This window comes from Perca flavescens, chromosome 18, assembly GCF_004354835.1.
Source record: "Perca flavescens isolate YP-PL-M2 chromosome 18, PFLA_1.0, whole genome shotgun sequence".
Classification (NCBI taxonomy): Eukaryota; Metazoa; Chordata; class Actinopteri; order Perciformes; family Percidae; genus Perca; species Perca flavescens.
In genome coordinates, this window is record NC_041348.1 from 24,884,894 (window position 1) to 24,956,982 (window position 72,089).

The 72,089-nt window shown below is 41.2% G+C and overlaps 2 protein-coding genes across 5 annotated transcripts; both read left to right on the forward strand.

Annotated features, from left to right (window-relative positions):
• The first annotated feature begins 3,658 nt into the window (after positions 1 to 3,658).
• Positions 3,659 to 19,814, forward strand: tfap2d (transcription factor AP-2 delta (activating enhancer binding protein 2 delta)). The gene is made up of 8 exons (XM_028605761.1): positions 3,659 to 3,697; positions 4,409 to 4,927; positions 8,177 to 8,236; positions 13,760 to 13,926; positions 15,834 to 15,952; positions 16,078 to 16,219; positions 17,119 to 17,232; positions 19,595 to 19,814. Exons 1-8 carry the CDS (start codon positions 3,659 to 3,661, stop codon positions 19,803 to 19,805), a joined length of 1,371 nt encoding a protein of 456 aa, XP_028461562.1. The 3' UTR covers positions 19,806 to 19,814.
• Positions 19,815 to 28,029: 8,215 nt separating this feature from the next.
• tfap2b (transcription factor AP-2 beta) lies at positions 28,030 to 40,905 on the forward strand. 4 transcript variants are annotated; one of them, XM_028605521.1, is made up of 7 exons: positions 28,030 to 28,097; positions 30,363 to 30,818; positions 32,447 to 32,502; positions 34,117 to 34,347; positions 34,720 to 34,838; positions 35,625 to 35,766; positions 40,611 to 40,905. In XM_028605521.1, exons 1-7 carry the CDS (start codon positions 28,050 to 28,052, stop codon positions 40,897 to 40,899), a joined length of 1,341 nt encoding a protein of 446 aa, XP_028461322.1. In that variant the 5' UTR covers positions 28,030 to 28,049; the 3' UTR covers positions 40,900 to 40,905. The 4 variants fall into 4 exon arrangements, with proteins under 4 accessions (XP_028461322.1, XP_028461321.1, XP_028461324.1 ...); XM_028605520.1 differs by having other exon boundaries at positions 32,447 to 32,501; positions 34,128 to 34,347; XM_028605523.1 differs by lacking the exon at positions 28,030 to 28,097 and adding an exon at positions 30,035 to 30,061.
• The last annotated feature ends 31,184 nt before the right edge of the window (positions 40,906 to 72,089 follow it).

The following is a 72,089-nucleotide window of genomic DNA, read 5'->3' on the forward strand; positions in this document are numbered from 1 at the left end:
TGTACTGTGCGGGGTTTCGGGCCTTTCCCTGCCTCGTCGGGCGGCAGATGGACTGGCTCCTGTCCGGAGATCAGTGCGCATCTGGTGCGGCGCTCCCAGCCCCCGGTAAAAGCGGGGCCACTCGTCGGCATTAAGCCATGTTAAGACCGTCTATCGTGCAACTGGTGCCTCGGGTTGGCGGCAACGGTGCCTGCACTCCCCACCAAAACCTCCTGACATAAATAACTAAATGTGACTCATGCGCTCAGTGATCTGTTAGGACACCGGCCAATGGAGTGTGCACATTTTTGGGGTAAACATTATACTTGTAGGCAAGGGCGCAACTTTGGGTTCAACATTGGGGAGGGGGAGAGCAAAATAGAAATGTTTCGTTTTCTGCATTCTGGGGGATTTTTCTGCAACAATTTGTGTCTTTTCTGCATCAAGTTCTGGTACAAATGACTTTATTTATGTAAAAGAAATTATAATGGGTTTTTGGGGTGGGTTGCACTGGCCAGTTTTGATTATTGGGGGTGTTGTACCCCCCCCCCCCCACTGTAAATTACGCTTATGGTTGTAGGACTATCACTTGAATGGCTTTAAAGTCGTTTTGAATAGACTGCCAGGTTTCACGTTTTGATGCATGCTTGTTTGAGTCTAGCTCCCTCTCTCTCTCAAACCTGCAGAACTATCTCAGGTGAGTGTCAGTCTTTTGATCCAATCCTGATGATGATGTGAGAGGTAACAGGTTAAGCTGCTACTATTTCCACTGAAAGCCATATGTCAGCATGATTTCCTGCCCAGAATCAAATCAAACCCATGTACCCCTCCTGGTGTCATTTCAGCTTGACTTTCTGCCCCCCAAAACATGTTGGGTTAGTTTTTCTTGAAATGTTTGTCCCAAAAAAGACAAAATCACAATATCCTAATCATATGATCAGATTTGGAATCACTTAAGGTATCTTAATTGACACCTAAGCTCTCTCTTGCTCCCTATCTCTCTTTGCCCGGTGGCCTTTTCATTCATCCCTCCTCCTTTTTTCCCCCCCTTTCACCCTCTCTCTTTCGTTTTTTAATACCTGGCGTGCGACAACCGGCCTTCACCGGGCTCGTCGTGCAGAGGTTTCACGTCGAGCCCCGAGGCAAAACAATCGGTAATGGTTAATTAAAATATAAAAGGCCTTGAGAACTTTTTTTAAAGGAGGCTATTTAAGGCGACCTTTAAACCGCCCGGGCCTCCGTTTGTGTTTGTTATAAGAATTATTTTTTTTTTCCTGTCGTGACTGCTATACTATAGGCTAAATAGTCTTGATCAAGAAGAAAAGGAAGATCTTGAAGAATATTTAAGCTTGTTTGGGGGCTTTTCAAAATGTTTTTTAGCCATGTGATCAGTGATGGAGTGGAAAATGTATTTCCAGTTGGAGAAATGGCACCATGAGGAAAAATCAATAAGAATTATCAAAAGAGCAAAAATATGTACCTTTTCAAATAGTCTATAATAAAAAAAAACATTTAAAAGGGTGATTTACAAGTGTGTCATTATTATTGTTTTTATTGGCCATTATTGTCATCATCGTTACTGTTATTATTATTATTATTGTAACCGATTAGGACAGAGAGAGAGACGCATGCAGTAACAGATGGGAGGGGAAATAGTTGCTTAATTAAAGTGCAGAGTCAATTCCGGCGTCCCGGCGTCAGCCCGGTCACAGTCTGCACTTTAATAATATCAGGGAGTCGCTTTGGTTCCAGTTACAGCTGAGCAGGGGGGGAAAAAAACATCCAAAACAAGACTGATTAGGGCTTTAGCTCTGCTCTGGCTGTCTCTCTCTGTTGGCTGGTTTGTTTTGAATGGCAGGAAATGTGACAGACTCTCCTCACTCCTCCTTCAGCTTCCTCTCCTCCCCTCTCCTTCATTTCCCTTTGCTCCTCTCCAGGCTGTGGCCACAAGCTTTGGGCTTCTCCTTTTACGTTTTGTCAACCTCTGTTGCTTCCCGGGTGGCCTAAGGGCAAGGCAGCAGTGTGCTGTATATTCATTCTGATTATATAGGCTAGATACTCACTGTGTGGCTCTGTACACCTGTTACTATTCCATGCTTTGTTATTATCCTATAAAACGTCAACAAAAGAATTCAACCTGGCTGGATGGAAGGTGTTTCACCTGATTGTAGGCTAATATTCAATTTTTTTCCTAAAGCCTTTAGGCTTTCAAATAAATATTAAACAACAAAAAATAACTTCTCTATCATCTTCCTCAACAACCCAACGGCTCCGTTCAGCTGGGCAGGACCACCCCGAGGGCGCGTGCTCAGGTGAGTTACAGCACGAGGAGAAAGACAGAAAAAAAAGAGGGAGAAAGAGAGAGAGGGGAAGAGAGATGGGTCACGAGGCTGACCGACTGACCGAAAAAAAAAGAAATATTCCTAGTTCGGATCTTCCAGTCCAAATAGAATTATAAAATCTCATTTTAGGCTAATAATAACATTACTAATACAAGCAAAACTCGCCATCGCCCATTCACCCACGCACGCGCCTCTGGTCACAAACACACACACACACACACACACACACACACACACACACACACAATTCGGATTTGAAAAGAGAAAAGGTCTCGTGCTTCTGTCGGTTCTTCACAAAGGCAACACTCATAGTAGCCCTCCCTCCTCCCCACATAAAAAGAAAAAAATAAATATTTTCCATGCATGAGTACAAATAAAAGAAAAAAAGGAGCAGCATTGTTGAATTAATTTAGCACATTTACGCATAAAAACAAACAATTTAAGTCATACTATTAACTAACTGAAGCGTTTTAATCAAAGCTATTTTATATCACTTAATCACTGAAGGAAAATGTATTTCTATAATATTAATTCCATTGTTACATCGAAAGAACCTCTATTCTAATGTGGCTACATATGGGAATGTTTCATTATGAAATCCGTATAAACCACAGTATTAAAAATGCCTAAAAACAGTAGTAATGAAAATAAATCTGAGGCATGCAGAAAGCATCGAAAACATCACGTTTCCAAATGAAATTCCCCATCGAAATTACTCACAAGCTTGTTCTAGAAACCCCTCTTATTCCGTTGATAATTGTCGAAATTAACTTCATAATATTTCAAAGCAAACTTACATTTCCGTTGAAAATCCGCACTTTTTATTATCTAAAAACGATTTAGACGATGTGAATAAAAAAAAAAAAACGATAATAACGCGACAAAACCGAGCGGAAGACCTTGTGAAAATACAAACGGCTCAAAAAGGAAAATGTCCACAAAAAGCGTAGAAAATGTTGAAAGAAGCACTTGGTTCCTTATTAGGGCGAAGATACAATATTTATTCCTTGTCTCCTGGGATGCTCCGCTCCGTCTATTGTCCTCCCATTCCTCAGTGCTGATGCTTAATTTTCAAAACTTCTATATTACCAAGGGACCTACGACATCAGCCGAGAAATACCCTGCAAGTACAAAATCCGTGAGCCAGCCCCGTCCGTGCAGAGGGGAGACGCTCGCGTTCCGCCAGCTTTCTGCCGTTGCCGAGAGAGCGCGAGGGGGGACTTTTCCATTTCTCTCGCTTTTTGAGGATTTTAACGCATTTTTATTATTATTCGATCGGGCCAGAGAGCGGAAAAAAAAAAAAAAAAAAAAAAAAGCTTTACTTTGGAGAAAGAACAATGTCAGCGACCTTCCCCGGACTTGTCCACGACGCAGAGGTAGGCTACTGTATTTACTTAACATCCTCTAATTTATGAAATTATAGAAGGCTGGTAGTAGAATAAAATGGTTTAAATTGAGTTACGGAGGCATTTCGAGACAGCATACATCTGCTCTCAAGAAGTATCTAACTGGAATATAGCCTACTGCATTGCATGGATAAAAAAATAATAATAACAGGCTATGCATGGAGGGAGAAATGGGTCGTGCATCTCACTGCAGCTGCCGGTAAAAACGGGGCTTTTTATTAGTGTGTGGAAGCAAATGAGGCTCGTGTGTGAGCCGGTAACAGTGTGATTATAGAACATGTTAGGGCGGAACACTGCGCTGTGTCTCACTCTGCTTACCTCTCATCCACAACGAGCGAGAGAGCTGGGACAGTAAATTTGCCAACAGCTCGGGAATAATAATAATATATAACAGCACGACTTTTAAAGCGTAGCAAGGAGAGTGACAGGCATGCCAAAGGGAGGGGAGAAAATACCGATGGCTCCTGTTGCCGTGCGTTCGTTCCCCTCCCGGGCGTGTGGAAATGACATCTCCTTCAGGTGGTTTAAAGTGGAAGAAGAAAAAAAAAAAAAAAAGAAAAAAAAACGCTTTGAGTGTTTGAGTTGTGTTTTTGAGTGTGTTTGGGAGGCAGAGAGAGGAGACACCGGCTGATGCTAAATGACACGGCTCATATATCTCCCCGTCTCTTTATTATCTTGTAGATACGTCACGACGGATCAAACAGCTACCGGCTCATGCAGCTCGGGTGCCTGGAGTCCGTGGCCAACTCCTCGGTCGCCTACTCCTCCTCCTCCCCGCTCACCTACCCGGCGCCGGCCGGGACGGAGTTCGCTTCGCCCTATTTCTCGGCCAACCACCAGTACACGCCGCTCCACCACCAGTCCTTCCACTACGAGTTCCAGCACTCCCACCCGGCCGTGGCCCCGGAGGCCTACGGGCTCAACTCGCTGCACTCGGGCCAGTACTACCAGCAGATCCACCACGGAGAGCCCGCCGACTTCATTAACCTGCACAATGCGCGCTCGGCCCTCAAGTCCTCGTGCCTGGACGAGCAGCAGCGGCGCGAGCTGGGCTGCCTCGACGCTTACCGGCGCCACGACCTGTCGCTGATGACGTCACACGGCTCCCAGGCCTACGGCGTCGGTATGCACCACCCGGACCAGAGGCTGCTGCCCGGGGGCGGCCTGGGTCTCCCTTCGTCAGGATCAGACGACCTGCAGGTACCGGAGGCCTCCATCACTCTCTCCCCGCTAATGCACAGTCTCGTGTCACCTTATTGTAACCCCTTTATTTCCCCTTCCTTCGGCTTCTACTTCCTGGTTTATTAACACTGTTCCATAATATGATAATAGTAGGCTACTATACAGAGCCTTATGGCTGCCACAAGGCCCAGTATCCCTGCCCTACTGGCCTACTATTGAACTCCCCCCTCCCCCCCTATTGTACCAGCAACACAGCAATTCCAAAAAATATTGAACAGAAAGACAGCGCCAGATGTCTGTCTGTCTGCCTGTCTGCTTCATCTGTCTGTTGTCTATGACACTGACAATGCTGTATAACATTTGGCCCGTAGGTTATGCCCGGCCGGTGACTCTGTCCTACTTTGGAGTAAATAATATTGGATTTCATCTTGAGATAATTTTGTTGCCAAACCAAACGTGACTGTACAACCGGCTAAGTAGCCTAAATGTCAAGTCCACCCGGCGCAGCGCCTCTGAAAGGAAGGCCTGTTTCTAAAGGTTAATTGACTGGCAGTCTATACAATCCTATTGTGAAATCCGCCCTTTATTTTTCCAGAAACATGCGAGACCCATATTTTACATAATTCTTTTCGATGTAAAGAAATGGCCAAGATGAAAACGGATTCGCACGGTGTGTGTGTGCGTGTTTGTGTGTGTGTGTGTGTGTGTGTGTGTGTGTGTGTGTGTGTGTGTGTGTGTGTGTGTGTGTGTGTGTGTGTGTGTGTGTGTGTGTCCGGCTGTCTGTTGAGGCAAAGAAAAGCCGCTGGTTGCTCTATTCTCCGGTAAAGGGCGGATTAACGGATCGGGGGTTCAGGGCACAATGCCCAGCTCGAGCACCATAAAGCACCGTAGTTTATCCAATTACCGACTTAACGTCAATCAACTTTGTTACTTATGCAGCGACATCTGAGCTGCTTAAAACGCGTCTCTCTTAGTTAAACACAATTTAACACGGCGACACATCATTTCAGTCGCGTTAACTATTTACCAACTCCACTCACGTCCAGCTCGATCGAGTCGCTTTTATCGACATTTTTTTCTACGCTACGCGATGTTTAAATAGCATCAGTAATAATAACAGCTTCATTTTAATGACGGTGAATAATCAGTAATGTATTTATTATAGGCATATTTCATAACAATAATTCCGTTTTCTTTAAATTCATTTATTTTACTTTATTTAAAGGGTGTGGCAGTGTAACCGGACGATAATGTGTTTTGAAAAAATAAAATAGCCTACTGTGAATTGTCACTAAATATTGCAGCAAATTTAGAGAATTATAATTGTTCCTGCATGATTATTATTTTTATTGATCTTTTACCGTGGATTACTTTTAGACGATTTTTTTAGCCTACATGGAATTTAATAATTTGAATCCCGTGATAATATGTCATTTATTCTACGCAACATTTGTTGTTAAATTACAGTAGTCTAAAATGAAGAGTGCAAGTAGCTACGTTGCCTTCATTTCATTTTAATTCCAAACCTAGAGGCTCGCAGTTGGTTGTTATAGTAAATACTATATTCATCTTAAGCCGCTGGCACTTGAAAAGAGCACAGGTTTGACCCTTTATTGAGAAAAAGAAAGAAACGGCTCGTGAACCTGAGCTCGCGCGAGGCGGATGTATGGACGGAACAGATGCGCCTATGGTCTCGCGCAGCCCGGTCGCATCTTTGAGCGCGTTAAAGAGATTTTCATGCTGAACAAAAGCAGCTGCCACACCTTTCTCCCGTCACTAAGCTAATTCATGCAAGACCTCTGCGTTTTGTATATTGATTTTATAATCACTTTAGCTTCGGAATAAGAAGAAAAGAAACAGAGCAGGAGCTGGTTAAGAAAGAACTACAACCAGCTCCCTTTCTCTCCCGGTTTATTTTAATCAGGGTCCTGCGTGGGCCAGGCCTCAAGGCTCGCACGGGGGATTAAGTGTTTTTCTGAATAAAAGCGCGTGTTCTTCTTTCTTGATGACATTGTTGATAGCACGCGAGTCTGAACTGGACCAAAATGGCGTCGGTAAAAGGTTTCCATAGCCTACATATAGGCTGCTTGTTGTGTGTATCCTATATGCTACAGAGTGATCCCCAACAGGTTGGTGGCTGCCAACAAACACGTGTGCTCTTTTTCTCAGCCAGGACGAGTTGTGCTGTCCTCGCTTATAGCCTGAAGCCTTTCAAATTAAGCTCGTTTCTGGGTGAGCCGTGAGCTGCATCCTTTATTTTTACTGCGCCCTCATTTTTACTCAAAGTCTGCGAAGTGACGTAGCCTATACACTTTCTAACAAAAAAGGGTTTGAGCTCAGGAATATAGTTCAAAGGGCGTGCAACAGGGCCTATGTTTAGAAGCTATGAGGTGAGATGTGTAAGCTCTGGTTGCCAAACTTTACGGTAACCTACGATCTATATGCAGTGGTTCCCAACATGTGGGTCGAGACCACCCAAAAGAGTCGCAAGATACATTTGAGGAGTCATAAGATACATGGTGTAGAATTGGTTTTTTTTTTTTCTGCTGCACAAATGTTTTTTTAATGATTATTTTTTTACTTTTTATAGTATAAAGTTTTTTGCGACATGCTATATTTAATACCTTCTACAAATGATTCAACTGAAAGAACCTGAGAGGGTAGATCATTAACAGCCTACTGTATTTAAACACATTACAGCAGCTCAGTATTTTAATTGGATGCAAGCCAAATGAAGAACCACTGATCTATGGGGTTTACAGGACATATAGGACTGGGTTGCCTTAAGGAACATTTAGTAACCCTATGTATGGGGATCTCTATCATCAACAGTGCTGCTATTATCATTAAAGCTTTGTCGAAATTTTATTATGATATTGCATTCATTGTATGGCCTTAGTTTCATTTCGCTAAGATTTTTTCAGAGAACATTCTCCTCTGAAATATTCTATCTATCTATCTATCTATCTATCTATCTATCTATCTATCTATCTATCTATCTATCTATCTATCTATCTATCTATCTATCTTTGTCATTGTAAATGGATGTCCATAAAAGCATAACAGCTCCCAAGAAAAACGAAAAGTCATTAATTTCAGGTGTTCCTGTAGCCTGACAGTGAACTATGCTCCAGCAGTGTAAAAAAAAAAAAAAAAAAAAAAAAAAAAATATATATATATATATATATATATATATATATATATATATAAATCTGGGTGAAGTGATTTCCCCTGCCTTCTCGTCCTAATGAGTGCGTCTCTCTGCAGGGCTCCGTGGAAGCGCAGTGTGGGCTCGTGCTGAACGGCCAAGGGGGCGTCATCCGCAGAGGTAAGGCCCCGTTTATTCTCTCTATTGTTGTACCGGAGGCCGTGAACACTCACAGCTCGACACGACAGCGAGCAGACAGACAGACAAACAGGCGGAACACTCGTCTCTTGTCTGCTGTCAACATGTTACAGCAGGAACGGCCCCGTTTCCTCGCCTATTTAAACACTAACACACTGTACACGCGCAGACACGGTGCTTCCCATTTCCAGTATGAAATGGACTGTCACTCAACACCTACGAGGAGGGGGGGTTCCCAGTCACTTTAAACATCGTCTTTGAGGTTGTTTTTTTCCCCCAGGAAATTAAAATGTCAACAAAGTCATTAATATGGCACTGATTTGACTTTACTAGGCTCACCCTCAGATGTAGCCTATATTTGACATATTATAGCCTACACACAATAGTACATCAGCCACTTCCTGTTTGAAGTCAAACCTGTAGGCTATTTATTTAGATTAAATAGAAAACGTATGTAATGTAATATTCATGCTGTTTTTAAGATCATAAATTCATCACAATCCCCAAACATTGCTATTATGATCTTATCTCTCACCTGTAATAATTAAATAGGAAAACAAGGACACTCAAGGAATAGCCCCTTATTTATGCTACCACTTTTTTAGTAGGTCTAGTCTATAAACCACAATTTTACAGACTTTAAATAGGACTTTAAACTAATTTAAGAAGCTTAATTTAAGAAACTAAACGTCTACCAATTTAATTATAGGCCTATTCTGGCTATTGTAAATTAATAAATCCAATTCAGTTCAATGTGGTAACAGAAACTATCGTCCATATAAGCCTAGAGAATTACATGAAACCAAAGGGGGCAATCTAGGGTATCATTTTCATTTGGCCGCTCAACCACATTTGATTGCTTCTGGGCAAATTCAATTTCATTTTATTTTATTTTTTGTCTCTTGTGTATTTATCTGTGGGCTGTAATGCAAACCATATCGCAGGGATAATGATATGTTTCTGGAGTGCAGTAGTTGTTGTTTCTCATGTGTCCCTGTTTAATCATTAGACATAGACAGTAGAATGAATCCATAGCCTTTAAATGCTGAGTCGTAGAGGCGGCTCAGGTTGACTCTTGATGTGGAGTCTGGGTTTTAACAACCTTTAGGTTTATCAACACCTGTTTTTTTTTTGTGTGTGTGTGTGTGTGTGTGTTTTTTTTTTTTTTTGTCTGGACTAGGCTATAGTTTTCAGGCTGTGTCTCGGATTTAATTTTTCATCAGCTCTGCCTAGGTGTTGGGGCTTTTCTCTCGGATTGACGCGGGAATCCCTTCGCTATCACTTTCGGTTAATGGTGCGCCGTATTTGGCCCTGAGATCAGCCGCTGCAACCATCACAACCAATAATCTTTGCTTTACCTCCCGCTCCCGTATCGATAGCTTCTCTCGCCTCGGGCGGACGCTTTGATATGCTAATGCCGAGCGGGGCCCCGGATTCAGCCGAGATCATATTAATGTTGTTCTTTCTGACTGCGGCTTTGGCGGCATGAATATTCACATAACCTTTTTCAAAAGAAAATCACTCAAGAAACGCGGATCCTACTTAGGAGGAGTCGTCTGTGTTTTTTAATCACCTTGCTATCCCTTTTTCCCGTTCAGCTCTAACAGCAGCCTCACAGATCAAGCTGATCTGTCAGGCGCGCGCGCGCTCCCGCCACCGCAGCCCGTGCACGCGCCTCTCTTTTCTGTCAAGACATTGGCTGGCTTACTTTGGAGCTATAAACATTGTTGTTAAAATATGAGGAGAGTGACATTTGGCCCGTGTCTCTTTTTCTTTAATTTTCGTGGCAAACTCGTAAAAGGCGTTTGATTCCGCGTGTGATCCCGCCCGCCGCTCGCGCCGCAGCCCGAGGCTACTCTCCGTTGCTTAAATACCGTTATCGCCTCTGGGCCCGCGCGCTCCACTGACTGCACTACCGGCAATAGCTCTTTTCGATTGCCCTTGGCAACATGAAATACAAACTACTTTGAATCAAAACATTTTTAGGGGAATTAATATGATGTGAACCCGCGGCTTTCAGAGACGCGCGCCCCTGTCAGAGTGCTTGAGTCTGACAGACAGGTCTGCCGGGTTTTGTGTCACATATATACACAGACTAGCCGGACTTCACACGCGCACACCACATTCACACGCACACACACACACGCACACACACGAGTTTAAGCTTAACCAATAGTATCAATCGATTCCATCGACCTACAATCGTCCATTTTTGACAGCCTGAGGTAAATACAAGTCCCACACTGCCTGGTACAAAGTGCTGCCCGCTGGAGTACAACAGGCTTTTGTTACCACACCACGATGATGTCACAGTTGTGCTCTGGTGCACGAGTCGCTGTCCAAGTGCTGAAATTAAAGGTGGAAGCTGCTGTCCATGGTGCTGAACCTGGATGACATGTTTTTGAAGCTGCCGGTCTAAGTGCCTTCCTGCCGCCGGAGAAATTATACGAAACTAGCACATTTGTACTGATTGTGAATAATAGATTCTTAGAGCTAAAACATGGGTTACAGTTGCTCACATATAAGGCTTAGTCGGTGGCCAAATTGTCCCCATTGCCCCGAAAAGATTGGCATGTGCAGCCAATCCCTGCCTGCAGCGTTGTTCTATTCGGCCTAAACGTCATCCTTTTCTTCATTCCATTATCTCCAGCATGGCCTAATAACAAAGCGACACACCCTGCTGTTAGATTTGATAATGAGGCAGATGAATAATAGAATATAGCCTACAGTTAGACAGAAACCTTGCGTTTCAGCTGCTTGGGACGTTAGTTCAAGTGAAAGTTTAATAATAATAGGCCTACTCAGAGCAGTCGATATATTCCAGGAGGATGCAGCAACACTGATTGAGATGCAATTAATAATGTGAAAGAGCATTCCCTATCACAACCACAATCATTTATTCACACACTCAGGAGCCTCAAGTACACAATGAAATCAACTTGGTGATTGGTGGAAGGTGATTAAAGGAGGGGTTTGTTGTAGATCACAGCATACTTGTCTTACATACAGACAAATATTGAGCTTGAACAGAAATATAAATATATGTACATAGTAAAAAAAATTAATATTTAACTAGTGAAGAGGAGTCTGATGAAGTGCCGAGCAAAACACATTGATCTCACCAGTGGTGATTGAATACAGTGTACTTGAGCCTATGTGTTTTTATGAGCCTATGTGTTTTTAAACTTAAACCTTTTCTGGTTTAAGTTTTGATTAAAATCATATCTGAACATATCGTTTACAGCTCTACTGCGAAGAGTGTACAAGGATGTAAAGGCTGTGAACCAGGCAGACGTCGAGTGAAATACATGCATCTTCATTTTTTGCTAAATTGTTCAGATAAATTTAAGGATTACGTTTCCTTTAATGGTCTTAAAATACCTACGCCATTTAAAAATCCATTGGATTATCTGAACAAATGTAATGCCACAATGCTGGAAACAGCTGTTTTTCTCAGCTCATGAGAAGGTGACATTTTGGAGATGCATGGTTTTGATGTGTAAAGATGAAAATAGGCTGCATCCTTAATTTGTGTTAAGGTTTGGAGGCAAGTATTTGAGGCAGTGTAAACAGAAATGTGGATTAGCATACTGCATGTGACAAAAGAAAGGTAGCAAATATAAATATATCACATTTGATAAATAATTTTCACGTTATAATGAAAGTGGAAAAGCTGAAGTGGTGAGCATTTTTCCTGTGCAGGCTATTTTTATTCACTGTGAATAGTACGTACTGCACACTGGCTGCACTGACACTTTACATTATTGCACCGAGCAAAGAGACTTCCTCTTTGCTCAGATATATTTTTTTTAATAACTTGTATGTCCTGATACGTGTGAATATTACAAAAAAGAACCAGGGAGACCTCATGCAAAGTTTGTACACAGCTAAAGCCACCCTTCTCAGGGTTGAGGATACATTTATACCTTTATGAATAAGTTTTCTTTCAGACAAAAATGTACATGTATTTTATATTAGTCAAGGCTTTTCAAGGTCTAAATTGATTTGTATTGGATACATTCAGTACAGACCTGAAAGCACCTACACTAAAAATAAAGAAAAAGTCTCTTGCAGCTCTTGTAAAAAATGCAGCATCCTCTCATTACTTGCAGAATTCATTACAAAAGGAGATATCTCTCAAACTCAAGGAAGCCCCAGAATCATTTTTCAGTGCCTTTGACTTTGCGTTGTGTTTTCAGTCAACATGTCCAGCTCTTGGATGGAGTAAAATCCATCATTATCATCATTGTTATAATGAATTTAAGTTCTACAGAATTTAAGAAGATCCTCCTCATTTTGTTGACTCACTGATCAGCATCTACTCAAATGTGAAAATACATGTTTAACCAAAAATCCTCAGATCATGGCTGTTTATTGTATAAACAAGCAGAGGCAGTCAGTCAGTGCACTGACAGAAGTTGGGCGTGTGTATGTTTAAATGCAAACCAATGGAACTGAACATCCAGAAGAGCTGGATCTTAGTTTGCAAGTCTTTATTTTAATATACTTTTAAATCAGTATTACTGAAAATTGCAGAGGTGTTATTGGCATATTGCAACTAAATACTTATAATAAAACCAAATAATAAACAAAACTGCCTGCACAATTTCCCTGTGACATTCAAACTTGTGTCTACATAGGGGTTTTCCCAGAATAGCGGTGTGTTAAGAGAAAATAACGTTTTTTGTTTTATAATCTGTGTTGTTAAAAAAACATATCAATGTACATAAAAACGTGCCAATAGGTGGGTCAGCATTCCTGTTAAATTATGTTTTGACCTATCATTAGACATTGCATTAGTACACATAAGCACCAAAGGTACAAAGTTCAATTCGCCACCAATTAATAAAAAAAAAAAGTCTTTACATAAAGTAGCAATTGGTTTGAAATCTGCTGGATAGCTCCACAGTTCTTTGTTTTTAATGGTTCCACTGTTGTGCTGCATTATTTCAGCTTCATGTTTGACACCGCATCATTAGGGAAATACTTTTGTCAGTTATGGATTCACTTCTTTGTATGTTCAAAAGACATACAGACAGTTATTTTGCACAGCTTATTTACGGTGCCATGAAACACTTGTGGACTTCTTGAGATGAATAATCCATTGGGGGAAATAAAAACAGGGCTGTTTTTCATATTTCAAGAAAAGGTGACATTTTTGGAGATATGTGTTTTTCACAGGACATCGACGAAGATCAAAATAGGCAGCATCTTTAATTTGTGTAAACAGAAATGTGGACTGTGTGGGACAAATTTAAGGGAGTTAAAATAAAAATATCAAGTTTGATAAAATATAATGAGACAACCTTGTTTCAACTAAGGGTGGGCACACAACAACCATTTATATTTCTTGGCCAACTATTCCTTTAACTGTCCTTGGGTACTGCTGTTCATCCATGCTGAGCCTTGTTGTAACAAGTTGTGTTGTGTCTGTGTGTGTGTGTGTGTGTGTGTGTGTGTGTGTGTGTGTGTGTGTGTGTGTGTGTGTGTGTGTGTGTGTGTGTGGGGGGACATGTGTGGTGAATCCTACAGATCTGTTCTGCTCGGTACCGGGCCGACTGTCGCTGCTCAGCTCCACCTCCAAGTACAAAGTCACTATCGCAGAGGTGAAAAGAAGACTGTCCCCACCAGAGTGCCTCAACGCCTCCCTACTGGGCGGCATACTGCGCAGGTCAGTACAAACACACACACACACACACACACACACACACACACACAGAAATCTGACCGTACACCGATGCAGAACAAGGGTTCATCGCAGCTTCTTTCATGGATCTAAATGTAAATACGATGATTAAAGAGAGTTTACTGATTTGTTAGATTATGGCTCCATGTCGAACCATTGCATCTTGTAGAAAACAACATTTAGTTGCTAGTCTATATCGACAACAATTAATTTTGGGGATTGTTCAGATGCCGGCGTAAGATCCGACGGATGTCCCTCAGTTCGGCCGGATGTCCTACACCTTCCTCTTTCTTTGTGTTGCCATTTTAAACTCTGGTGGATTTCTGAGGACTACAGTTAACTGCTCCTCAGATCTCTGTAGGGTAAATCCAGACAGCTAGCTAGACTATCTGTCCAATCTGAGTTTTCTGTTGCACGACTAAAACAACTTTTGAACGAGCTTGTTTGTGCTTTGAGGAACAATTGTATGGTGACTATTTAAACCTAAAGTGTCTCCTAATAAATCCACTGATCACAGGCCATGTAGGACATAAAAACTTTGAAAATATTGAGTCCATCTTGCAGCAGCAGGGTTATACAAGAATACAAGTGTAGTAGTGAAGTAGTGAAAGGGTGGAAGAACAATCCAACAACACAAAATCTAGCCGTATAAATCAACAACTTGTAGACAAAGTCACTGGACAAATGTGGATTTACTGCAGGATTGTTACTTTGGATTGCATTAGATTATCAAAATGTTTCTGTTATTTTGTCCACCCCCTGTATATCCTGTAACAAAATAATACTGAAGAGAGCAAGAGAGAGATAGAAATTGTAAACGTGAAAACCCTGTTTTTTAAAAGAGTAAATCTGGCCGGTGAACATTGGAGAGCGCTGTCTGAGTCTTCGTAGCCCTGAGATGAAACAGAGGATCTACAGTAGCGCCCACAAAGACTATTGTAGGCGAACGAGGGCCGGGGCTGCACGCGCCGCCATGCCCAGGGAGCCAGAGGGAGGCAAGACCAGGCCAAAGCATGCCAGGATCAGAGGAACCAGAGGAAAGCAAGAGTTGCCAGCGCTGTATTATTGATGAGGCGGAGAGAAAGGGAAAGAGGGGGGAGGGCGGAGAGGAGAGAGAATATGGCTGAACCTACAAGATGAGGCATCAACAAAGTAGAAGAAGAAAAAAAACGTGCAATTAGAGGTGCTCATCTTCATCTGGAGTAGAATAAATCACACCAACAACACAGCTTCATTCTAACAGATGAGATGTGTGTATCAGAACCGAAATCAATGTTGAGAAGTTTATCTTAAGTGAAACTGTGCTTCCTGTTTGGACAACTGGTTTGTCAAAGAATGACAGAAACCCCTCACTCATTTCCATTCAACTATCCCAAATAGATCTTTTGGGAGTTTTATAAGATGGGAAGTAAGGACATAGGGTTTTAAAATTTTGACATTAAAAGATGAAGCAATGACAGGGACCATTGCTCCTCTGTTTTCCAAAATAGACCGTCTTTAGCTATAGAAAGAGACAAATGCTCAAACAATGACAGAGGAAACTCAAGGGGACATGCAACCATATCTATGTGTAAAGAAAGCAGGTTTTAATATATAAGAAGTTGACATGTTTTAATTTTATACTCTTTGATATTATGCTTAATTTCATGCCTTTGTAAAATCAAAGCAAATCTATATTCCTCCATCCTTACTTTCAAGACTTAATTAAACACACATTGATTTGCAGAATGAGGAGGCCAGAGGATTTTATTTGTATTTTGGTTCAAAATGATTAATGATGATGATGTGTTATCTAGATAGTCTGTCTTTCTTTTTGGGGTCTTAAAAAATTACAGTGTGATGATGAGGAATGTGTGATGTAAAAATAAAAAGTTTAATTATTGTTTTCACAGAGCAAAGTCTAAGAACGGAGGCCGGTGTCTTCGTGAGAAATTAGACCGTCTAGGCCTCAACCTGCCGGCAGGACGGAGGAAAGCTGCCAACGTCACACTGCTCACCTCCCTGGTGGAAGGTAAGGGACTTTTTGTCCAAAACACCTTCCAAAAAACTTGAATTATACCTTCAGATATGTTCCAGTTTTCATATTTGATCCATAACACTTGTTATATCAGTCTTTTGTGTTTTTTTTGTGCTCAGGTGAGGCGCTCCACCTGGCGAGGGACTTTGGCTACACCTGCGAGACCGAGTTTCCCAGTAAGGCAGTGGGGGAACATTTGGCGAGGCAGCACAGTGAGCCGAAAGAAACCAGCGCACGCAAGAAAATGGTCCTAGCTACGAAGTGAGAATACAAACAAACGTACATTCACACACACTGGCAAAGACACACTGGAACCACTTAGAGCTTGAATTGTTTTTGTAACTTCTCGGCAAGATACAGGAGGTTTTATTTCTGAAATTCTCCAGATGTCAAGGTTTTCATAGCTTTAAAAAAGGTCAAAAGGTATAGATTTAAGTCAGCGTTTGTCTACAAGTCTATAAGTTTAGTTGAAAACCACGATTGATTCTGGAGTTACAACAGGATCGAGAAAATTGATCATTTTAAAAAACATTTTTCCACCTTATTCTACCATTTACAGCCACTTTACAGTCTTAAGTTCATCACCCTACTATTAACCATCTATCTTGAGGGAAAGTGCTTGGACCAAGGTGTTCAAAAACAAGAAAAAAAGTGATTGTATTGGCTATGTGAGAGTCAGACAACAGAGATAAAAAACAGAAGTTTAAGGAAAGAGCATTATATGAGAATGTAAACTTCATGCACAGTAGGGGGAAAAGGACTACCTCCCACTCCTAACAACACGCACACCTTTCATGCATAGAGCATCTGCTGTATTTGAATTTTAAGATACTGTAATCACAATCTAATGATATCAGGCTTGCTACCACTCTTTTCCAGTTACTGCTAAGTTAGATTTTTCCATGATCCATGCAATGGTTTCAACACTGAATAAAACCTAAAAACAAAAAAGCCTGGACCAATGTTGAAAACCAACTATGACTTGTCTCACTCCTGCATGTAGTGTTCCTTCAATTGTTTCCTCGGAGGAAGTCATGTGTGGGTTGATCCAAAATGATGAAGATGGGTGCAAGAAAAGAAGAAAAAAAAGACACAAATTGCGACGGTTGTGTTGGGGACAGATGGTAAACCCTCATTCCCTCCCTCCTTCTGTCCATTAGGCAAATCTGTAAGGAGTTCCAGGACTTACTGAGCCAAGACCGCTCTCCTCTGGGCTCCTCCAGACCGACCCCCATCCTGGACCTGGACATCCAGAGACACCTCACACACTTCAGGTAACACACACACACACACACACACACACACACACACACACACACACACACACGGTCTTTTCACAATAATGTACTGGACATTTCTTTAAACTTTTCCAATCTAGAGTCACCCTAAACAACTGAAACGACTGAGTGTAGACAAGATTTCTTACAGAGCCCGGCTGCTCTCTGTTTTGGCTGGGACCACTTTGCCATTTTCGAAAGCTGCAGCTGTGCAGTTTCTTTTATTGGCACAAATGACAGAGAAGGCGTGGCTTGTTAGCAGAAATGTCACATCTATGTCGTCATCCGTAGCAGAATACACACAGTTTTATCAAACCTCCAAAGGGAGATGTACTGCAGAGAGATACAAACTGAGCTCTGTTGCAGAAACACAGTTATGAGAGATGAACAGCAGCTTAAAGCATAACTCTCGCCAAAAGACAAACTAGGGTCTTTTTGTGAATATACCTGAGTCAAACTTTCGTTTAAAAGCATAATTAAGACGGAAACGCCAATTTAAAGATTGACCGTATTCTCGTTTTGGGTCAAATGGCCTTTTGAATGGTAGGGCTAGGGGCTCTACTATGATCGCATCAAAATCGCTATTTTTAAAACGCTCAGAAGGCTTGACACAACGTGAAACTTTGCTCCAAGTCTCACCAGGGGCTCTACACATAAACTCCAGCATTAAGAACATTGTTTGTGTACACAGAGTTTACTAAAAAGAAAGGTTTTGAACAACTCACGTTAGCAGTTGTTGTTTACGCTCTCCGCCATCTTGCCAGTCAAAAATAGTCGATCACCGAATGCGAACGGACTCCATAGGAGGAAACGTCATTGTTATATGAGGCTCCTTTTTCAACTACAAGGTCAATATTGTTTTTCACTAACAACAAAACAACAAATTATCCGTGCATTTATATGGAACTAAGCTTTACAACAACAACAACTGCTAAAGTGAGTTGTTCAAAACCTTTCTTTTTAGTAAACTCTGTGTACACAAACAATGTTCTCAATGCTGGAGTTCATGTGTAGAGCCCCTGGTGAAACTTGGAGCAAAGTCTCACGTTGTGTCGAGCCTTCTTAGGGTTTTAAAAATAGTGATTTTGATGCGATCATAGTAGTGCCCCTAGCTCTCCCGTTCAAAAGGCCATTTGACCCAAAACGAGAATATGGTAAATTTTAAGAGTGGCGTTTCCGTCCTAACTATGCTTTTAAACGAAAGTTTGACTCGGGTATATTCACAAAAAGACTAGGGTTGCATTTTGGCGAGAGTTACGCTTTAAAGGTCTGAGCTGAGCGGTGACCTGACATTTAGCTCTGAAAGAACCTGCCTGAGGATCTCACAGGGCGGACAAACCAGTATCGTATAGGAAAATTGATTCTTAAAACCGAGTTTATGCCCATTTATCTTGTATCTTACCTTATATATCTTCTATTGTTATCCTGCAGTATTGTGGTGCTTTTACATTTTTACTAGTTTTAATTAACGCCATGATTCCTATGTGTGCCATTATTAGATTGTGGGGTAAACTGTGCGGTGCGTTAAGAGTAGATTTGGTAGATTTTGTTTTAGGAAAATCAAATAAATAAAAAAATTATGTTTGATTGTGACTGTTGATTGCTTTAAATACCCACACGGGAGTCTACTTCATCATTTAAAGCCGTCAAGTATGACAAAATGTGTTTTAGGGCTGCGCTTTAAGATTATTTTCATTGATTATTTTCTGGATTCATTATTTAGTCTATAAAATGTCAGAAAATAGTGAAAAATGCCCATCACATTATCTAAAAGCCCAAGGGGAAGTCTTCAAATGTCTCGTTTTGTCTGATCAACAGTCCTGAACCTAAAAATATTCAGTTTAATATTACATTAAACAAAGAAAAGCACCAAATCCCCATAACTGAGAAGGTAGAACAATAGAATATCAGGTAATTTTTGCTTGAAAAATGACTTTGTCAAAAGCCATTGTCAAAATGGTCGTCAGTTATTTTTCTGTTGATCAATCAATATGTAAACCGGGCAATATTCAGGCCTAGAATTTGCTAAAACAGTGTTTCCCATAAATTATTGTAGAAAAAGGGAGGAAACGGCATTTAGAACATCACAGGAAACTCTGCTCTGACAGGGGTTAGCCCGACTAAAGACACTCTTTTAGGAGGATTAGAAGCTCCATAATGCAGAGAAGGAGGAAAGTTTCTCTGCAGGTGAATAAACTGAGGCGAAAAAAAGGAATCTGCACTATTTGAGGAAATCAGTCTTCCTTACAAACCCAAACTGTACCACTGATTTCTTTCTTCTCTTTGCACCTGGATGAAACAAAGGTTTGTCATTTGTACTGATGGTTGTTTCTGCCCCCCCGCCCTTTCTCCCTGACAGTCTGATCACTCACGGGTTCGGCACGCCGGCGGTCTGCGCAGCTCTCAGCACCTTCCAGACGGTCCTGAGTGAGATGCTCAACTACCTGGACAAAAACTCGAGCGGGAAAACGAGCGCCGACCAACAGATCAACAACAGCTCGGAAAAGACGCAGCTCCGGAAAACAGCCGAGCCCCAGAGCAAAGACGGGAAAACAGAAAAGACTGAGTAGCCCCCCACCCGGTCCCCGTGCCTTGGAGCGCTGCATTTAGGTGTGTGTGTGTGTGTGTGTGTGTGTGTGTGTGTGTGTGTGTGTGTGTGTGTGTGTGTGTGTGCACACACTCTCAGAAAGGATTTGTTAACTCCCACTGTCTTCTTTGGGACAATTCATATCGATTGTTATTTATTTATCTTATGTTGAAATGTAACTAAACTGAACTGTCCCAAACAAGACGTCCTGATGTGTGTGAACACATCCTGGTTAGGTTTGTGTGTGTGTGTGTGTGTGTGTGTGTGTCCATCATAATAAGGAGGAGCCACGCAATGGAGACGGCTGTGACTCTTCCTTGACTTTTGTTTGTTTGTTTATTTATTCTAAAAACCGGAAGTAAACATGGACATGCTGACATCCCAGTTTTCCAGGACAGGGGTGGTAACTGCCAACACACAGACAAACACAGACACAGACACACACACACACACACACACACACACACACACACACACACACACAAACTTTTTTAACAGTTTAAATTGAAGTACAATGACCCAACCCAAACCCTTATACATGCAAAACAATAAAATAAAAAATGAACACACACACACACACACACACACACACACACACACCCCTGTACCTGTGAGAGTCCTTAAATCCCCCCGAAAGCAGACTTATTTTTACACCGTACAATCAGTGCCATAGCAACCAGTGTGTTTACCATGTGGGCAACAGAGAAAAAGACACCATTACCGGATGTGAGAAAGAAACCACTGCCTGGGTTAGGATTCACTGTGGTGTGTCTGTGAATGTGTGCGTGAATGGGTCTTAGTGTGGATGAGAGATAAAGAGAGAGAGAAAGAGAGAGAGAAGGGTCCAACTCAGCCATTTTGTAAAAGGGGACTCTGCGGTTGCCGTCGTTACTCTTCCCTGTGCATGTCTATCTTTGTACACTCCCCAGATCGCAAGTTTAGCCGACACAAGCTCTCTGACTCGCTCATGAACATTTGTAAAGATATATATAAATATTTAAATTACTTTTCTTGTAGGCTTTCAACTATATATATGTTAAATCCCTACCTTCTGAAATGCTGGTGTTCAATAAAGACAGTTGCTACGTGTTCTACTATTTACTTTGGTTTTATGATGTGATGCACACACGCACGCACGCACGCACGCACGCACGCACCATGTATAAACATACAGAAGGTGGCAAAAGAGCAAGCAAAGACTGCAAAGAGGCAGCACAGATCAAAGCCAGCGAGTGAATTATCCATACGAGTTCACAGTGTTAAATTATAAAAAGTCCTCTCTAATGTTGTGAAAAAAGGCTATACCTACAGAAAAGTTCAAAAGACTCCTTTGTGTGTGCGAGCATGTGTGTTTTCTTTCAGTTTGAGCGACTTCTGTCAGGTTTTCTGCTTATTTATATTACAACAAAAAAAAAAAAATCTGATGATGAAACAAAGAGAGGAGCAGCTGCCTGCTGGCATCTACATCCGGGCCACGTAGGTTCTGTTTACTCTTTAATATTCCAGTCATTTAAAAGGAGGTCACATTCACTGCATAACACAAAAATACATAATCAGACAGGATACATTTACAGTGATGCCTGCTCCGGTTTGTCATTTTGAATCAATGCAAGTGGAGCCTCAGGTGGAAAAGTAATAGTGGTAAAGACAAGGATATAAAGGGAGGAAGTAACAAGGTGCAGAATGCCAGCGCGTTCACAGTCTGGCTGTTATTGTTTGGTCTGGTTTTTGACAGATGTGCGAATATACACACATGCAGTCAATGTTTTACGATGCTGGGACAAAGCGGATCCATTGATAATGCATCGCAAAATGTCAAAAAGAATGCATTATGACAGATGATAAATAACAGGTTTTAATGCATTATTGCACAAGGGCAACACTATGATTTGTACAACATTTATAATGGAGTGATTACTGACACCTGCATTCTTTCAATACACAATGATAGAGTTTCTATCCAATATAGTGAACAAAACAAAAAACACATCAAAGCTAATATGCAACAGTGAAAATGATTGAAATGCAGTATGTGCAATTTAACTGAACCTTTACAGTACATAACTTCCATCTCTTTGCTTAAGTGTTGAAACTATTCCTTTATTTGATAGGTCAACAAAATCAACAATTTTGATTCCAATCATTTTTCAAGCCAAAATGTGAGGATTTGCTGCTTTTAATTTGTTTACATCACTGCAAATTGAATATTTTGGAGCTTTGGAATGTTGCTCGGAAAAGAACAAGCAATGTGAAGATGTCACCTCTGTGATTTTGCTCTATTTTCTGACATTTTCTAGATTACAATACCTAATCCAATGATACTAATAGTGATAGCCCTGTTTTGCTTATTTCCTTTTCTACTTTGTGTTGTGTTTCTTTAGCACATTCAGGGTCCTTGGACAAGGGGCAGAAGAACTGCTTTTCATTGCTTTATTAAAACATCTTAATCCAAAATCATCTCTTAAAATCAAAAGGAAACTCATTTCAGCATGGGTTTCGTGATACAAGTTATCATTTTAATATCTAACAACTTTTGCTCCTGACTTCGGTGGAGCCTACCAAAAAATTCACACTTACCTTATCACAAGGAGGTTGACTGAAATGTTTACAGACAGGAAGTCCAACATGACATAAACTCAACATCTTGGGTACATGAAGGGTACCCAGATGTTGAGTTCATGAGCCATTTTACACATCATAATTATATATACACATAGGCAGATTATTTTGCTTTTGTTTATGATATGACGTTTTTTAATGCCGTTTTAGTCCCTGCTGCTGAGAGGAACTTCAATTGTATACGTGGCTAATATGGAAGACTGCGGATGATGTATAATCAAACTCTTGCATCTGAACCACTGTGAGTGAATATGCAACAGAGTGATGTGCAGGAAGCAAAGCAGCTTTTTTAAATTGGCTCTTTGATGGTTTCTGCATCTCACTGGAGGGTATGAGCATCAACAAATAAGCATGAACACACATGCTGTATACACCCACACGGAGAGAGCTACACATATGCAAACATACCTCTCAGAGAATTGACTTAATCACACTTTGTTATTAGTTGCAGGATAAACATGTAATCCCTGCAAAAGACGTCCCTGCTGACCCCCGCATCAGAATAATAAGCAGCTTGATCAAAATGAGCTGGAAAATGAAATCGATGCATTGCCTGTTCCTGAGATCCTGTAAATTGACAAACGGACAAGAATAAATCATAAGTTTGACATCAGCAACGCATAATGTGATGGGGCGGCTGATGAATTATTCACACAAGGCTATTGATTGTAATGCAATGTGGCGATTGTATTACAATGCGGCGCTCTGTCACATTTCTCCTATTCAAATGTAAGTATCATTTCAGTACAGTGCCGATATTTATGCATGGAAGTAGGCTTTTACATCCAGAACACGGCCTAGAAATGGACATCTTCAAGCCAGAAATGCATGCAATGAATTCTGCCATTTATACAGAAGTGAATTAAACAGTCTGAGGTCTCAGAGGGACTAGCCCAACAGTCACAAATAGCAAACTCTGCCAACTTCTAAGCCCAGTATCTCCAGTCTCTCTCCTCTGAAGCTATAAACCCTCCCTCCTGTGCCGCGGCTTCTCTGCTTAAACCTCTTCCTCCTCTCTCCTGATCATGTTCATTCAAGGCCTTTTTCTCCTCAGCTGCCGTCCTGACTGTCCCCGTCACTCTGTCAACACACACACACACACACACACACACACGCTACTGCGTTTCACTCAAACCTTCATGACACCCCCACACCCAGGACGACAGGAACGCCCTATACTCCCACCGAGTGATGATCAGCCTCTTCAGCTTCCATTTGTTAGATTCTGAGAAGGAATTGGATATAGAAGCCACGGTTAACGGTTAATGCTGCAGCATAATGGAGTTTGGTTAAGGTGTTAGTATCAATACAAGTCTTATCTCAGGCTTTATTGATGCCGCATCACCGTTTTGTTTCTGAATGCAATGCTAAGATGTAGTCATTCTATCTTTACACCTTCTGTAAATATCCAACAGTCACCCCAAAATCATGCAGATGGTCACTGGTGTTCTGCCAACATCGAAACACTGATTTGATGGCTTTTCCTTCTGTTGCATTGGAGGAAGTCTCGAGTCTCCAAATGTTTACTAGTCTGCCTTTTGCACAGCAAACACCCCCCACTTGTTATGGAAGGAAAAGCACAGGTGTTACTAACAAATTACAACAATGATGGCTCCGTTTTATTCAAGTGTTCCGGTAAGCCATGACAGTGTGACAGTGAGCCAGCATGCACAGAAGCAAGACCCTGAGCTAGAGCAGCTAAATGAAAGTCAGCCACCCTTCATTTTATTATTTACACCTGTGATTTTCCTACTGCGACATGTCAAAGTTTCTGCTGTGAGACTAATCTTAGACATTGAAAAAACACTGCTGACATTGTCATTGAGTCATCCTTGGACTTGTTAGTCACATTCACAGGTTTAAGACACAGTTGCATGCTGATAGTTTATCAAATCAATCCTGAACTCAGGTCTCAATGTTGTTGCCTCATTTCTTATCCTACAGCTGTGTTTTTATGGTGTTCTAGTGCGCCCTAGTGGTCGACAGCAGAACTGTAGCTAGAGTCTGCATAACTTCAGCACATAATGTGACACAGCTGAGAGTGGAGAGGGTTAGAAAAGCAATGAATGAAGTCTTGCGAATTATACCCACACACAAGCTTAAAATGAACTACAAAGTCATAACAGCCATATCCAAATGCTGCATACTGTTATTAGTTCAAACAATGCAAATGAAAAGCTATATTAGATATATATAATCCATCCATTTCCTCCTTTCCCAAGCTTAGTCAGCCAACTTGAACACATACAGTAAACTGACCAACCATTAACAATGTCCAAAATGTTTCAAGGTTTTGTCGAGCCATTTCAATAGTGCTATAATAAAAATAAAAACTACATAATACAACACCCACATCTTGTTACTGGTACCAAGAAGATGTTGCTAAGACAAAGTAACAGGACTCAGGTTGACGATGTAAATAATAGAACATTATCATTTTTTAAATGTTGTTTAGTTGTTTAGTGAGTCATTTTTCTCTGCTTTCGGTCAGCACTCACAGCCAGTCACATGAAAGAAAGAAATTATGAAATGATACTCCACTGTTTTTCACTCCTATATTTAGTTATCCATCACACATTGGACTACTTTTTCCTGAACAACAATAGCCTGCATTGTGATGCACTTGGGGAGATCCTGATTGAATGTGTGGAATGTGAATGATGGCATTATGGCACATACACACTTGACCCTGAGCAAGTATAAAGCCTGAAAAAATATTTTTACAGGTGTGCAAAAAGCAAAAATGACCATGAGGGCCAAAACAGGTGAGATCCAAAAATATCACCAAGTACAAATGAAGATGAATGTGTCTTTTTTTGTATTGATGGGTGCAAACAAAAGACAGGGAGCAGATAGAGCAGTATTAGTGTGACATGTGTGTGTAATGTATGCTGATACATCGTGTGTCAAAGCCCTGCAGGACAACAACCACAACCATGCCTCCAGACTTCCAGACTGTCAGGACATCTGTCATTGCTGACAGTCATATGCCCTGCCATGTGTGCATGTTTGTGTGAGTGTGTATGTTAGGGGGAGAGAGGGAGAGAGAGAGAGAGAGAGAGAGAGAGAGAGAGAGAGAGAGAGAGAGAGAGAGAGAGAGAGAGAGAGAGAGAGAGAGAGAGAGGGAGAGAGAGAGAGAGATAAGGATGGGTGAATCTTTGGCAGCGGGTCATTCCAGAGAACATGGGAACAGCCGTGCTTCTTAAACATTCATGTCTGGTATCCTCGGTGGCAGGGTTGTTTTCTCTCTCTTTTTTTTGCATCAGAAATCAAAAAAGCTCAACCATGTTAGAGAAAACGTACAGATACACATAAAGGCGTGTACTGACACGTATACGGACAATATGAGAGCCTGCATAAGTGTATGAGACTCCATCCAGACCTCCAAAACTTATTGAACTGAAGCTATGCAGCTTTTTGCAGTGAATGCAGCCACACATATCCACAAATGGAATTCATGACAGTAATTTTCTGGTCGAAATGTCCACTTCCGACTCAAGTGTGCCCACAAAGTGTGTATTTCCTCCTAAATTGATCGAGTTTTGACTGTAAATAACATTCTCTTGAGATAAACTGCATAGCAAAATGCATTTAAAATGAAAACTATTTAAATATGTGGCACCAAATCATTACAGTAAGAGTGTACCCTTTTACCCTTTGAATGCATTTATACTCTTATGACACTAGGGGGAGCAGTTAACACACACTTGGACAAAGTCTCACAAGGAAGAATTAGGGGGGTGGTTATAGGCGATAACCATAGTTATAGTAGGTTTGAATGCGATCTTTTTGTAGTAAATTTAACAATGACCCTAAATCTGTGTCCTTTAACCTGTTTATTTCCAGTTCATATGGAGTATAAGTACAAGTACAGCAGGTCAAAGGGTTAATGTGTAAGGACACTTCATTAAGAAATGATGTAGATCACAGAGATGCTTACAGAAAGATTCTGAAGCCTTAAAACAAGCAGGGCCTGAATTGTGGACAAATGGGTGTGACTCCTTAATAAGAATGAAAGTCTGAGTACAATCCACACTCTGATGTCATGTAATTTAACTGGACGCTAATCTTTTAATGGCAAAAAGATATCGAACAATATCGATATTTTACACGTTTTCCCCTGAATCCTCAAGAATATATAGATTTACTGAAATAAAACCTACTATTTAAAAATTTCACACACACAAATTGACTTATTGGGCTAAACAGGTGTTTAAAATACAAAGTATTTGGATTTCCAATATGTTCATAAATGTCATCACATATTATATTGAGATAATACTTATTGCAATATTCTGTCTATGTATCACCCACGCCTACACTATGATGCAATGCGATGAGCAACCAATGATGTGGTTTGATGCTGAACCCTCAAATTCAAGCTCAGTTTCACCACTAGACATTGCATATTGGATTGTTATTGTACATGCATCTTGCACTGGAATATATAACTTAAACAGTGTGAGGTATAGGCATATATGTGTAATAAGAACTGCTACTACTTCTTGTTGTGTGTCAACAGAGTGGTGTCTGTTGGTATACTGTGACCACAGCATCCTGTATTTCACTGCTAATTATGATTATTACTCCATTAATCCCACTACCAGTTATACAAGACTGTTGAGTTTTTTTAATTCCTGCCCCATCTTTTGAGGGGTGGTGCTATACCTGCTCTCTCCTTTTTGCTTTTAGGGCAATACATGCAAAGGTTTACACACATGCCATCCCTTACCAAAGTAAGTCTGGTAGTATAACCGTGTAGTAGTGTTAGTGTCACTCAAATACAAGTGTCCAGTCTACATGGACTCAATATAGGCCTCATTACACAGCAAGCAGATATACAGACAAATGACAAATAGGAAAAACTTAAATAGGCATAAAAACACAGATGTGGGCACAAAGGGGTCACTGAGGTTTGATGAGGATGAAAACAATGTGAAGGATATCCTTTGGTCCTCACAGATCGTAGCCCAACTGAACAACCACTGGAGATTTTGGACCAAAGAGTTAGACTACGCTCTCCTCTAACACCATCCAAACTGTCCATCCTTCCAGTAAAGATAAACAGACTCAAATATGACGAGAAGGATTAAAGCGGTTCTGGAGGCTTGTGGTAGACTATGACCTTACATTATTGGTTTTGTTGGGGGATAACATTTTATATATTTGTATTATACAACATATTTGTCAGGAATATGATTAAGTCCTGGACTGATTTCCATTGTTGTCTCTGATGTTTACACAGTCCTCCAACATTTACCCAGACAATCATTCAATTTCTGACAGTAAGATATAATAGAAGGTTCTCTGAAATTGTTCATACGCCAACTAGTCATGCTTTTATTTTGGAAATTGCAGAGATACACGATAAATTAAACGTGTCCCGTGTATCTATTTGCAGTTCCTCATGCTCAGAGATGCTGCTGCTGTCAACCCGCCCTATAGCTCTTCTTAACAGTAGTGGAGTCTTAACAGGGGTTCCCCATTCACAAAGCCAGAGAGAGAGAGAGAGAGAGAGAGAGAGAGAGAGAGAGAGAGAGAGAGAGAGAGATGAGACATCCCCTCCTCACTTGGCTGCATTCGGTTTACCGACCCAGGAGAAGCGACCATGCTGTGGAAACTAGTTGAGAATGTCAAGTATGAAGATATTTACGAGGTAACGTTACCGTCCATCTGTTTGCGGTGTTGAGGACTTATTAGACATGCTTTGGCGGAATAATGAAGTGTTAAGTTGTGTGAGGTGTTTTGCAGCAGGCTTTAGGCCTGTTATTTTGTGAGGTGGTGACTGTGAATATGAATTGGAGGACATTTCACCCCATGACAATTTCGTTCAGACAGATGTTTGGCTCATTTGTTGTTGTTCAAGTGTTCAGAATATTTGTTTTGTTTGTGGCTATGGTGTGGAACCACTCGCTTTCTGGACTGTAGAGTCAAACGGAAAATTGTAGGCTAGTTCACCTTTTCTGGAATCCTCACATATGGGATTATAGACAAATATGATATGGCACTGCATTTTTTTTTTTTTTTTTTTTTAGCAAATTCATGCTTAAAAGCAACTTAAAAGTTAAGATTATTTTGAATAATTTTTTGTGTAAAAAAAAAAAATCTCTAAAAAGACCGGTGATGTTGCAAAAATAGGCAATGTATAAAATAGTCGAATTGCAAGTTCATGGTTTATTTTAATTTTTAAATTCCTGCAAAAGAAACATAACAGATACACGCTGGGTCGATAATGTGTCAGAATTATGTAAATCATTTGGCTTTGATCCCAGAACAATATATGTTTTTAACACGAGCGAGGGGAGAGGGCAACGGGAGAAATACCGCAGCGCGCGGGGGGCGAAATGATGCTCCGATCATGCTCCGGCTCGCGCTGAATGGGCTCGAGCACAAAGCACCCGAAGAAAAGGGCAGCTCGCGAGGCCCCTCGGCTCAGCCCGGTGGGAAACCCTTGTCTCGTGCCGCACATGGCTTTCCTCCCACGGCTCGAGGAAGGGGAGGCTATAATGTTGTTAAACAAGTCATCCAAGAGGGCGAAGAGGGTGACGGTAATGTCACAATATAAAGTTTAATCACTTCTTTTGACTCGTGACAGCATTCACACGAGCCCCTCTTGCGCCCTGTAGTGTCTCGGGTGTGTGTGTGTGTGTTTTTCACACAGACTGTGTGTGTTTTTTTTTTAGTAGGCTAATAAAAGGCAGCTGCAACACCGCATGAGCCACCGTTTATTCAGTGTGTACTCTTCAGTGGGTGAGCGTTGTGTTGGAGGTTAGGTTAAATGTCTTGGAGTGACTGGAGAAAAAATCTTAAAATGTGTTCACCTCTGTGCAAGTAGCCTATGTGTCTGTGCGTAAAAGTAGACCTTTTTTTCTCTTTTTCTTGGTTTACTTTGGAAGCCTTTTCTACGTCGCCTTGCATTGGCACGAGGCTGTTGACCCTGGTGGTATTAGTGTCATGTTGACCCAGTGAGATTTACAGCGAACCCTGTCCGCGTTGTGATCCACCAGCTTGATTTATGTTGGTTTTTATAACGTCAAAGTCTGTTTGCGCAGACGTGGTTTGTGCAAAAGTGTCTCAATATAAGAGATAAGTGCGTCTATTCTGCATCAGATATTGGTTATTAAAAAATAAAGTTTTTTGTGATGGGGAATTCCTCACGGATCTGGTCACCCTGTTCGCTTTCTCCTGTGAGAGAGAGAGAGTCCTCTTTCTATCTCCTGCTGTTCGCGCGTCGTTTCGGCTCTCCACGGAATTTAAACGTCACTCACGGTTGCGCGAGAGGCTTCACGCTCCGTGTGTCGCCAGTCCCCTGCCTCGCGCACATTAATATTCCTGTAAGTCTCAGTCATGAATAACAATTACACCGTATACCGGGGCTAGAGGCGGGCGCTCGGTGCTCACACTCAGAGCGGCGGCAGCTCTGGGCGGAGGAAGGTTCTTCATGGAGCTGTAGACCAGGTCGTGCCTGCAGATACAAACGCGCTGCCTTTACCTGGGATGAGTTAGAATTTAGGCTATCTCGGCTCAACACTATCTTTAACATCCCGCTGTTTTACCGTTAGCCCGCTCGTCACACCAACAGAGGGTTTACAAATGTTAGTTCACTCCTACTCCACTGCGGTGAGTTTCCTTCCTTCCCAATGTCCTATTTCAGAATTATTTTGCAAATGGTGAATCCATAGACATTGCTATATGTGTTCGTTCTAAGACATTTTAAAATTAGGCTATGGCATGTTCCCTCCAGGCTCTTAAATGCTTTTTATTCAGGAGATTCAGCTACTTTGGCTACATCCCCAGGGGCGATCTACTCTAATAAATGCATCATGATCCTGGGCCTCCATATGGTTTTTATTTCGTTAAAATGTGGTTGCAGTTCTGCAAGGAGTTCATTTGTTCTCTTCTTCTCTGCACCCTCTTCAAGGACCGGCATGACGGTGTCTCGAGCCACAGCTCGCGCCTGTCCCAGCTGGGCTCGGTATCACATGCGGGTCCCTACTCCAGCGCGCCACCGCTGTCTCACGCGCCAGCGTCGGACTTCCAGCCTCCGTACTTCCCGCCACCGTACCAGCCGCTTGCTCACTACCAGAGCCAGGACCCGTACTCCCACGTCAGCGATCCGTATTCCCTGAACTCCCTGCACCAGAGCCAGCAGAGCGCATGGGGGGCGCGGCAGCGGCAGGACGCCGGGGAGCGGATGGATAGCTCCGCTCTGTTGGCGCAACCTCGGGCCTCGCTGCCTCAGCTGTCCGGGCTGGACCCACGGCGGGACTACGGTGTGCGGCGGCCTGATGTGCTGCTGCACTCCGCTCACCCGGGACTGGAGCCCGGTATGGGCGACGGACTGCTGCACGGGCTACATGGGATGGAAGATGTTCAGGTGAGTCAAAGAGCACAGCTGAGATTCACGGAGGTTAAAGTGCATGTAATATCTTTTCTAGTTCCAGGTTTAATTTTTTTGTTTCGGTTTTTATTTTATTTTTTATTTTTTGGGGGAAAAGTTATTTTAAAAGATATTGGGATCACTATATCCGAGAAAGGTAAAAGGTAAAACTGCAAGTCAAAGAGCACCGTGTACAAAATGCAGAATATGCCAGTGCAATTATATTCAAGTTTATTTGATATTATCTCAATAGCACATATAAAATATATTCAATGTAGTCATGAATTTAGCATTCCCATTTGCAGTAAAGCACTAGGCTATTTAACTAAAACAAACATTTTACTCCAGATATATACATCTTTGCATGCCAAAATGTTCCTAGTTTGGATGGCATAAAATACTACAAAATTAAAATAAAAAAAATGAAGAAAATTGTAGTGGAAGAAACGGATTGGTAATGGTTGACAGTTGTCTTCTTTATTGTCTCTGTGCCTTTAGAGTTAAGGTCAGTGAACTCAGAGCAGCTCCCTCAGGGCTGGACTCCCAGCAGCTGGAGCCTAAACCCAAATGGCCCACAGCTAAGGGAGCTGAGACATCTTCTTTGATGAGAAGATGCTGATGTGTGGAATAATTCACAAACTCCTGCATGGAGCTCAAATGTTGCTTCAAATTCACCTTCCTTGTCTGCCATACTCATTTGTAGACTGATTTGTACTTTCAGCAGAAAAGTCTGGAGAAGATGCTGCAATATTTTATCAACTTTGTTGTGTAGAAAAATTGCACTTGTGTTTTTATTTTATTTTTTAACTATCCAATTGTGTCTACAAATTTTATTTTAAAACGTATATTGAGTATTTTTTATTATTATTATCAAATCCAAACTATTAATATGGACTCATGGTCCAGATAAAAGACAATAATTACATTAAATAAATTGCATACAAAAGCGTTACATCCATGCTCCTACTATTGCTGTTACTGGATTTATAGAATTGGAAGGCTGTCATTTTTGTTTTAAGGGATAATATAGATTTGTCTTGTTTCTGCCAAGATACAAAATATACAAAACCAGCTACCAAAGACCTGATGAAATAGACTTATAGTCAGCTGTGTAGGATTTCATCTTCCTCTTGTTTCCCCTCAGGGCACAACCATCACGAATTGTTTGCCATTTAACCTCAACATTAGATTCTCATTTCTGGCTTTCCGTATTTGTGTCACGCATTTATTAACCCCATTTCAATTTGTTTTAACAAGTTCTATTATTTTTTTTTATATACGAGCGTGCAGCACTGATGACAGCAGCAGGTCTATTCAACGATGAATTTCTCTCACAGGATGATGAATGAATGAGATATGATGAATGAGGATTTGCATTTGTGTGAACAGCTTCTTCTTTACGAGTCACATCATGATGAATAAAAAGATGGACTGGATTATTAGTCGGATTTGTTTGCTCCGTGGAAACAAACACATAAAGGCCTATATGTTCCTGCTTTTCCATACCTGAAATGAATCCTGCAGGATTTTGTGGGGTGGAAAAGTTCCACATGCTCGGCTTATTACAGTGCGGATATTCTTGTTTAAAGCATACGACAATGATTTGTATATCTTGCTCCAAACAGACCATTGACGACACAAACGGAACGAGCATCCTGGATCAATCAGTAATTAAGAAAGGTAACGCACACGCACACGCACACACACACACACACACACACACACACACACACACACACACACACACATAGTGCGTATCACTATCTTTGTGGGGACCCCGTCATTGACATAATGCATTCCCTAGCCCCTTACCCTAACCTTAACCATCAAAACTAAATGCCTAACCTTAACCCTTACCCTCACCCTAACCATAACCTAATTATATCCCTAATCCTAAAACCAAGTCTTGTCTTAATGTTGTGGGGTCCAGCATTTTGGCCCCACAAAGCTGTCGGGACCCCACAAGTATACTGGACTACCGGTTTTTGGACCCCACAAATGTAGTTAAACGGGAACACATACACACACACACACACACACACACACACACACACACCTACGTCTGTCTCTCTGTGCTCTCTGCCAACAGTCCGACGAACGACAAGATTCAATAGCCTACAAACAAATATAGCTAGGCTTAAAAAAAAAAAAAAGGTTGAGATTGAGACGTGCCATCTTATCTCTGGGTCTCTTTACTCCCTGTACAGTTAGTATCAGTTGATGGAACTAACGATCACCATGCTTGTATCATTTATTTTCTTAGGGAATATGCAGGGTCCAAAATTTTGCACCATCTACTAGCCAAATGCTGGTAAAATATGCAAGTGGCTGGTAGATTTGCTTCACTCACCAGCCAATAAACAATGGTAATCTATTGGGTTAGGATATGACACAATTTGAACATTCACTAGCCATCTGGCTGATGGACAAAAAAAGTGAATTTTGGACCCGGGCTATATGTGCTATGAATTATGATTTATGGTGCGTAGTAACTACAATCTCTCTCATAAAAAAAGGGCAGGACTTGGATCTAAACTGGACCACAAGCGACATGTTTTAGACTGTTAAGGTGGCTCCCTGGTCCATGCAGGCACATCTTGTTTTTTGGGGTCTGTGTCCCGGATTATACCGGGTTAACGATCCCGGTATATTGACTACAGCAGGCAGTGTGTCGCTGACAGGCTGCCGTGCTGGCGCCCTGATGATGTGCGGTGATTTAGTTACGGGGTGTTGAGTGACTGAGCTCCCCGCGGGGCATTTAAGCCGCTGATGTAATAAATGGCACCGCTCACGGAGATCTCGTGAGCTCGTTTAGAGCTAATCTGCGGTATTATCCCCCGCGGAGCCATCAAAACCCCCTCGCACTGGCCCCTACGCATGCATGCACGAGGCTGGCTGCTGCTGCTTCTTTTTCTTCCTTATTCTTTTTCTTTTACGCCATTAGCGCGAGCATTAACACGCAGGATGAAGGAGCATCCGGTGCTGCCGGTGGGAGTTAAACCGGCCGTGGAGAAAAGACTAGGAGGTGGTTAATGTGATTTGAGAGCGCGAGCCAATCAACAATCGATAATATTGTAATGAGAATGTCGCGCGACATTAAATAACAGTAAATGCCCGGCGCGTGGGCGCTTCATTAGGCCAGGGCCGCCCTCTGAGCGCGCGCGCGGTCTCTCTCTCTCTCACACACACACACACACACACACACTGAACAAAGTTTGACAGAAGAGATTGAAAAGATGAAAAACGTGATTGTTTTAGAAAGACGTTTATGTGAGAGAGCCACTCACACCGCCTCTCCTCTTCCAGTTCCCATGCCACACAAGAACATGGCCTCTCTGATGGCCGGCAAGGACGGCCTGATCGGGGGAATCACCGTCAACATTAACGAGGTGTTCTGCTCGGTACCGGGCCGCCTGTCGCTGCTCAGCTCCACCTCCAAGTACAAAGTGACCGTAGGGGAGGTGCAGAGGAGACTGTCCCCGCCCGAGTGCCTCAACGCCTCCCTGTTGGGGGGCGTGTTGAGAAGGTACGACTGCAGCCTTCACGCAGGAATAAGATGCAGGCCTATGCGAGCTTGTGGCTCGTTAAATATGCAGGGGATCTATTAATTAAACCCTGAGTATAATAAGAAAAAAAAGGCCTCTGTATATGTGCCACTTAACTCACAGATTCTACTTAACATTAATAAAATCTCTGGAGACAAAAAGCTGATGACTAGTGCTTAATAAACTTCCCAAACTTTGAAGCGAATAATGGTCATTTATTTATATAATGCTCTGTGAGAGGATTCTTGTAATATTAAAAAAAAAAAAAAAAAAAAAAACTATTTCTTAATATATGTGCCCTAGTTTTTTTTAATTGTGCAATTAACATGAATTGGTTCCATTTGTTTCTACAGAGCAAAGTCCAAAAACGGTGGGAAATGTCTGAGAGAAAAGCTGGAGAAGATTGGACTCAATTTACCTGCAGGAAGACGCAAAGCTGCCAATGTCACATTACTAACATCTCTTGTAGAAGGTGACTGATTAACTGTTTGACTCCAGAAATACAGACACTACAGACTATATACTAACATGTTCTTTGCTCCTTATGACAACGATTTCAACATCACCAACTGTCAACAAAATGACAACGACCATGTATTTATAGAATGGCTGAAAGAATATAATGTCAGCATTATGAATATTCAATATTTAAGGAGAGGAGGACTGTGGTTGCTGATTTAGATTAAATGATCAATTGGTTAAAGGCTCGGTTTGGGCCTATGTTGTACGCCAACATGTTGGCTACGACAAGTTGCGGCCTCTATTTTCCATATATGCCTCGCTTCTCATACATATAGCCCACTATTATATTGCCCATCAGTTTGGTCATTTTTAAGACAACCAAGTAATTTAAGGAGAATATTTCTTTCTACATTTTTTAAATGTTAACAGGTCATCAGACATTTTGTAGAATTGAGAATCTTTTTTTGGAACTGCGTCTACATTTTTTAGTTTCGTTCAAAAAGCTCTCTTTTTCTCGAACACCAGGTTATTATAACCTACCGTTCATTTCCACCACAAAACTAAACAATTTGACCACTTTCTATTGTTTTTGCATCAGCTGGGAGGACGTACAGCTTGGTGCGTAAAAGGATAACGTTCGTCTCAGTTTTAACAAATCGGTATACCCAGGGAATGGCTTAACAAAAACAGAAAAAGAAACACGTGAGGGTGTACAGTTCAGTTTTTGTGTGGCGGGGTTATTATTTGTCTCTATTATGTTTCCATTGACTGGAACCGCACGTCTACCGTTCCCCAGGTGAAGCCGTCCACCTGGCCCGGGATTTCGGTTACATCTGCGAGACGGAGTTTCCCACCAAAGCCGTGAGCGAGTACCTCAACCGGCAGCACGCGGACCCCAACGAGCTGCACACGCGGAAAAACATGCTGCTGGCGACAAAGTGAGTTTGATGGACCCGTTTGATTAGATTGTGTTCCCTCATACAGGGTGTTGTCTGTCATAGACTATATCATGCATGTCTGCAGTGTAAGGGCGATGATACCGGTGGTAGGCTAATGACATTATACCCGATGAGCTGTAGTTTAATCATATGAAATGAGCAATTTAGGTATTTAAACACATTCAACCACAGCCTCATGGAGAATAACCAGTACAAATGTCAGGGCCCTGAGACAATACCATCTGTCTGTCAGCACAGAGGTATGTGAGAACAAAGTGCTCGGTGAAGAGGGAGATAGTGATTTTTTTCCCCCCCAGTAAACATCGCAAAAAATAACCACACCTTTACAAAAACATCCAGTCAGTCTGGAGATATTTCAGCAGCAGATGTTCCCCTAATGTCCCAAAGATCCGCAACAGGCATACATTTATGGCTGAGAATCTCCCTGTTTGACAAAGTTTACAGTTCCAGGGCGCCACTTTGAATTGCATAACTGTCACACATACAGGGTGAAAAACAGGCCATTCTTTTTTCTGCAAGTAGTTACATGTCTGATGAATTAAATTACTGTAAAATTAAACTCTCCCTCATTTTCCTAGGGCTTCTGTGGCCCCTCTTGAGGACCCCCTGAGGGTGCAAACCTCTCCGGTATCCTCTGTGCTTTACTCTAAATCACACACAGTCCATTTTGCCACAGTGAACATGGCACTGACATTTAAAAAGGAGAGTGAGTTTTTCTTAATGAAACGCATCAAACTCGATATGGATCTAACCTGTAGTGAAATGGCTGATTGGAAAATTGCCACACTGAAAAATGAGGGCAGTCAAGTTCAATTCAGAAATGAGCAGAAATCTGCATTAAAGTCAAGAATCTTATAGTGACTAAACAAAAGGTAGCAAGGCATTCATTTTCACCGCCTAAATAACCTTTAGCTTACATGAACACTTTAATGTGCAGCTCACAGACATTATTAAATACGAGCTCTGAGGTTGCTAGTGTATGTTTGACCTCTGCTTCTGGGCTTAGAAGTGATTCGTTTTACTGGTACTCCTCGTAAAAGTTACTTATATTAATCCATTTTTTATGTCCGTTAAGCTGTGGAATTGAATCCAGGATCTTCTGATTACTTCTAGCAAGCGAGCAACACTGATTTTCTTTAAAGAAACCAGGGTAGGAGAGGTGATGTGGATTTATTAATGTGGATTCAATCATAGAATTACTTTGGATTTTTGCCTATTTTTTTAACAATGACCAAAAAAGCCTTTTGCCAACTAATGAGTAGTCCTGTTCTATGTCTGTTTATTCCCCTGAATGAGTTTTCTAGATGAAAAGGAGCTGTAAACAATCAAATATCCCTTCAGGAAGCTTGTATTTGTAGCTTGCATAAATAGTGCTGTGTGCTGGCCTGCACTACATAAACCTGCCTCTGTGTGTGTGTGTGTGTGTGTGTGTGTGTGTGTGTGTGTGTGTGTGTGTGTGTGTGTGTGTGTGTGTGTGTGTGTGTGTGTGTGTGTGTGTGTGTGTGTGTGTGTGTGTGCGTCCGTCCCAATGTACTCAGTATGTACGGTGTGTTCGGTGGTGGATGTTTGATGCTCAGATTCAAACCTGTTCCAATACTGAGCGTCGGTGCTGCCTGTTAGAAATTCATTATTTAGCAGTGAAGTGTTTCAAGTCGTCAGAAAACAACAGCCTGAGCCACGAGTGTAGCCCGGGGTGGCGGCTTCTCCTCTCTACTCCCCTAACCCCAGCTGGGCTCGGCCTGCACAGCCTGTCACTCATTTGCTGGAGCTCTGCCCTTAGGCCGCTTACAGGGTGTGTGTATGTGCGGTTGTGTGTGTACGTGCATGGGGCGTGCAAGTACAAATCTGAGGGAAAGAGAGAGCGAGAGAAAGGTCTCTTGAATATAAAATGTGGGCCTAAAACCAGAGGATGATTGTGGCCGGGTTGGTTCAGTGGGTAGAGCAGGCCCACATATATTTAGAGGTTTATGCCTAGACGCAGAGGTCCAGGGTTCCACTCTGACCTGTGACGATTTCCTGCATGTCTTCCCTTTCTCACTTGTCCTGTCCATTAAAGGCGGAAAAGTCAAAAAAAATAATCTTAAAAAAACCCAAAAAAACAGGATGATTTCCTGAAATTTAACAAGAAGAACAAGGTGAAGACGTGGTTTTCTTTTACTGTTGCATTTTTTCACATGTGAAGTATGAAGATTCATTTGATGACCTCTTGTCTTAAATTACATATTAACAGTTAAAGATTGGCTCTTAATGTGGAGGCCTCAAACCGTACAACTTTTCTTGCGCTAGTATTAGTTTCACTTCATTTTCCAGACTTAAAAGGGCTAGTGTTTCTGTACAGTGTTCAAATCTGTGCGATTGGCTTTTTTTTGTATTTTCTTAGTGCATTTTGCAGTTACGGTATTGTGGCAAAATATTTTTCTCATTGTAGAAGATAATTTGTCAAACATAAATGATGTCATACTGAGTAGACGTTTAAGGTTGAGAGGGTGTCTAACAGAGAGTCTTATCTAAAGCATCAATAAACCGTTTTTGGTGTCAAGCCTTCCTGAATCGAAGACAGAGCTTTGTTTTAGATTTTGAGAGAAACAAAAAAAAAAAAAAAAAAAAAACTTCTTTACAGATTCACAGACGGTAGCTTCAGCCAGAATGTGTCACATGTTTTTAGGGAATTAAAGACTCATCACATTGAAAACTCTCATGCTCTCTCGGCGCTGCCACTTTGTCCAGGTAAAAGCATGCTGCAGCAGCTGATTGCATCAAGTTCATGCTTTATCTCTTTTCTTTTTTCAAAAGCATTTTGGAAGTCACAAAATAAAACAGAGGTAAACAGAAACTAGTTGAAAGAAAGTGTGCCACGCTCCATTGCAAAATAAGCCTTGGAATGCACTGAACATCACTTAAAGGGGTTAAACATGATAAAGTATCAGAGGGACTGTTTTTCCTTTGGGATAGATTGTGTCATATGAGCTGCTAAAGGGAAGTTACATATACAATAGGGTAAACACATTCCTTTTCTCTTGTGATTTGGCACACAACATTTAGAGAGGCCGCAGTGTTTAGTTTTAGGAATGATCGTACTGTGGCAGCAGGTGGTCAGTTTGCACCATGTGGCTGAGGGAGAGTTGTTTTGACAATGTAAACGAAGAAACCATCTTAAATGTGGTCATGGCTGCACAACACTGGCGCACCAAGCTTTTGCTTCAGTTGCCATCCCAGTAGGGAGTAGGTGGGTGGGGTCATCCTGTCTTCAGGAGCAGCTGAACCATTTAAAAGAAATGTATCAGTCTGGGTTTTAGTTAGGGCTGCACACGACATGAGGAAAATGTGCGATAACGTTGTTGAATATCGCGATAAAGATATTACTTGCAATAAATAACCACATTACAATGTACTCAGTTCGGCTGCTTTTAGTATTCTAATAAAATACAACAAATTGCTTGTTGAATTTAAAGCATGTCTAACATTCTTTTATTGAACAAACTGAACATTGAATATAAAAAGCACCACTAAAACATTTGAATGTGTAGTTTTCCACTGATATTTTCTTTTAACTAACACAAAAAAATTAGTGCTTAGCGCAAAATATCGCAGCCTTTCGTGGTGTGTTTATCGCGGCAGCTGATGTTGCGATGACGATAAAGAAACAATATATTGTGCAGCCCTAGTTTCAGTGATGGTCAGAATGTTGTTTTAGCCTCTCTCCCAGCCTAACAAGAATACTGTTCTAGGTGAATCACTGCTCTGCTTTTATTATCCACTAAACTACTGCAACAATTTATTGCAAATATGTTAAATGTGCTGTGCATTTAGATAGCAGAGCACTTTTGGTTAAGACAAGCTAGTTGTTTTTCCACAGGACATGACGTGTCCAATAAATAAGATGTACTAAAATGCAGCTTAAAGTGAATGTACCCCTTTTCCTTCAGTGCAGTTAAAGCACCATTTTTTTTTTTTTTTTTTTGTAAAGATTTTTTGGGGGCATTTCTAGGCCTTTATTTATATAAGACAGCTGAAGACATGAAAGGGGGGAGAGAGGGGGAATGACACGCAGCAGAGGGCCGTACAGCGGATTCAAACCTGCGGCCACTGCGTCGAGCAGTAAACCTCTATATATGGGCGCCTGCTTTACCAGGTGAGCTTCCCAGGCGCCCAGTTTGTTTATTAATAATACTGTTGGTTGTATTCAGTTTTTTTAGGTGTCTTTGCAGTGACATCTGCAACTAATGCTGCGAAATACCCTCTCTGTCTTCCCTTGAGGCTGTTTCACCACAAAGGCATCTCAGTAAGATGTTGGTGGTGGTTCTTTCGGGTGCATTTGCTGAGCTTTTAAACTAGGCAGCGGATGCACACATTGTATACCGTTATTGCTGACAGGGTCGGTATTGATAGGCATTTTAGTTCTAATTGGATATCGGCCACTCATTGTGCTCTGATATTCTGCTATTTGATTATTTGTAAATGTACTTTCCCCTTGGGGATTAATACAAATCTCATCTTCTTTACATATTGACTGCAGGCAACTTAGAGATGTTTTGGTCATGTTACACACAAGTACGAAGCAGGATTCTGTTGCATTAGCAGGTGCAGTAGAGTGGCAAGTTATAGAATATTAGTTTTCTATCTTGTTGTGAAAACTCTGTGTCAGCCTGTCCACTAACTACACTCAGAAACAATGAAAAAGAGGTTTCTCATGTTTGGAAAACAATAAAATTATACTGAGTACTGCCACTGAATGTCCACTATAAGCAGTATTACTATTTTTGGGCAAACCCATAAGACGAGGCAGAGTTCCCTCCTGATGTCTTGTGTCTTCTCCCCTGCAGACAGCTGTGTAAGGAGTTCACAGACCTACTGGCCCAGGATAGGACTCCCCTGGGCAACTCCAGGCCCAGCCCCATCCTGGAGCCCGGCATCCAGAGCTGCCTCTCCCACTTCTCCTTCATCACGCACGGCTTCGGCTCACCTGCCATCTGCGCAGCGCTCACCACTCTCCAGAACTACCTCAACGAGGCTCTCAAAGGACTCGACAAGATGTTTCTTAACAACCCTCCCAACAACCGGCACGGGGACGGCGGCAACAAGGCCGACAAAGAGGAGAAGCAGCGGAAATGAAGCCTTGGGCGGGGGCGCTGAACGGGAGGCAGACACACGTTACTTCTAGCTTTACAGCACTGCCACTGATCTGCCACACACAGGGCTGTGGAGGAGAAGGAGGAGGAGGAGGAAAAGGAGGAAGGCTTGGTAGAGAGAAAAAGGCAGAGGAAGACACCTGTGGGCCAGTGTCAGAGAGCACAGAGGGATGTTTCATCTGTGTTACGTTCTTTTCATTCCCCTGAGGACATGATGGTTACTGTGTTACATCCATTTCGCTCTGCCTGCCTGCATCCTGTGAGACTGAGATGCAGTGAGCAGCCAACAAACATTATGTGTGTGTGTGTGTGTGTGTGTGTGTCTGAGTGAGTGAGTGTGTGTGCGCTTGTGTTTGTCCTGACACAGAAAAAGCATTGTGGGTATGAAGATTGCGTGATGAGCACTCTATCTATCTGTGAAACAGGTTTGTCTGGTTACTTAACGCAAGTATGAGGGAGGGTGTTAATTTATGTGTGTAAATATTTATTTATATTAATTTAAATGGATGGTTGTGTAAATAGGTGCACCAGCTATTTGGGAGTAGGCCTATTTATCTGTGATTTGACCTTTGTGAGCCGCTGTGTGGGAGTGGGGGGCTCATCCAGTGTTTTTCTGTTCTTATAGAGCTGTTGTGCTGATGATGGGTAGACATGCTTCTAATTGTCCAGTGATTTCATTTCGATCACATTGATAATAAACCATGTGTTTTATTATGCGAGGTGTGCAGCCTGCGCCTTTTCTCCACCGAGTCCCACTAAGGATTGGGGGGGGAGGGGGGTCAGAGTCACTTTTACTTCAATCCATTTAAAATGTAAAACATTATATATTCTTTAGCTGATGTCAGAGCATTTATCTTTAGTTATTTACTTTGATATTAATGAACATATGTAAGCTAATAATTTACATCTGGGGGATTAAAAAGAAAATGCAACTTTCTGAATGACTGTAATTAGAGTTGGCCCCAACACTAATCCTGTTATTCTGGGAAATTCATTGTAATGGTTCAGATTCACAGGCCGGGCATCGTCACTTTCATCTAAATGAAATTTGGGTTTCCTGTTTAACAACCGCCGTCTGTTTATCACAACAGAAATGTCGCACTTAGGTACCAGTGGAAAAAAAAAATGAAGATCTAATTAATAGGCCAATGACGGCATTAAAGAAAACCATTACATTTAATTTTACTTTTCATTTAAACTAATTATTCGCTGCAGCAGACAGTACATTTCCGATCACTGTGAAGACATGGTACAATAAATAAACAGGGCTAAGAATTAGTATTTTAGATATTTATTATAAAAATCAACTCCGTTATCGGCCTGAAGTAGGTAAGGCATAATCTAGCCCTTCATTTTCTGGCAGGGGGGAAAATATGTGGAATGCGTAAAGAAATTGTGATATTTAAAGGCACAACCTTTGATTTGAATGTAAATAAAAAATAACCCCACCACCAAAACTGCAAACACATTTGCATTGATTAACGGGATAATACAAGGACTGGACAGAACTAAATCAGAGTCATTTTGGTTTTCTGGTGCTATTAAGGCTTGTTTACCTTAATGTTTCCAAGAACAAGAGTAAAACAGCTCTTATATAGTGACCATCACTTAGTGAGTATATTCCATGTTCAAGTCAACGTTTTCAGTTGTATACTTTCCCAAAGTTGTAGTTTATAAAGTCAAAAATAGCTAAACAGCCCTTTAATTGGCCTATATTTAGCCTAGTTATTGCTGACATGTTTCATTATAATGGCATTGTTTATGGCATGTAGTCCAAGATTAAAATGTACAAATAATAATAATAATGATAATAATTAAATAATAATAATATTGTTTTAATGCAGCTTTGTAAGGTTTAAAATATAGTCTAGAGTATGTATAGCTTATTGCAAAGCCTCTGAAATGAACACACACACAACACACACACACACACACACAATGATGGATGCTGCCTTATTCCAGGGAGATAATTGGCTGTGTTTTTCGGCCAGTGAGGCCCTCGTTTCAGAGAGGCTTCTCTCTCTCTGCACGCGCGCGGGGGGAATAGAATCGTGCCTCGCGGGCCCGCTTCTGCGGTGGGGATCTTCTGCCGGTGTGCTAATGACGGGAGAGCGCGAGAGACACGAAAAAGTAGAGAGACAGAGAGAAAAGCTAATGAGAAAGAAGAGAGACGGAGAGAAAGAAAATAGGGAGCTTGAGAGCAGAGAGAGAGAGAGAGAGAGAGAGAGAGAGAGAGAGAGAGGGAGAGGAAGAGAGGGAAGGAAAGTGTCCCGCGGGCTCAGTGTGACCCGTGGAGTGGAACGCCGCGTGACGCAGGTGCAGAGTTCAGCACCCGCATGTCCGCGAGCGATTCTCGCTCAACAAAGACAGGAAGCTGCTGAGCATTAATGGCTACAACAACGACAGGTTGGCTGGAACAATAAACAAACAAGCCCAAGAAAACAAATCAACAAACACGGAAGGTTTAAACTAGCCGTAAGAGGACGAGCGACACTGTCGATTTAAATATTATTAACTGAATGAACATTTCATGTTGGCATAGACTTATGTGGATTCATCAACTGACTGAAATGTGTCAATCAATGCTTCAAAAACGGTGTAAAAGACAGGAATATATAAAACAGTGTTATTCTAGTTTAGGAATTAAAAACTTAGCTATACCAATATGTTGGTATACACACCAGAAAAGAAAACGTATATAAGTATGTCAGACAATATATGGGTCTCAGTGTCAATTAGCTGCAGTGAAAACCTTTTTTTCCTTCTTTTAAAAAAAACTTATATGGAAGAAATCTCCATATATGCTAAAAAAAGGGAATGAATAAATAAAAATAACTTAAAGCAGCAAGTGGTGCACTGAATCAGCTGGGTGATAAGGACAATGATGGATACTGGGATGTGTGTGGAAGATTTTAGTTTTTCTAACTGAACAAAACAGCTAATCCTAATCTTATTTAAGATTAATACAATAATGAAATACATTTTAGTTGTAGATTTAAAAGTCAAATGAAATGAATGGCAAAAATGATCTCCCATACTGAACTAATTTACCTATATGTAGCGGCCGGTAGCAGAGGTGTGCTGCCTTGCTGCTAAAACAATTTCCTCTTGTAGGACAATAATGATCTTAAATGAACAGGACTGAATTTACAGGCTTTTTTTTGCTCACGTATTTGTGAACATTTTGTTTTTCTCTCCTCAAACTTAGAACCCAATCAAGTAACTAACGTTGTGCAGGTTTTGTTCTATCAATATGTAATAATGTTCTATACAACCACCTGGTTTTCACAAAAGAGTTTTCCAAGATCATGCAAATAGCACAAATTATATAATCTTATTATATATAGGCTATTAATATTTACTTGAGTAGAAATTCTTAAAATTATTGCAACTTCATACAGCTTTGAACATACAGATTTAAAAACACTAACAAAAAATGTAGAAAATATTATATAAAATGATATATCTATTATTGACTTTAGACTTTAGTAATGTTGTGGCACTGATTTGTATAGTGTAGGTGACATTTAAAGAGCAGTGCTTTTAAAACGATGTCACTGCACTGAGAGTGTACAACAAACTACCATGTCAACGGTCGCACAACACGTACTTTGACTTTTTTTTTTTTTTTGCTTAAGGATTTTAATCCTTTCCAAACATGATTTGTTTTACATTTACAACATACAACTTTACTGTTTACTCCATAAACAAGATATTTAGTTATATACAGAACATAAAATATCCTACAAATACATGTTAAGCTGGTTAACAGTTCATAATGACAACTAATACCATGTTCTGAGTTAACTTTATAGATTCAGTTTTTTTTAAATAGTTGGCTGCAACTGTAGTCAAGGACCTTAAATGTTTGCAAAACTTTAGCGTTGAGCAGCATTCTGATTGTTGTGTGTAGTGTTTTGTTCCCTGAAGGATATACAAGAATATGAAAACTTACAAACTTGGAGTTTGTCCATGGATACTTGATTTAGAAACCAATGCAAAGCAGGAAGTTTATCTAAAACCACAAAAAAAAAAGTGTCTGTAACACTGACATGCTCAGGAAAGCTTGAATGCTTCATCTGCTCTTCTCACAAAATTGTGTAAACTTTCATTTTAACAAATGCAAGTTAATACGAATACACAGAGTTAAACTGATAATATAAAATTCCAGGCTAAATTGCAGGCTAACACGGGAGTCAGTGGAGATTTCTAATGCAATTATTCAATTTCCCTTTCTATTATTACGCATTTTCCAACCAAGGAGGGCTTAGACCAAAATCGAAGAAAGAGGAAGCAAAAATCTGGTGCGGGATAAGACGAAAAGATTGGGCTGTGTTAGCCCGTGGAGGACCTGCTAGTTCCAGTACCTCTTCTATAGACCGTAACAGTGAGCCATGATGGAATACTTACCTTTGGACTATTACAGGTGTGCCTTTCAGAGTGGTATGATGTCATTTCCTCCTATTTTGGTTTTCATCATTTGTGCAAAACTCTGCACTGCTCTGCAATCACCTGTCAAAATTCGTCGTTTTTTTTTTGTAGGTCGGACGTGGCTATTGCTGATCACACTAAAACACATCACTTCCTGTGCTAGCGGGAAAGATCCACCAGCTGCAGAGTGTTTAAAATAAGCATTCAGGAGCTGGATATAATACAATTTACTCGTTTTTGATGAATTGGTGATAATGGGAAGCACATTTTATTTTTATGAAAAACGTCACAGGTTGTTACTTTAATGAGAGGACCAGTGAAAGGTAATCAAGTTATGAACATGCACTGAGCTTATGAACACATTGGTAATATTTGATATAGAAAGTACGAGAGCAGCACTGACACTCTCTTCTATATACAGTTATGTCTGCATCTCTGTCAGTCTGTCATTTTGCCAGGAAGTGAGAGAGCAGGGCCCCATCAGCAAAGCCCCTCAGCGTTCTGTCACGCAATGAGCTGTAAAAATGCTTATCCAACACACGGACACACACACACACACACACACACACACACACACACACACACAGGTTATCCAGCATGCAGGCAGCCGAGTGTTGGGAGTAATTCCTGCTCGGGGCACTGTGCTCCAGGCAAGGCAGGCGCGTGCTGGATATTTCATTATTCATTAATTTACTGTTTAACAAATCCTGTCATTACTGAGCCAGAGACGAGTTCACACACTCACACACACACAAAACACACACTCGCAGCAGTGGGTGTCAGGCGTGGCAAATCGGCCTGTTTGATCCCGGCCTTCTCAACAAACGGGGAGAGAGCCATGAATAATAAGAAACGCGAAGCCTCGCCGGAACGAGGGAGCGTGACACTGTCTCACAAAAAGCCCTTTAGCATGGAGCAAAGCTCCGCTGGGGCCTCACCGAGGGCCCAGGGTTCATTATATGAAAAGACAAAAACAAACAGTTGGCACAACCGTGATCGATATGAAAGGCAAAGCTCCCACACACACAAAAGGCGAAAGTGAATCAGTCGTGTTTGACAAAAGACGCCGTTACTGTTTCCTATCTGCACATGGAGGAGTCTAGCATGGCTGCTGTTTACTATTTTCACTCCTGAGTCCACTAATGGGATCAGGATTAAAGCTGTGAATATGCTGTTGGCTCATCCATCCCTGTTTTTGGCTCAAATCCCTACAAAAACAAAAGGGGTAGCTTCTTGAGTGTACCAAAAAACAGTTGAATATAGACAGAATGATGAACTCAGACACTAGAATAATGACTTTTACTTTCCCTTTTCAGTCTAGTTCACTTAATTAATTAACAGAGGAAGCCTCCAGGCTATGAATATTCATTATTTCACAGGAAGAAAAACATGTATCATAAATAATAATGATATATTTGTGTTGTACAAATATATTTGATTCTAAATCACTCTGTAACCAAACCCCAGCATGTCAGACTGCATGGTTTGTGGCTAGAGAAACTGCAGAAAGGTGACCAGAGACTTGACAACAGACCCGCAGTACTACAAAGGGTTAAAGCCTTCAAGTCCCGGCACTGAATGCCACGGCGAAAGGAAAAGACTGGCGTTCCAAGGAGAAACAACTGTATTTCTCGATCTGCTGCCCTTAAGTATGTCGCGGTCTGTGGGTGGCCACAGACTTGATGTCATTAACATGTGACATATGGAGAGCTGACTGGGAGTGGCTGGAGGCCAGTGTTTGTCTCCGCCGCTGCTCTTGTGTCTACAGGGCCAGGCAGGCTGAGTCTGGGCTTTGTCAGCAGTCAAGCAGCCAGCCAGGCCACTGTCTGCTGCTGTTGATAGTGAACACGTTTATCAGTATGCATGACGGACAGTGTGCATGAATGTGTGTTTGCTGGTAGCTTGGGGCATTAGGAGGAAGCGTGGGGGGGGTTGTTCTATGAGGGGGGTCCTTGGATGTGGATGTGTGGGCAGGGACACGGGCAGTCCGGGTCCCTTAAGGTTGGACTGAAGATGCTGAGTTGAAGTGACACAGCTGCTGCTGCGGCAAGGCTGCCTCTCCAGACGGGTCAAGGGTACACAGAGGAGAATACACTTCTGCCACATAGCTTCTCGCGCTCACTTACACACAGGGACACCTGCATACAAACTCAGGAATACAAAGCAATGCTCCCTCAGCCACCACGGTGAAAAAACCTCTAGTTACGTGTACCTTCTATAAGGAGCTCTCCATGTGTTTATAGACTGTATCTTAGCAGGTTATAAGATGTTAAAGGCGTTATCCTGAGTTGAATTTTGCCAGGTTATCAGGTCAATGTTGACGGATCCTTCCATGCCATTGGCTGACCCATCCCCTTTGAGCATAAGTGCTGACCCATGCCTACGCTGTTGTAAGTGGTCACGTGGCCTCTTAAATGGCTTTTGCAACTGCTCAGACTGGTTTGACATTTCTAAGAATCACGCTTATTTGCCGTCTTGCTGAGAGTCACTGTCCGTGGTGCTGAAGTGGCAGATGGATTTGTAATTGTGAATTTTTCTCTTGAGTCCCGCCTTTTTGTCAGTTTCATATTGCATCTAAAATATTGAGAGTGGGGCGCTAAACAAAATAACCTGGGTACGTAACCCCCCTGTTGAAAATTAACATATCGCCTACTGGTCCAAAGGTAACAGCACCTCTAACGCTAAAAAATGAACACGTTATATCTTATATAATATAGTATTGTGTTGTTGCGCTCGACAGATTTGACCTTGTATGCAACCACCTCTTTTCTCTTAAGCTCCACCATAGGTATGTGATCTTAGACATCAGCTGCAGTAGTGATTAGTTGGAAAGAAAATAGGGATATGAGGGAACACTGGTAGAAGTTCAATCTCAATCCAAAGACACAAATCAATGCAGGTATCAACCAATGGAGATAAAGGAAGCTAGAAATTATTGGTGTGGGGGTTTGAGGATTACTATACTGTATGTACACTACCGCTTTCGATCTCCACTCCAGAGAGCACAAAACCCTTTACTGACCGAGGAAGAGGATGACCACAGGAGGAGTAAGGCAACTAATGATGCCAATAGCATTAATCAAAAGAATTTTTCCACATTTCTAAGTCAGCAAGAACATTTCTAGAGCTGCACATGATTGATTGACGCTATTGAATACCATTAAATCTTATTGGTGTCATGAATTGATTTACATTTAAAGGTTACATTTGCACAGATCCTCCTAATCCTTTTTAGATAACAGAAACTGAGTGTCTTTGGCCCATGGCCCAAATGTGAGCCAGCTCTTACACACATATAAAATAGATTAATATATATATATATATATATATATATATATATATATATATATATATATATATATATATATATATATATATATATATATATATATATATATATATATATATATAATAAATAACATCCCATATACAATTTTCTGACATATTTCAGAGCTCTGTATGCCTGCTTGCAGATCCAGTTTAGTAATAATGAATCTTGTGTTTAATTCTAATTTGGATCTGGAAATCACATCTGGTCATCAGGCAACATAATGTAAATGCATTGCAAACAGAAAAGGTGTGACCACAGATAAAATGAGGGAGAAGGATGATGTGTTTTAGAGGATGATGAGGGAGAAAACAGACACACCATATTGTCTGGTACAGGTATAATAGAAATTCTGCTTTGGTTCACAGACTATGTGAGACGGAGAGAGAAATAGACAGCGAGGGAGAGAGAGAGAGAGAGAGAGAGAGAGAGAGAGAGAGAGAGAGAGAGAAATGGCCTCAAGGCGATAGAGGTCTCTGTTCAGTGTCTGAACAAAATGCCTAGTCTGATCGTGTGAGCAAGGCCATGAACCAACCTCCACCCCTATAGCATCCAGCCCTCCCTCATAACACTTCTAACACTGTGTCTACTGTATCTGTATGTGTCTGTCTACTGTGTGTGTGTGCGTGCGTGCGTGAGTATGTGTGTGTGTGCGTGTGTGTGTATGTGTGTGTAAGTACGTGTGTGTGTGTACATGTGCGTGTGTGTGTACGTTGTGTGTGTGTGTACGTCCGTGCGTGTGTGCGTGCGTGTGCGTCAGATAGATATAGCCATCATTTCTCTGGCAGTACATTTTACATATGACGTAATGTATACTGTGCAGTTTGTTTGAATACATATTTAACGCAGAATACTAACAACTGCTGTCAAGTGAAGCAGGTTTTATTATGGATAAAACTTTGATTCGGACTCATTACCTTTGTTTTTTATGTTTCAAAAGAAAAATAGAAACTACTTTTTCAGTATTAACTTTTAATATAAGAAAATGGTTGAAAATAAAAAAATGTTAAAGACTCCAAGGGAACATATGATGTCGCAAAAATCATTGGCTCCTCAAAGACTCTGCTTAACAATGTTTTACCTAATTGTTTTGTCTTTTATTTCCCTTTAAGCAGATTGTCACAAGTCTTTTGTGAAGCTACCTGCTTTAAAAATGGTAGAGTTGAAAATGTTATGATCAACTATAACATTTTAAATAAAGTCCTGTGGATTTGAACAATTATTGGCCATACAGCAAATACATTGATTTTGTAATGACTGGCCCTCCAGCAGGTCAGTAAGGTTTAAAGGAATAATTCAACTTTTCTGGAAAGTACACATGCGCAGAAGATTGCTACCAATCTAATCGTTGAATGGTAAATGTAAAGCTTGAGTCACAAACTAATTAGCTTAGCATAAAGAATGGAAAATGGGAGAAACGGCTACAAAAATCAAACAGATATGAGTTGGCATTAGTGGTGTTAGTGGACTGATTTTGGTCAGAGCCAAGCTGTCTCTTTCCCCCTGTTTGCAGTCTTTATGCTAAGCTAATCAGCTGTTGACAGCACCTTCATATTTACCATACATACATGTGTAGTATCAATCTTCTCATCAAGTGAATTTGCATATTTCCCAAAATGCTGAACTACCCCTCCTCTTAAGAGAAACTGTTTATTGTACTTGTACTAGTGGGACTCTGGGACATAAACATCAGCTTTTTGGTCTTCAATCTTTATGACTGGGATCATCTTCTGAGCTTAGTTGTACAAGATCATTCTTTACTATAAACTGCAGGGATCAATGTGCAGCAGGAGACCCTTTAACATCTGGATTAATAGAAATGTAAATTATGGATGGAAATCTGCTTCCTTTTAAATATCTGTCTTTTTGGCAAAGAAATATTGAATGTCAATGCAAGTTATCAGCTGTTTCAGTCAAAAAAATACAATTTGGGCTTTTGAAAACCCATATCAGTGGAATCAACTGTGTGTGTCTGTGAGTGAGTTTGGAAGGGACAAGGAGACAAAGGGGACACTGATGTGGCCGGTGGGCTGCTTGGGTTAGTTTGGACGGCAGAAGCAGGGCTTTTCTTGACGCTGAACCAAAAGGACAGGAGGAGGCCCGGCCATGACGCTCATCACATCTGAAGCCCCCATCTGTACTGGTGTCTCCCCACCAGTCAACTAGCCAACATACACACACACACACACACACACAGGGCTCTAATCTTTTCTGACAGTGCTCACATTCAGTTAGGCCCCACAGTGCTTGTGCATGTCACTGACCATAAACCAAACATACACCCGTCTACAGGAGACACACCATAGGACACGGGGCGTGGATACCCAAGAAATATCACAAGACGGGTGTGGGGAGTGTGTGCGTTGCAAAAAGGTGTGTGTGATGCCTATGATGGGTGTATGTATATGAAGCTTCTAGGGAAGGAGAACAGATGCCTGCAGGTCTTGTCATATCTCTGACATTAGGGCAAAGTCAGTGGCAGCCAAGCCAGTGGAAACAAAGAGATGCCAGTTAGCAAGCAGCCAGGCTGGGTGCTGGATGAAGCCAAATCATCACACTACCTTGTTTATTTATATAATATTTGCTGGTGGTTGGTTTTTCCAGTACAAATAACGTCATGGAAATATCTTGAACGCATCCTGAATCTCAGAGGGTGGAGCCAAGAAAGTTGTTTTTGATGAAGTGATGTCACCCTGAGGCTCAGGAAGAGATAATGTTAAACTAGATACTCTTTTCACTCTCTGAAAATATGATCTAGCATTAAGTTATTTACTTAGTTAATTAAATCAGCTGGCTTTTCACATTCAAACTACCCTTGAACCATTATTGACATCCAATCATTCATCGTCATATTTTCTTAAAATATCTTACCATCTTTGTCATTCAAATGTTGCAGTAAGCACTCAAAGTATTCCTAACTTCCCTAACCTTAACCCAGAGTTTCAGTTGATTACCATACCTTATAGTTTTGTTAGCTGTGATATTTCACTAACTTTAACCATACCAAAGTTGCCATGTACAGATATAGTACAAAGTGATACGAACTGATGAGTCAAATTTTGACTCATCAGATGAGTCAAATTTTGACTCATCAGTCCAGAGCACCTGCTGCCATTTTTCTGCACCCCAGTTCCTATGTTTTCGTGCATACTTGAGTCGCTTGGCCTTGTTTCAGTGTCGGAGGTATGGCTTTTTGGCTGCAACTCTTCCATGAAGACCACTTCTGGCCAGACAGTAGATGGGTGTACCTGGGTCCCACTGGTTTCTGCCAGTTCTGAGCTGATGGCACTGCTGGACATCTTCCAATTTCGAAGGGAAATAAGCTTGATGTGTTTTTCATCTGCTGCACTAAGTTTCCTTGGCCGACCACTGTGTCTATGATCCTCAACGCTCCCTGACTTTTTGTAAGTGTACCTATACGAATTGATGCTTGTTTGAAGGCAAAGGGTAGTAATACCAAATATTGACGTGATTTAGATGTTTAGTGTACAGCTTTTCTTTCCACACCTGCCTAAGAGTTTTGCACAGTACTGTATGTGTCCTTAAAATTCTGAGATTTTTATTGGCTGTTCGTGGACAGTATCGTGTCCTGAAAAAGAATCAAACTGAATAAACCAAGACAGAAATTCCCCCATTGTTGTTTCTTAGAATAGACCATCAGGCTTGTGAGGCCAAAACGTAAGGTACCAAAGAGAACAGCAGAAGGCCACAAACTGGTTCCAGTGCTCCTATTTGGCCATTTCACATCTCGAGGTCTTCCGATATGTGTGATTACCGTTGTTCTTACACAATGCAGCACAAGATACACTTTCTTGTGAGTCTTCTTCAACGAAAAAAGGTAAAATAAATCATTTTCATCCTGTTCAGAAAAAAATATTGACACACAAACACTCCCCTGGGGTTGTTTCTCATATTTTTAGCTACTGTCAAAAATTATTATTTGTGTTGTGTTTTGGGTAGATGAGCTTCCAGTGTGGGTCCCTGGAGAAAAAGTTTGAATCCCACTGTGCCAGCTCTTTGGCTGCTGGCTGCTTAGCGAATGGAAACACAGTCAGACGTTCCCGCCAGAGAAACTGTGCTGTTTAGACTGTTTTGATTGTTTCTAGTTTTACTGAGCAATAAATGGTGGAGTGTGACGGGAAAGAGGGGAGAGAGGTGAGAGAGCGAAGATGGTATAAACAAAAGATCCAAGTGGATGTGAACCAACAGCATCATGTCGGTGACACGTACCCTTAGATCAATTATTCAGTCCAACAAGTCCTCATGCCTGAACGACAAAGTATATCAAATTATATTATTATAGTATTCTAAAACGACTCATATGAGCGTACCCAAAGTGACATTTTCTGATCTGCTGCACCTGTGGTTACGTTACGGTAAAGTTTAGGAAACTTAAACTACTTGGTTAAGGTATCAGAGAGATCACCTTCATCATTTACAGAAACAATGACTGATGCAAACCCTAGGCTCTGTTGTAAACAACCCTCAATTGAAAATAGCACTTTTTTCAAAGAATGCATTATTGCTAGTATTTGATTGGCCAGTGCCGTGGGTTGTCAGATTACGTTGCGGCAAACGTTTAGCCAGGTTAAATTTTTCTTTCTGGATAAGACTGTACAAATGGCTATACTCAACAACTCTGTATTAACCATTTTTTGGGACATTTTAGCAAATTGTTACATACTGCACATATATTTACAGTGGTGTTTTTTTACAAGAGTAGTTTGAGATGTTTTGATACTTTTTTGCAGCAACTCTGGATCACCATTTGTTGTAACTGTTGTGGCTCCACTCTGAGTACAGCTGCTGTCCTGCATTAAAGGAGCCAACTGCAAACTTGGGACAGATACTTTTCAATCCGACAAGGTGTCAGAGTTTGATACTCAACACGTCGCATAACAGTATTTAAAAAAAATGTTTTCGAGTTGTGTCTCCTATATCTGTACTTTTACAGCTATGACATTATTTAACATCCTCTCTGCATCTAAAGTGCATTGACATTTTGACATCAGATGTCCGCTTCATGACTTCTACAAAATTGGGCCTTCTTTCACTGAGTCTCTTTACTGGTTTCAAAACTGCTTTACTGTACCTCACAGGAAGTGTGAGAAAAATCCTGCAGCACTAATAGATGAGATATTTTACTAGTGGCTAGCAATATAGCTGGTTTTAGGTTACTTTATAAGTATATATGTCACTCACTCTCTCTCACACACACACACACACACACACACACACACACACACACACACAGAATGAATGACAGCTCTGACCTGAATGTGCTCTTTTCCCCCCAAAGCTACGAGCAAGCACGCATGCATGCAGACAAACACACACACTATACACAATGATGCACATATATTCTTGCGTGTGAGCATTTAAATGCCCAATGACAAGACCATTAGCTGTTCCATTTGTTTGTGCATGTATGTACAGTATTTACTATGCATATATGTATAAATGTATATATCTATGCATAGATGCATGTAACGTATATTTATTCATCTGTCTTTTTGTATGCATTTCAGAAGCTACTGTATCTGTAATGGGACAAGCATGAAGATGACTTCCACTTCATTTGGGACTGTGATGATAAACAATTTGTTCCTTGTCATACAGCCATAACCCATGTACAATTATCTAAATATACAATAACTTTCTATTTTGAACTTGTCGACTTCCCTCTCTCTCTAGGCTAAATCCAATCAGTATTATAAAAAGGTTATTATATGAAAAGTGAATGTTCTAAAACACAACAGCATCTACTACATGTTTTAGCAAATATACACAATAAGATCATATGGATAAGTTTTTATGCATGTTCCTGCTATGCTATGTGGTCCTATATGTGCTGACTGAGTCAGTCCCCGGGTGCCACTCTGACAGAATTATCCAAGTTAACAGTCTATAAGTTAATAGAGCTTATAGACTGGATTTCACCTTTCATTTATATCCACTTTGACATTTGGAAAAGTCAATCACCCACTGGTTTTATGGGAAAGGCAGGGCTCTGTCTGTTAACAGTAAAACTATCTCTATCTTACATGACACAAACTTCTACTGCTAAATGTTTATATTTTCAGTGGATTTACCACATTTCCGTCACCCAAAAATGATTGAACACAAGTTACAAAATCTTACGTTTGGGTTGGTTTTGATTCTATTATGTCTTTGCATATAGAGCTCTGTTAGGGTTGGGGATATTTTTCATGTTTCTACTTGTCAACAAATCCCATTAAGAGACAAAACCAACAATGCATTAGTCTAGCCTATGTCCCAATACTTTCTAACAGCCCTGCCTTATCTGTGGCACTCAAACCATTCATTCCTTCTGAAAATTAAAAAAAAACAGGTTTCATATAGAATATTTTTTAGAAAGGCTAAGGAATTTCCTAAAACAGTCGGCACTGTATTTTTTGATCATATTTAGTGCATTTGTTGGGGACTATTTTCAGCTGCGGATGAATACACATTTGTAGGGCTGTGCTCAATTGAAGAAATTCTTAGTCGACTAACACTCATTCAATTGTATCGACTAATTGATTAGTTGATTTAATCGACAGATCTGTAAATCTGAGTTTCTCCACAAAGAATCATGCAAAAGCACCACTTTAATTATTGTGCTTAACAGAGATGTGCTCATATGTTTCTTGGAAATAAGTAATTCAGCATGATAAAAGCATAAAACATGACTATTGAGTATATGAGTATTTAGAGCACCAGAATGGTGTTTGTGAAATTTAGTCAAAATAAACTTGTGTCTCTGTGTTCACGGTAATGAAGGAAGATGTCACCCAGGGCCACAGTGTGGTCTAGACCTACTCTATCTGTAAAGTGTCCAGAGATAAAGTCTGTTATTGACAAATTGAATTAGTTTTTGGACAACAATGGAGCTCTTTGGCACAGAAGATCAGGCTTTGGCTGCAGATGCAATACTCGTCAGTAAGATCAGTTCATTGTTGGCATTAGTCTTTTCAATGGATTTGTTGACAAGAAAAATATAGAATATATTTATTCACATTTCTACATACTCTACTGTACATGGCCATATTGTGTTAGGATTGAGGGTTGTTGTGCAGTTGGAGCATTGCTTCCTCTCAGATCTTCCCTAAAGTGAGCCACAGGCGAGTCAAAGTGAGTGTTAACAGGAGGGATACCAGCCGCTTCCAGCACTGAGCCCCAACTCGCCCGCTGGAGCCAACAGTGGGCCAATATTCATCCCTGCTGACGTAATCATTCTGACTTCAGCGTGGTGGATCTGAGGGGTTGTTCTTATGACCTGCAGGGCTTCAGAGGAACTACAGTGGATGGTTTGGATCATGTGAGCTGGAGGCATAAGGAAGTAGGATTTTCTTTTCTATTTTTTCAAATATGTTCTTTTCAATAGAGAGAATATCTGCTCTGGTTTTTGGTTACACTTTAGCTTCAAGTTTCAAGAAAATGCCTGAATATATATATATATATATTTCTTTTTTTTAATTTGCACTTTAATTACAACATACACGTTTAGGGGATTTGAAGGGGAACAGATGCAAACATTCACACTGTATAACCCTGTTATGTTAGGCAAAAACTGAGAAAATTACTGCCTCATTATCCTGAAATCACTTTTTAATTTGAATGAATTGACTTAGGCATAAAAAAATATTACATACCACGTTGCGACTGTGTCATGCAAAGTGGTGATAAAGTGTAATAAAGCAGACGTGACCTATTTCTAACTTTTTTTTAACAGTTTAGTGTAGCTTGGAAAGAACACACAGGCTCACAGACACACACACACACACACACACACACACACACACACACACACACACACACACTCCGATAGCAAAGGCGGAGCAGAGAGTAGCAAAGCAGAAAGCGAGAGGAGGGCTCACCATCTTCTCCGTTATGCCTGGCTGACTAATTCTTGCTGCTAATTTGCTTTTGGTTAATTAACTAATTACTGAGGATGTCTGAGGGCGAGGCTGTCTGTCAGCCTGTATCAGTAATTATTTTCATCGTTTTAATTAGACTCACACTCCTAGACTCAATTTCTCCCCTCATACCACACACACACACACAAACACACACACACACACACACACACACACTGCACACATTCAAGCTAAGTAAACAGCCTGACAACAGTATTTGACTATGTAACGTCTATATCTGATCTGCTGATGTTTAAGATATAGGTTCAAGATAATCTGCATTTACAACATAATTTATAGAGAAGGAGGGCTTTTTACTGATTTGCTGTTGGGATATTGATGTCTCTCATGAATACGCTACAGGGACTTCCTATTGGATAGGGACAGTTGAGTTTATGCCACTGACATGATTGCCTCCCTGTGTGCTGCAGAGTTTATTTTAGGATTAAAAGGAACAGTTTGACATTTGACAAAAAGTTTATTTGCTATGTTGCGGAGAGTTACTTCTAACTCTTGGCAAGAAAGAAAATAAGCGTATTTTCCAAAATATTGAACTATTCCTTTAATTTGTTGTTGTTTATTCAAAAATGTCTTCAGTCAAAGTAATCTAAGCACAGTTTCAGACAGAAATACACAGCATGTTACTAAAGTTACAGGTGAGAAAGGTGAAATATCATCCAGTTGGAGTCATACTATCTTTGGTTTGAAGGTTTATCAGGCACGGTAATCTGAGACAGGATTTTACAAATCACTAAGATTTAAGATTTAACAACACGCATTCATCAACAGTGCTGTAAATGCGCCAGTGATAGCCAGTCGGCTAATTTTCCACCGGAGCACCCGGACGAAACCCACGCAAACTCAGGCAGAACATGCAAACTCCATGCAGGAAGACCCTACCCGGACCGGGGGGATCAAACTCTGCCCAGGCCGGGGGCTCTGCGGTGCCTACTTGCTGTGGGGTAGCAGTGCTAACCACTGAGCCACCACGGCTGCCCTACTGAGCCTACCTGCTGACTGCAATCATTTCATCATCTACCTCAGCGCTCGCAAGGTAAAATGGCCAAAAGAACTGCACCGTTCACATTACAAAGTTTTGATCTAGCAGGAAAGTGTGCTTGAACATGTGACTGGCAAAAGCAATGTTAAGGACTTTGCATTACATTATGGCAAATGTCTCAACGTTGTTTCCCAGTCAATCTGCATGACATAAGGTGGTTTTGATCTGCTACCTCCAGGTTGGTGAAAGATCATGGACCACATACAAACATCAAGCTACTTCGACCATTGCTACTGAATGTACTCATGGGTCATTTTATGAGTTTAAACAAACAATAAGCACTGTCACTTTGTTGTTTCAGAGGCATTTCCACACTGATAAGAATCACTGTGGGGGGAAACAGTTGGGGCAGTGTTTGTTCACATCATTTAAAGATCTGTGAAATAGGAAACGAAACAGGGCTTGCAGTTAACGCACGGAAAAATTATTATACATAGATAAATTTGTTACCGTGCAATATGATTAATAGCACAATCTCCTCAACAACAACAAAAAGTCTTGTAGAGAAAATTCTTTTCTGAAAAGCTCTAAATTTGCTCGTTGCTTTGCTGTTGAAATTGAATTGTGATTTGTTTTTGAATGTATTGTTGCTGGTTAGATGTTTCCTGCCCAGAATTAGATGCCTCATCAGCTTTCCGCTGGGTCAGACCCTGGCAGGGGGGAGAGAGAGAGAGAGAGAGAGAGAGAGAGAGAGAGTTGTAAAGAGTGAGCAGATCTCTGGCAGAGCGGCCGCACAGCAGATTTCATCCCAAGAAGCCAACTTTAGTAAACAGGCAGAACTAATGAGGACACTGAACACACACACACACACACACACACACACACACACACACACACACACACACACACACACACAACTCAGTGTCTGAGCATTTGGAGGCCCGAGGCCCCGGGGCCAGAGCAGCCCAGATACCTGATGGGAGCAGGGACATCAAAGCTGCAGGATTAGAGAGAGGAGAGAGGAGAGAGCGCCGCAGGGAGGAAATGCTAACTTATTATCCGCTTCCCAGCTAATCCTGTTATCTACAGAATATAGCTGTGTTTAACCCCCCTACACACCTCCCTCTGACAACACACACACACACACATATGGTGTCCACACATAGAATTTAGTGTTCAGGGGGTTTGACAGCCTCGCGGAGCACCCCATGGTCCACACTGAACCCCCCAAAACCATCTGGTTACAGTATGTATCTTAGTTTAAGATAATGTAGATGGACCTTAACCCCCCGTTCAAGTCCCAGTCCTCCTCCTAGATCCTTCGCTAGTTAGGCTCATAACGTGGTCCTGCAGTCCACTTCAGTTTTCGTGGGCTTTCAGGTGATGTAACGCACCCTCTGGCAGACATATTGGAGGTCCACAGATCAGGGTTGCCCCAGGCCGAGTGAGGCACCAAACGCTGAATATGATTTGCAATCCATTTACATTTGTTCACCTATATTCACAAAACCGATTTAATACAGAATTGTCCTTTAAACTATATATAAGTGAGTGATGTGTTTTGCTAAAGTTAGCTCAGTGTTTAGCTCAAATGGTATATGCTACGTATTTAGTTCAGATAAACTGAAAACAATCTTTAGAAATCTAACACACAAAATACTGCTTAGCTTTTCCAACCCTGAAGTGAAAAGAATACTTGGCACGAAGCTAACGTGAGTTCACATTTTTGAATTTGTAGAATATGAATATTTCATCACAGATATTTGTTCCCAGGGTCAAGAATGATCTGTATGAGGTGGTCAAACACTAAAACTTGCAAACGTACATGGTTGGAGATGCTCTCCAAACTCTGCTATTCGGAAAGCTTGGTCAGGTTAGTCAGGGTGCACCCTGCTGGTTGACAGCGCTTCATCACTTGAGATATACATTTATGATCAACGTTATCTGCTTAAGAAACTGTCCCTGCACAAAAAAGTTGTAGTTTTAAATTTTGTAAAAACAGGACACAGATTATATACGTTTAGGATTTCAGCTTTGTTTAGCATGTGATTTATAAATAATGAAAGTGCCATGCCAGTTATTCTGTACCTATGAAATAGATTTCATGACATGTTTTGCAGCCATATTGGAAGTTCAAAGCTCTAGTAAGACCTGCATTAAAATAACAAATGGTTCCTTTCTGAGGTGTGCTACATCTAATGGAAGGGTTAAAACGACATGCTGACTTGTACTTCCCATCAGCTACCTTGCCGGCAATCATTTGTAAACAGAAATCAACTATTTTGATTACCTTAGCTAGAATTTCAGATCTACCCTATGGTGTTTGTTAATCCAAGTCAAATATCGGTCAAACGTCTTGTGCATCTGCATGTCAGCTTTTTGCTTTTTATTAGGCTAACTACACCTAGCTTTCATTTATTTGCCATTTACAGAGTTGAGTTTATGTAAGTTAGAAGGCCATGCTGCAGCCAAATACAAGAAGCAATTGTAATGCCACCTTCAAGTGCTCTTTATAAGCTCCAGCATTTCACTTCAGCTGTAAATAAGGACTTGTTGCACATTCAGCTGTCTCTGCTTACAGTAATTATTATTTTAATAATTTAAAAAGAAAACTTCCCAATACTAAAGCTACAATATCTGTCTATTATTTCATTTAACAAATGAATACACATATGGCTACTTTTTATTGTAGTAACTGACTGAAGGAGAAATATAAATGGATGTTTTATTTTATATGTAATTGATACTTTCAAAAATGTCTTAGACAATACATTTTTTAATTGTAATATTTGTATTAATTTCCCAAAAATAACATGTAATATACACACCTGTTTTACAACAGCTGCTCGGTCTCCACACTGTAAACATCCCATATCTGCAGTACAGTATGGGCTCCACAGAGTAAACTTTTGCAATCATATTTATTAGACTTTATGGTAATAGGCAACAAATTCATTACATTTCAGACAGCATGTAGGCAGCATAACGACCACTAATCCCCCCCCCCCCCCACCCTCCCACCCCTCCACCCCCCCCACCCCCCCACCCCGATTAAGCTGCAATATAATGTGATACAGATAGATAATTTGGCAAATAAACAAACTTTTGATTATGTATATTTACTGGCCTTGATGCAAGCCATGATGAAATGATATACCAGAAACAACTTGTTTTACGGCCACAACATGGCTGCATGAAGGCAAAGGTGTTATGTTGAATGTTCCTGCACATTCATTTACTGCAGGTACAAGAGTTCACTTCTAGGCATAATTAGCTCATTGTCCTCTCTGACCATAACACCTGTAAAATAAAGAGAGGAAGAAGAGAAAAAAAAGAGGGGGGGGAGTTGAAAAAGAACATTCCTTGCAGATAATGTTTATGTGAACAGAAGTGGCAAAAGAATATGGTGCGCTAATACATGTAGATGAAGTGAAATTGTCATTAGGCTAATCAGCACTAAACTAATTGGGAGTCATGGACCCTCCTATCTGCTAATTCTAACCCTAAACCCCTGCCCATATCTGCAAGCAAATGGAGGAAGAGAGAGAGAGGAAGAAATGTGGAGGGAAAGAGCTGAACATGAGAGTGAGGTAAAGAGAGGAAGAGAGAGAGATGAAGCCTAATTAAGAGTGCTGGGATTTATGCAAATGAGACGGTGCTGATATGGTAATCAGAGCCTGCAGGGCCGTAACAGGCTGTGTGTGTGTGTGTGTGTGTGTGTGTGTGTGTGTGTGTGTGTGTGTGTGTGTGTGTGTGTGTGTGTGTATCTAAGAGGCTGACAGCTGGCTGTGAGGAAGGTCAGAGCCAATCAGGCTCTTACTCTAATGCACACTGCCCTCTGGCCACTCTACGTCTCTCTGTGCTCGCTCTCCCTCTTTCTTGGCGTCTCTCTACTCCTCGCTGTTATCCTAACCCTTTCCACTCATTCTCTCCCTCTTTTTCTGTCTCTCTTTTACTTTACATTTCACTGGTTGTCTGTCATGATGCACCTTGACACCGCACACAAACTCAAACATACACACAGCAATTGTTTTCACACATTTGCTGACCATTTGACTAAAATACACACATTTGTCACTTCCATCCCGCCTTATCCTATATGACAAATATGTATATGGAGGTTAAACATTATTGGCTGCTGTAATCGTCCCTCCTGTCCATACTGGGCAGGAAGTGATCCCTTCCTAACGTAACTATAGTGTTAGAAATAAAAGTAAAATGCGATCTGAAGCTAAGATGAGGCTAATGATCATTAAGTTTGATCTTTTTTTAGAACAAAAATCCATCTATGCGTTTCACTGACTAAAGGTGTAACTTTTTCAAACAATGTTGTTTGAACAAATATAAACAAATACACAATTGGTTCAAATTAATATGCATGCAACCCACGCTGAGGCGTGGGTAGATTGACGTCCTGTTCATTCACAGTGCCTCACTTGAGTGACTGAAGTTAACTGCAGTTGCATTTCGCAAAGTTAGCAAAAAGCCAAATCCAAAATTCTTTCCACACATTACTTCTCAGATGGTTTGGTGTCATAATTAGACGTTCAGCACAGCCCATTCGTTTTATTCATTTTGCATTATTTTGGTTACCAGAGAGCAACAGGGCATGCAATATGTCAATGGACAGCGCATTTATAGTACACCTCCACTGGAACACATGGCACTGGCTGGGGCTCTGGCAATACACAATACACACGTCAACTTTTCCAATTTCAAATACAAAGTGACATCCTTAATCACCATGGTATCAATGATACTATAAACACCAAAACCATCTATTAAAAAGTACATTTGGTTTGAGCCAACATTTTTATAGCAAACTTACTGTATATTGAGTGAAGATCGGCCAATAGCATTGCATGAAAACTACTAATGTGATAATGTGTAGCAGCAATAAGTGATGAGTTAACTCACTAACTGTTTTGTATAGAGAATATGTAGAATTTTGTATAAGCTGCCTATGGTGAATTTAGTAAAGAACAAGAGAATGTCCACAGTTAAATAAAATGCTCAGTTAAAATTGTTCTAAATAAAATAAACAGCCTAGATTAGCTATGTTTATGTTCTGACTTTTAGAATCTCCTACTGAGAAGGCTATACGAACATTTTATATAAAATAACAGAACGTCAGTCTTCATATGTATTAATCTTAATTACTCAGCCAATAATCTACCAGGGACTGTTTCCAGACCTCTGAATCACCGCCGACAACTCCGATTTATTGAGCGATTCAAATAGGATAAGAATGGGAGCATCATCTTTCTACATAGCTAGCAACATCCATGAAAAATACAGAGAGAAAAATAGCCACAAAAATGGCGTGGATGGGACACAGATGAGAAAAGGGACGATATCAAATATAAAAATAACCCTTTCTCCCAGCAACCAATGGGATAACATGAACACTGAATGAATGAAGTAAAAACAAAACGGCAATTAGTTCCGATTATCAGGCTACCTGGGACACATGGATGAGAGACTGCATCACTTAACAGGTGAGTCTATTAAAAGAAACAAATTCTTAGTACTAGGACTTTAGAGCAGCTCCCTCCCTCATCAGTCAGAGTGCCTTCATGTGTCAGTGTCAGATTTCTGGACCTCACAAGTGGAATGAAACGCAGAGCTTCTTGATAATTGTTAAATGCTCGCAGATGTGCACGGACACACACACACACACACACACACACACACACACACACACACACACACAACCCAGGGCCATGTGGCCATATCAACACATCTGAGTGTAATCCAGTTAACAGAGTATCCCAAATGACTAAATTAATCAGAGAAATACTATCTGGCCCATCTCTCTGTACTGCTTTGATGTGTGCACACACAAAAAAACACACACTCTTATACGCACATATACTCATATACACACACACATATATATACTGTATAAATATATATATATATATATATATATATATATATATATATATATATATATAGAGAGAGAGAGAGAGAGAGAGAGAGAGAGGAGGAATTAGTGTGGAACATTGGTCTAACTGCATGGAAACACACACACACACTCTCTCTCTCTCTCTGTTGTTGTATACATGGTAGCAAGAGATCAAAAAGATGCATTGATTGACGACTCCAGATAGAGAGTACAATAGCACAAAAAAAGATCATTACTGTGGGTTTGTTGCACCTACGAAGTGCATGTCTTCACCAGTGACATTATTGTTAATAGACGATTTTGCTTTGTAGATACAGTACAGGTTATTGTTCTGTTAACAGAGCTCTGACTTCCTTATCTTTCCTCCAGATGTTACAGCTGCCAGCAGCAGAACAAACGTGTCTTGATTCTGAGACTGAAACGTAAAATTTCAGGCATTTGATGAGTAATAATAGCTAATAATTTGACATTTTTCCATTTGCTCTGCTTTGTAGTGAGAAGAAAGTTTAAGAAGAATTTTTGAAGAATTTTAAATACAAAAGACAGGGTTTGGCAGAAGTTTGGTCTCAGTTGTTGATTTAACTAACTAACTACTAACTATTAATCCTTTGCTTCTTGTGCTTTTCAAAAGAACTAAATAAGACGACAGGAGGTTGTTTTGGTTTTGTTTTCCTCAGGATTAACACGTCCTAGGAAGTAGGAACTTCATGAGGATTTTCATCATGCTCAGACACCTGAATAACAAAATAAACTCAACACCTGTTGTGACAAGTGCATCACTTATTAGATCTTATTAGTCTTTGGCCTTTGCTTCACATCCTTAAACCGAAAAGATGTGGCAGCTGTTCTGAAGATTGGAACATTTCTCCTAAAATATTTACCAAAAAACAGGCAAGAAAGAGGCCATCTATTTATAAAATCCTGCATTTTATAACACTTACATATTTTAATTGGTTGTTCAGGAGGTTTGGGAGTTTCACACCACGTCACATCAATATCTAAACACTATCTGAACTTCCTGCAGTTTGCACCAACACATGCTGTCCTACACATTTTTAGACTATAGGCTCAGTTGATTATTGGTGCAAAAAAAAACGAGTTTGTGAAATGTGGTGTGGGTTTGCTAAGTGAGTGTGGCAGGTTCCAATAAATGTCTCAAACATCAGTCAAAATAACAAAAAACATGGGTTGCATCATCTCAGGTACAAAATGTAGGCCGCTTTTCTTTCACTAATCATGGATGGGACTTAAATCAAACTTTTAATTACATGAAAGAGTTTCGGTGTCAATCCAGTGTCCTCGCGATGGGTGAACAAATTAGTTTGAAAAGGAAAATCGCTCTTTGAATGTTGCCTCAGAGGTGTCTGGTACCTACAGTATGACCGTGTAGCATGATTAGCATGTAGCCACGATCCAATACTTCTGGACCAGTTTGGGTTTTTCTGCGTTGATTAAAAAGGAGCATGTTAGCAGAACCAGGTGGCTTTGAGCTAAACCAATGCTCAGGAGCAGAACCCTCCATTAAAATAATGAAAGCAATAAAAGCAACAACAACAACAATAATAAAACCTTTGGAAAACATTTCATAAACCATCAGCAGCCAATTAGAGGAGCCAGCACAGGCTGTGCTGCGCTTTGTGTGTTATGTGTGTGTGTGTGTGTGTGTGTGTGTGTGTGTGTGTGTTGGGTATTAGAGCGTTACAGCGCCCAGCCTGGCTGTGCCCTGCAGGCCCGACCTTCTAATCATTATCTGTCTGTCTTATTACGCTCCAAACCGGGCCACTCTTAAATAAAATATGCAAAGGTTTCTTAAATGATGACCCGAGGCTGCGCGCGCCGCCGCTGCTCTACATGCTGTTAATCTGAGAAATGCAAATTCCCTTCATCTCACACTCGCCTTTATTAACTTTTTTGAATTTAAAATTCCACGAACAATGAGTTCTGTCAGCTTCTGAAATGATATTTTCTCTCCTCTTTTTATGTGCGCACGGAAGCGAGTTTAGAGCATGAAATTACCAGGGGAAATATGAGCGGTTTCATCTCTCCCGCACAATTTAATTGGCTGCTTTGCAATTATTAGTTTTTGCTGCTAAAGTTTTTTTTTTTACTTTACTGTTACTGTTTCCTTAAAGTGGCAGCTCATAACAGTGTTTTATTTTTCCGTGTGTGTGTGTGTGTGTGTGTGTGTGTGTGTGTGTGCCTGCGTGTGTTTGTGTGTGTCTTGCGTGTTGTGTGTGCAATTCCACCACCAAACGTCAGCCAGCTGCTCTGATTGGATGGCTGATTCCATGTGATTTGCATGGTGATTTGATATTCTGATTTTAAATTCAGTGATGTTGAGAGAGGATCAGGAACCTCTTAAGCAGATTGGAATCAGATAGACGTGTGGATAGACAGATAAACCATTAGGATGCTCCACTTTATGAGGCACAAGGTGTTTCACAGCATCTGTCTTTTCCTAAATTCAACGAAAATACATTTTTGGCGTTCTTGACCTCCAGATTTCACACACAGGAGGATGTCTAATTCTCAACTTTTTCATCATGCACCTCTTTTCTCCTTCCTGCTCTGTGTCCATATTTTTCTCTTTCTCAGTAACATTATTCGCTCTGCTTCTGTCCCTCTGTCATTCACCTCTCTTTTACGTCTCTTTCTTCCCCTCCAGGATCAAACACAGCTCCAGGTGAGCGTGAGCTTCTGACTTCAGCTCTTCAGACTGTCGGACAGAGCAATGTCTTGATGTGTTTATCGCTGGACTTTGGTGTTTACAAGAAGGACAACTTAGGTTAGATTGATTATTTTACAATAAAGGAGACCGCTTTGACAAGAAAAACGACAGCATCAGTCGTGTGTCATAAATTGACCAATGCTTCCATTTTTATTCCCCTGTAATTTATTACGCCTCTCTTCCAACACTGCTGTTTGTTGTCAAAGTCAGCATAGGTTTCTTAGAACCATGACCGCAAACCTTCCCTAACCTTAACCAAGTGACTTTTGTGCCTCTACCTAACCAATCCTTAAACCTGCATTTACTGATTTTTTGACACTTAGGGGCAGCACAACAAGCTGTACATACAACACTGACATCGACAACAAGTGAGGAAGTGGCCTATTTACACATCCAGCAGACACACCGACGACATTATCATTCATTTCCCGTCATCATTTTGGACACTTGACAGTTTTAAGGCTCTTAAAGCTCCATTTGGTTCTCCACCAACTCCTGAGGGAAACATGTGTCTCTTTAGCTGCTAAATGCTCCACCATGTTCACCAGCTAGTCGCCAACTTAGTCTGTGTAATGTAGTCTCGCATTGCCAGATCTTCCTCCACCGCACTGCGAAGGAGGGTCTGGCTAGTCCACAGAGCATTCCCGGGATGGGAGAAAAATGTGCTCTGGTTTACTGGCATGTCTTTAAACCAATCACGGAGCGACAGAGCCGCTGCCAAATAGCCTCAGGAAGGAACTTGTTTTGGTGGAACTTTCAAAAGTTGTTTTAGTTGTGCAACAGAAAACTCAGCTAGACTGTCTGTCTGTCTCGATTTACCCTGAAAAGGAATTTCCGGCGGCCCTGGAGCAATCCCAGAAGTGTAATGTGGTGCACGACACTACAACACTCCACAGAGCTTTCCTGTTACGTCATTTGATCCGTCTTGATATAAAAATACTGATTAGTGCAGCTTTAATCCACAGCATATGCAGACCAGAAAACAGCGGAGGACTTTGGAGGAATAGAATATGATCAATATCACCTAACTGGAAAGAAGAGTCTAATTGTTTTTCCATGTTGTTCCAAAATTGAACTTGTTGACCATGCTCCTGAGAGTTGCATGGAAACATTTAGGAGTAAAAACTAAACATTTGCTCCATCAACTTGTTTTTTGTGTCTATAAAAACATGTCAATTGAAAGATGATTGTTCACTGGATCATGATTTTAAGCCTAAAAATAACTTAATTGTACTTCTTTCACTCTCATTCTACCCCCCTCCTCCCGCTGCCTCCTCCTCTGGTCTCTTCCCTCCTGCTTGGCGGCAGAGAGTAATGGACGAGGTTATGAGTGTGTGGAGGCTTCAATTGCTTCAGAGGAATAATGACTCTGAACTAATGTTGATTAGGAAGAAAGACGACGCAAACATAACGAGGGCTCGCGCCCCATTCCCCTTAATCACCCTCCTTATTTACCTCTCTGCCAGAGTGCTCAATCTCAGCTCAGCTCCTAGGGAAGGAGCCAGGAAGAGGTCAGGAACACGAGATCCACGAGAAATATATAAAATATTACGTTAGAACACATAAGTGACATTTATATTAGCGAGACAAAGGGGATAAAACTTGTTGGAAATGGTTCTTACATTTGGCTTTCATTCATTTTCACTAGGGCTGAACGATTTTGGGGAAATAAATCTAATTATGATTTTTCTGCCAGATATTGACATTACAATTCGCAATATCTTTTCTTTTTTACTTTAGCTATGTAAATGTAAAATCCCCTGAAAATAGGACATTTCTGTAAACAATCTCGAATATGTAACATTATTCCAGGATTAATCTTGTGAAAAAACAGTAAAAAGGTTTCTCATGATTCATCCAGAAGAGCTCATCAGAAAGTAGGGACATTTTACCAGTTAACCCTTAAATCATCAGCTTGTCTATTCATGTGTCCATTGTACTGCACAACATACAGGGAAACACAGGTGATACTACTATCAGTAGTTTTTTTTTATGCTTCCTCTTGTGTAAATACCACCCCATGCATGACATTATGATCTCGGCATCTTGGCTCTCAAATTGATTACCATAATACAACAACAGACTTTCACAGATCTCATCACCTGTGGTTAATGTTACACCAATTGAATGCGAGAGAATTGTTTGCGAAGAAAACCGTGTAATTTGAGGGTCAACGGGTGGATTGCGTTTGTTTTCAAATTCTCTGAATCACAGACCTGGAGTCTTAGCAATCGAGTTAAAGTGAAAAACAGCAGCAATCATGTCAACTAAACCTGATGATGAAAAATTGTTCCAACTGAAGACAATGTACAGTTCAATCTCATTCCATGTTCCCAAACGACGTGTACACAAAGCCCACACCTCCTCTGCCCCTCTGTGTAATTTCACTCTACGAACATTGTTTCAATTGCACTGTAACTCCCCGTACACCCACAATAACAGCATTTCTCCACTCACATCAAACTCCTCCTATTGTCCTTGGCGCACAACTGCTGTACTTCAAAGTACTTCTACCACCACCCTACTCCTCCTTCCTCTTTCTTCCCCACAATCCATTTTGGTTTGCCCTCAGTGTTCAGTAAATTAAGTTTCAGGCTGCTTTCAGACACGCAGAAGATGCTGACACTAAATCATTGCAGCAACAAGATGTTTTCCAATACAGAGGAACAGTCAGCACAAATAGGATTTAAGCATAATTTGACATTAAAAATAAAATCATCTGCATATTATCAACAGTGTCACAACCTCTGTAATGTTGTCTCCATGGAAACAAATGAACGAGTGTGTGCGGATGATGTGCGCATTTGTGATGGATCGTCGTGATGCTGGGTGGAGGAGCAATTGATTAGGCCCGCCGGATCATTGCCAGAAGCGCAGTGCATTGTGGGTGATGGAAGAGGTGGTGCTGGGGTGCACGGTGACACCTGCACACGCATGCAAACAAACATTTACACACAAACCATCAAAAGCACTGATTTATCTATCCTGTGATATTGTTGGTATTGAATAATTCAATGATTTTATCAGACCCAACCACAACAAATGACTTAATTATGCTAATCTGAGCCAGAAACTTACAGAGAGAGATGTGTGTGTGTGTGTGTGTGTGTGTGTGTGTGTGTGTGTGTGTGTGTGTGTGTGTGTGTGTGTGTGTGTCTGCAGGATTGACAGGAGCCTACGGGCTTCAGCACCCAAACGCTGATCTGGTATTTCACATCCTTATCCTGAAAGCCTTAGGACACACACACACACAACACACGCACACACACACACACACACACACACACACACACACACACACACACACACACACACACACACACACACGCACTGCCCAAGAGCCACCGGGCGATTAGCAATACCCTACCTAGAGTCTTTTGATTTGCATACCAAGTCAGATGGAATTCATATCAGTGTGCAGCAAGTGTGACACATTCTCACACGCACACACATATACATAAGAGTATGCACAAGCAAAAACACACACACACAGTCGCACACGGGGAGTGTGTAAAGTGAACACAAAGCAGTTGTGAGTGCGTCGCTGGCTACTCACTGAGGTTATAATTCACCATGATGGACTGTCTGTGTCTGCAGTGTAACACCCAGGGCAACACACGCACAAGCACGCACTCACATGCACACACACACACACACACACACACACACACACACACACACCCCTGTGGTCTACAAACTGACAACATGAAGATGAACACCAGCCTGCTCTACATTGACAAAAGAAAAGAAACTGAACATGTCTTTAATAGCATTGTGTCTTTCTCTCTCGACAGAGAGCTGTAGTCGCGTCATTGTGAGAAAAGTTCCGTTGCCGTTTTTAAAGTCAAAAGACACCAATTACTTTAGACAGCAGTTGCCAATAGCTGATTTTGGCTCCCTTAAATTTGGCCGGAAGGTATAAGGGCCACCATTTAGGGCTCTAAAGCACACCATAGCAACCAGAATGATGTTGTATTTAGCTTTACAGGACAATGCAACTCACCGGCCTGTTAAACAGCAGAGAAAACCTGTGCTCATGAACCGCTTTCCCTTTAAAAGTGTAATCTGGTGGAAAGATGGGCCATTTTGTTATATGGATTGTCTATATTGTAATTATTATGTTGGTCTATTCTGTACACACGACACATATTGCATGTCTATCCGACCTAGGAGAGAGATCAATCCTCTGTTGCTCTTCCTGAGGTTTCTTCCATGTTTTTCCCCGTTAAAAAGGGGTGTGTTTGGGGAGTATTTCCTTATCCGAATCGAGAGGACAGAGGGTGTTATGTTATACAGATGGTAAAGCCCCCTCAGGTGTGATTTGAGATATTGGGCTGTATAAATAAATAAAACAATTCTTCTACTGTCATATTTACTCATGAGCTTTGGCTCTCTTGCTCTACAAATAAGCACTTTGACAATGAGAAACAAACTAGTAATATCTCTCTGCCTGTTCTGTATTGTTCTCCTGCCAAAGATCCAGCGGCCCCTCAGTCCAGTACATCGTATAGTTCAGCAGCACAGCCCAGACAGAAACTTATACGGGGGCCATGGATGGTTTTATGGAAAACAGCTGTGTTGAATCTGTTCCAGCTCTCTTTTTTCTACCTCATGAATGAAATTTCCCATGCTGCACTGCTCCAGGCTCTGGCACATCTAGGAGGTAGAGCGCTCTCTCTTTCTCTCTTTGTCTCTTTTTTTAAATGCCTTCCAACACCTTATTGCCGTTCGTCAATTACCGACACACATTTTGGCAACAAACACCCCATTAATTGAAACATTTAATTAGCATTAAAACCAGCAGTAATTAACACCTTTTCTCCAGCGCTCTCTGAGCCGGGCTCAAATTCTATTAAGGCTTTAAGCGGCTCACCATTTCCCTGCTCTGAACTGACTTTTTGTATTATCCACAGATGTGTGTTTTGTGTGGGTGTGTGTTTATGTGTGCGCACACTCAGGGCCCCAGGTAAGGAGTCTCCGTGAGGAGTCGAGCACCAAGGCCAGGCCTGCTGGGTGCCCAAGGGAAGAAGAAGAAGAAGAAAGACGACCGAGGAGGGAGGCGAAGGCGAAGAGAGAATAAAAAGGAGGGAGGAGGTCAAGATGGGAGGGCGCATGGAAGAGGGACGAGGGAGAAATAAGGTGGGAGGCAAAGGAAAGGCATGAATGAGGGAGGGAGGAGAGAAGGAGCGACAGAACTCGGGCTGGCGAGCGAATTTAGAAGAGGAGAAGAGGGGGGTGGTTGAAAAGACAGTGAGAAATAATGGTGAAGCAGAGCGACACAGTTTGAACACATGTACACACCATGAGGATTAACCAACACTCTCATGTGTGTGTGGCAGAGTGTTTTACACACAGTACATGTTTGCACATACATGTGTGTGTGTGTGTGTGTGTGTGTGGTGGTGGTGGTGGGGGGATGAGGCCTACTTGGAGCCAAAGCAGGGGCCTGGATTAGCTGCATTCGCCAGGGCTGGGGGGCAGGATTAGCAGGCCAGGCTGCTGTCTGACGCCGCTCTGCCACCACTAATGGCATTATTAATAGGCAGCTAAAAAATTCATTAAAAAATCTATTAAAAATAAATGTGTTTTACATAAGACTTTGCCCCAGGTAGAAGGTGGGGGGGTGCAGGAGGGAGAGAAAAAGGGAAGAGACAGAATGGGCGATTGTTAGCTTTCAGGTCATCTGAATATCACAGTTCAGACGGTGGCGAGAGAAACGGAGTAAACACACCGACGCTCATCTGACTGGAGACATGCTGGATGTGGGATGATGAGGCTAAACCAACAAGACCGCCATCGCCGCTCTGCTCAGAGAGATGTCGACAGAGCTGACGTCAAACATCTACAAGCCTCAAAGTG

Coding starts and splice junctions, on each gene's coding strand:
- tfap2b (XM_028605521.1), top strand. CDS start 28,050: ATGCTGTGGAAACTAGTTGAGAATGTCAAGTATGAAGATATTTACGAG. Junction 32,503..34,116: donor CAATCAGTAATTAAGAAAGG/TAACGCACACGC, acceptor TCACACCGCCTC/TCCTCTTCCAGTTCCCATGC. Junction 35,767..40,610: donor AACATGCTGCTGGCGACAAA/GTGAGTTTGATG, acceptor TCTCCCCTGCAG/ACAGCTGTGTAAGGAGTTCA.
- tfap2d (XM_028605761.1), top strand. CDS start 3,659: ATGTCAGCGACCTTCCCCGGACTTGTCCACGACGCAGAG. Junction 13,927..15,833: donor CTGGGCGGCATACTGCGCAG/GTCAGTACAAAC, acceptor TTGTTTTCACAG/AGCAAAGTCTAAGAACGGAG. Junction 15,953..16,077: donor GCTCACCTCCCTGGTGGAAG/GTAAGGGACTTT, acceptor TTTTGTGCTCAG/GTGAGGCGCTCCACCTGGCG.